At 45.3% G+C, this 51,784-nt stretch overlaps 2 protein-coding genes across 3 annotated transcripts in view; both read right to left on the bottom strand.

Moving 5' to 3' along the window:
- The window catches only part of CUNH9orf40 (chromosome unknown C9orf40 homolog), a 4,100-nt gene extending 2,819 nt beyond the window's left edge, over window positions 1-1,281 (bottom strand). Inside the window, exon 1 of the mRNA XM_073652805.1 lies at window positions 632-1,281. Coding sequence (XP_073508906.1) covers window positions 632-877 — 246 coding nt within the window. The 5' untranslated portion in view covers window positions 878-1,281. The remainder of the gene's footprint in view (window positions 1-631) is intronic.
- Window positions 1,282-7,702: 6,421 nt separating this feature from the next.
- CARNMT1 (carnosine N-methyltransferase 1) lies at window positions 7,703-40,443 on the bottom strand. Of its 2 annotated transcripts, XM_073670653.1 has the most exons (8): window positions 40,129-40,443; window positions 37,267-37,462; window positions 36,003-36,166; window positions 34,126-34,266; window positions 23,938-24,116; window positions 20,696-20,809; window positions 9,218-9,321; window positions 7,703-8,477 (listed from the first exon to the last, which is right to left on the bottom strand). In XM_073670653.1, exons 1-8 carry the CDS (start codon window positions 40,311-40,313, stop codon window positions 8,376-8,378), a joined length of 1,185 nt encoding a protein of 394 aa, XP_073526754.1. In that variant the 5' UTR covers window positions 40,314-40,443; the 3' UTR covers window positions 7,703-8,375. The 2 variants fall into 2 exon arrangements, with proteins under 2 accessions (XP_073526754.1, XP_073526761.1); XM_073670660.1 differs by lacking the exon at window positions 20,696-20,809.
- Window positions 40,444-51,784: the final 11,341 nt, after the last annotated feature.

A 51,784-nucleotide genomic window follows, 5' to 3' on the forward strand; every position in this document is an offset into this window, starting at 1 on the left:
CCCCAGACGGGGGGGGGGGGGGGGGAGAGACAGCCCCAGACGGGGGGGGGGGGGGGGGGAGGGGGAGGCAGCCCCAGACGGGGGGGGGGGGGGGGAGACAGCCCCAGACGGGGGGGGGGGGGGGGAGAGACAGCCCCAGACGGGGGGGGGGGGGAGAGACAGCCCCAGACGGGGGGGGGGGGGGGGGAGGGGGAGCAGCCCCAGACGGGGGGGGGGGGGGGAGACAGCCCCAGACGGGGGGGGGAAGACAGCCCCAGACGGGGGGGGGGGGGGGAAGACAGCCCCAGACGGGGGGGGGGAGACAGCCCCAGACGGGGGGGGAGACAGCCCCAGACAGGGGGGGGGGGGGGGGAGACAGCCCCAGACAGGGGGGGGGGGGAAGACAGCCCCAGACAGGGGGGGGAGGGGGAAGACAGCCCCAGACAGGGGGGGGGGGAAAGACAGCCCCAGACAGGGGGGGGGGGGGGGAGACAGCCCCAGACAGGGGGGGGGGGGGCGAGACAGCCCCAGGCGGGGGAGGGGGGACAGCCCCAGGACCCGTCAAGAGAGCCGGGGAGGAGGAAGCAGTCCCTCCTGCATGCGATGTTATTGGAGTCACACAGCAGCACTCACTAGCGGGGTCCGCACTTACCTGGCACTGGAAGTCAGCGGCGGCTGTGGTGCCTTGGCTCTCCGCAGGCCTCAGCTTCTTGCTGGAGGGATGTGAGGGCGGCCTCTCACACTCCGGGTAGGGAATGGCCTCCGGCTCCTGCCTGCTCTTCCGCTTAGCAGACACCTGCATGGTGCAGTGCCGGGAGTACACGGGCAGCTCGCTCAGCGGCCTCTTACACGGGGGAAGCAGCGCGACCAGCGGCTGCTCACATTTCCTCTTTGCCATGACCGGCTCTCCCACCCGTGAGTGCACCCTGGCCACTCACGTGGATCTCATGGATTGTTTACCGTCCTGGAACGTTCCCCCTTGTATGATAGAGGTTGCTCCTGAGCTGTGTGGCCATGTTCTCGTCACAGCGCTCTCTAGCGGCTCCTCCTCGCCTTACACGTGCCTTACTGCTGGCCTTATACCTGCTGCAGCTCCTAATCCGTTGCCACAGTTACAGGACAGTGCTAGGCTTCTACAGATGCAGCACAAAGCTCTATAGCAGCCCGCTGCCTCTTGTATCAGCACGTCCCATTCCATTGACCCTGACACTGATCTGTGGCCATTGCCTGGTATCTGGCGGTGTCAGCACCGCTTCCTTTTGATTAGCTGGCTTGATGCAACATCATAGTTGTAGTGTGATGCAGATGTGACATCGCACCAGGGCGGCTAATCAAAAAAGAGCCATGGATGCTGCCAGGTAAGAGGCGGTGCTCCCTTTCCCCTTTCCTTGCGGTGCGCCCTTTTCTAGCGCCGCTCCCTTTCCCCTTTCCTAGCAGTGTTCTCTTTCCTTGCAGTGCAACCTTTCCTTGCGGAGCTCCCTCTCCTTGGCAGTGCTCCCTTTCCCCCTTACCTTGCGGTGCTCCATTTCCCCCATTCCTTGCGGAGCTCCCTCTCCTTGGCGGTGCTCCCTTTCCCCCATTCCTTGCGGAGCTCCCTCTCCTTTGCGGTGCTCCCTTTCCCCCATACCTAGCGGTGTTCCCTTTCCCCCTTACCTTGCGGGGCTCCCTTTCCCCCTTTCCTTGCGGGGCTCCCTCTCCTTGGCGGTGCTCCCTTTCCCCCATACCTAGCGGTGCTCCCTTTCCCCCATTCCTTGCGGAGCTCCCTCTCCTTGGCGGTGCTCCCTTTCCCCCATACCTAGCGGTGTTCCCTTTCCCCCTTTCCTTGCGGGGCTCCCTCTCCTTGCCATGGCCATTGGAATGGGCCATACAAATCGATCCGCTGCTCAAGAGTAATGTGTGCACTGGGCAGGAGCGAAGCAGGCGGCCACACACCACACCGGCTCACATACAATAGCACCCAATATTGTAGAAAACTAGCCATATGAAATGCAAGCAAATTAGTGCTTCTTTGGTCACATTCCGCTAACCACTACGTTAGAGGGGCTGTCTGGTGAAGAGAAGTCCTCACCCCCCCACAGGATAGAGGATAACTTATTTATTGTCAGGAGTCCGACCACTAGGACACACCGATCGGCAGAATGTGGCACTTTTATCCCTCCATACAAAATGGAGCAGCAGGTCAGACACCGGACTGTCTCTCCATTCATTCTCCATGGGGCTGCTGTGAAAAAGCAGACTACCGCAGCCGTCCACACTACAAGGAGTGACGGGAGCAGTGGTAGAGTGCGCTGCAACTCCATTCTAACTAGGAAAAAGACGCCCTGATCTGCCGATCAATGCAGGTCTCAACGGTTGGACCCCACCGATCAACAAGTTATCACCTATCCTGTGGGTAGATTTGTGTTGCCATCTCCTGTGACCAGTACGGTTTTTATTTATATAGATTGATGGAGATGTGTGAGGGCTGGTACTTTGCATGCCATTGTCTGATCACTTATACTACATACTGCAATATCACAGTAGTGAAGTATATAGTGATGTTGGAAATTGCGTTCTCCTGCCTGTGGCTTAGCTTTACAGAAATACTATGATGGAAGTGACTAGGGTTGGTGTAACCCCTTAATGCCCTGCAATCTGGTTGTGAGGTGGTGCTCAAGCAATGACATGTCCCATCACATATATCAAGCTGCAACCTTTTCTAGGCATGCATGAGGAAGGGCTGCCTAAAGAAAAACTGTGAGGCAAATGTCTCTGAGCAGTGAAAGAGCAAGTTCCTATCAGGCTGAGGAGCGACATCTTGAACAAGCTGATCTGCCTGACAGGTTTACAACTGGACAAGAAGCTGGAGAAAAATAAGTCTTCTCAGCTGATGCCTTGAAAAAATGTGACTGTAGCAATTTTGGCAATCCTTTAAAGGGGTTGTCCACTTTTACTACAACCCCTTCTTGATCAAAATGTTTGGCCCCCATAAAAAAAAATAAAGCCTATACTCTCCTCCCGTGCTGGCGCAGATCCCACGGTGTCAGCACTCACTGTCTCCGGGGATCCCATGCTGTTGTTGTGACACCAGATGCCAGCACCCAATCAGCACTGGCATCCCTGTCCCCGAAGAGGAAGTCTGGGCTGCAACTGATCTCGGATTTCCTCTTCATGCTCAATTCGACAGGAGGCGGGGACAGTGACACCAGTGCTGATTGGGCGCCAGCGTCATATAGCAACAGCACGGGAGTCCCGGGACCACGAATGCCGACACCGCAGGAACGGTTCCAGCACAGGAGGAGAGTATAGGTTTTATTATTTTATGGGGGCCAAGGGAAGGGTATGAACAGGGGGTTGTCCAAGTAGGGGACAACTTCTTTAAATATGTAAACCACCTTATTTCCATAGGCACATTGCAGGTAATTATCACGTGACAGAGTGATAGTGAATACAGTACTGCTCCACCAGGAACTCTGACTGGACTCATTCTTTTTGTTCTCTTTCTGGGCCTGACCGCCATGATGACTTTTTCCAGCCATGACAAGTATACAGCACAAATATCCTTGGTCCTTTGCTTTTAATTCACATCCCACCCCTATAAAAACAAATATTCCCCTTCCTGTTGCTGCCCCTCATTCTGCAGTGAGGTCGTAACTCAGCAGTCAGATAGATGATGTAATACACAGGACTGTGGAAAAGTAGAAGACCGGTGTGGAGAAAATGCTGCAGAGTAAGAATGCTTTCAAAATAGAAGTATTAATAGTTTATTTTTTTTTATCAATTAACAAAATGCAAAGTGAACGAACAAAAGAAAAATCTAAATCATAACAATGTCCACACTTTACCTTCAAAACAGCATCAATTCTTCTAGGTACACTTGCACACTATTTATGAAGGAACTTGGCAGGGAGGTGTTCCAAACATTTTGGGGAACTAATCACAGAAGTATGCTTGCCCAAATTCTGCAGTCTCATCACGTAATCCCAGACAGACTGGATGATGCTGAGAACAGGGCTCTGTGGGGCCATATAATCCCTTTGTTCTCCTTTATGCTGGAGATAGTTCTTAAAGACACTGACTATGTTTGGGCTCATTGTCCTGATGCAGGATAAATATGGCGCCAATCAGACAACTCCTTAATGGTACTGCATAATGGCTAAGTATCTGCAGTTCTCTCTCAGCATAACTATGTTACAGGCGCAATTCCTGTCATAACCACATGGGAGCTTCTTGATGCAACCTAAGTGTCATATATTCCTATGGGGTGTTTAGTTTAAGTCAGCACATGAATTACAGCTGTAACATGGGCTGTAAAATACGCCTGCTAGCTGGAAAGTAGCATGGAGCTGGCCATTTGACTCCCCCATACACAAAAACCTAAACGGCTGATCTCAGAGTTACCCATATATTACATATATAGTTTGCTACAATATAGCTATTAATCTGGAGTCCAGGCATTGCTTACTCTGCCCAGCTCAGTGATAGAGAAAGTGACCCTGGAGCCATCAATCAATATAAAAGGAGGAGGTGCAAGGCAGGGTTTACTGAAGAGTAAGCTGTGATTGGCACAGTCCACCAAGCTCTTACAGCCTCATTTGCAGGTTTGATAAAAACTTTACAGTAGTGTGATAAAGTGTTTGCCCCCTTCCTGATTTCTTATTCTTTTGCATGTTTGTCACAGTTAAAAAGTTTCAGATCACAAAACAAATGTAAATATTAGACAAAGATAACACAAGTAACCACAAAATGCAGTTTTTAAATGAAGGTCTTTATTAAGGGAAAAAGAAATCCAAACCTACAGGACCCTGTGTGAAAAAGTGATTGCCCCCTAAACCTAATAACTGGTTGGGCCAACAACTGCAATCAAGCATTTGCGATAACTGGCAATGAGTCTTTTATAATGCTCTTGAGGAATTTTGGCCCACTCATCCTTGCAAAATTGTTGTAATTTAGCCACATTGGAGGGTATCCTAGCATGAACCGCCTTTTTAAAGGTCATGCCACAGCATCTCAATTGGATTAAAGTCAGGACTTTGACTAGGCCACTCCAAAGTCTTAATTTTGTTTTTCTTAAGCAATTCAGGGGTGGACTTGCTGGTGTGTTTTGGATCATTGTCCTTCTGCATAACCCAATTGCGCCTCAGCTTGAGGTCACAAATAGTGTTGAGCGAGCACACTCAGGTGCTCGCCGAGTATTTTGGCGTGCTCGACCTTTCCTTTACTGTCGCCACAGCTGCAGGTGTCACAGCTGTTTGCCTGTTCGACAGGCAATCTCTGCATGTGTCACAGTTGTCTAACAGCCGTGACACATGCAGCTGCGGCGACAGCACAAGAAATGTAGAGTAGGCCAAAATACTCGGCGAGCACACGATTGTGTTTGCCAGAAATGGTTATTGAAACATACTTGCTCAACACTAGTCACGAACAGATGGCCGCACATTCTCCTTCAGGATTTTTTGGTGAACAGTAGAATTCAGGTTCCATTTACCACAGCAAGTCTTCCAGGTCCTGAAGCTGTAAAACAGCCCTAGACCATCAACCACCACCATATTTTACTGTTGGCATGATGTACCTTTTCGGAAATGCTGTGTTACTTCTACGCAAGATGTATGTCCCATTAAAAGACAACAGTTGAACTTTTTGGAAGGTGCAGGTCCACTGAGTATGCTCCCAAAAGTCTTTGTGATCATCAAGATGTTTTCTGGCAAAACCAAGACGAGCCTTTATGCTATTTTTGCTCAGCAGTGGTTTTCGTCTTGGAACTCTGCCATGCATGCCATTTTTGCCCAGTCTCTTTCTTATGGTGGAGTCATGAACACCGACTTTAACTGAGGCAAGTGAGGCCTGCAGTTCTTTGGGTGATGTTGGGGGTCTTTTGTGAACTCTTTGATGAGACGTGACCGCGCTCTTGGGGTAATTTTGGTCGGTGGGCCACTCCTAGGAAGGTTCACCACTGTTCCATGTTTTCCCCATTCGTGGATAATGGCTCTCACTGTGGTTCGCTGGGGTCCCAAAGCTTTATAAACGGCTTTATAACCTTTTCCAGACTGATAGATCTCCATTATTTTGTTTCTCATTTGTTCCTATATTTCTTTGGATCATAGCATGATGTCTAGCTTTTGAGGATCTTTTGGTCTACTTCACTTTGTCAGGCAGGTCCTATTTAAGTGATTTCTTGAGCGAGAACAGGCGTGGCAGTAATCAGGCCTCTGTGTGGCTAGGGAAGTTGATTTATGTTTTAAGGTGGGGGGGGGGAATCACTTTTTCACAGAGGGCCCTGTAGGGTTAGATTGCTTTTTTCCTTAATAAAGACCTTAATTTAAAAAAAACTGCATTTTGTGTTATCTTTGTCTTACATTTAAATTTGTTTTTGTGATCTGAAACATTTACGTGTGACAAACATGCAGAAGAATAAGAAATCAGGAAGGGGGCAAAAACTTTTTCACACCACTGTATACATAATGAATAAAAGGTATGTTAGCCAAAGTGTTTCACACCCCTACCAGGCGCTGTTATTAATTTACTGGTGAGAAAGGCAATAACAGCCTCCCTTTAATAATATGCAAGAATTTAAAAAAAAATAGAAGCAAATTTTGCCATTTAATTAGGAATAAATGCAAAGTATTAAATATAAAACAGGTTTTTATTATTACAATGTAATGGCTAGATGCTACAGGCCCTGTCACCTTTCCACAACAGATATATATCAATAACAGATGGAAACCTTACCGATAGCACTGCAAATATACCAAAGTAGTATTAGGCTGGGTGTCTGACCGTTGTATAGAAAACCGGGCCCCTTGGGTGAGCAAACTGCAGAGGTGACTGGCTGTGCATGCAGCTCCCTGTGCTCCTCAGCATCATGGATGGGTGACAAAGCTACCCTTATATTGGGTGCGTTCTGCACTGTAGAATGGACCCAAGTACTGCATGATGGGATTTGTTTTCTATGCGGATCATCAGTTCACATGGAATATCAGCCATGTGCACTGGCTAGAATTGGTCTGTGTGCTGTCCCTGTAGTGCATATGGCCCAGTTGTTCACTAGTCTGAACAAGCCCTTATTGCCAGAAAAGTGAAGATGTACTAAATATGACATTAAAAGCCAATATTTCACATTCATACAGCTTGTCTATTAAGCAGCAGATAATCGATACCATAATATGTCTGCTCCTCTAACTGTGCAAACCCCCACCAAGGCTAGGCTCACCCGAGCGCTAGGAATTCCAGCATTCTGTTCTTTTATAGGAAGAGAAAACAAGTAGGAGACAGATCTGTCACATAATGGACACAAATTATTGAGTCTTGGGTTTCCCTCATAGTGTTCAGTCTCATAATGGAATAAAAATAAAAAGAATCGTACTGCACTTTTTCTTGGAAATGATGGGGCCGGCGACAACCTCTTAATGAAGGCTCAAACTTCAGTGTGTACAAAGCCTAAAGGCATCTAGGATCTTAAAAATCATGGCATGCCATAGTGAGAAGGTTTCATCTGTGGAGGTCCAGCTACTCCGTCTATGGACTTTTTTCTTATAAAAACGTACATTATACTGTCTTTGAGAAGAGACTATGAGAAGGGAAAGGGTACAGCTCTGAGCTTCTGCCCTGTCATCCCAGATCCCCATTGATCAAAAATTTTTTTTTTTTTTTGTAACAGGCACACTAAGTTATAGGACAGCCATGGAAATGGGAGCACTAAATTCCTGTTAGGCAGAAAATTAAAAATAATAAAATATATTGCATCTCGTATGATTTTCCTTTATCTAAATGACGGCTAAACACAAATAAAAATAAATTAATCATGACAGGCACTGACATATTCCATTAGCCTTCTCATGGGTAAGCAAATCACTAGAAGTCATCAGGTTATGTAGAAGATGTAGGTTAGATGAAGAAAATGCATATACACAGTTTTATAACATTCTGGAGATGTGATCACATAACGGCATAGAATATTAACAAATGTATAGAAAAAAACAAAAATACCTTCATCTGTTATATACAAGAGGAAATGTATTTCCTTAAGGCCGGGGGGCTACTTGCCGACTTTGACAGCATCAGCATAACTTATGTGACATGACAAGCAAATCGCAAAACATCAGATTGGGCTGGACTTTTTGCGACCAGCTTCTCGCAATACCCTAGGGGTCACAATGCGATGCCATTCACCTATATTACACTGCAAGGTAGCAGCACTTAGCAATCGTTGGCTGTGCAACTATGTCATGGCCAAAATCGTTGTGTAGCCCCTGCCTAATAGTGTTAGCGTCACGGGGTCACTGAAAAAAATAATAGGATCAGTTCATCTTAGCATCAACTCCTGTTGGAAGAAGGCACCTTTGTGTCAATAAATTAATGAGCAAAGCCCATTTCAAGTCATCTGAACCTGTAGGCCAAAAACTTTGAAGGTTGAGGTATTATTCTGGTTTGCGAGCCACAAAAAATATGCAGTCATAGAAGTACTTCATCATTGATAAATGATTAACCGTATATGTTGTCCTTATAGATTCTCTCTCCACCTGTAAATACAAAAGAAGAGGGGTTCATTCATTAGTTAAATTGTAACTGCATTGATTTAAATGATAAATGACAAAGTGAAGATAAGACACTTTGTAATATATGTTGTTAGAGATATATCTCTTTCCTTATCGGTTACTCCTCTCCTACACTGATCATTCATGCTCAAAAACGGTCTACAGATCTGTATTCAGTAAAGTATCAAATTACACCTACTGCCTGTATGGAGACTGGAAGGGTAGACAGGAGCAGAGGGACACAAACAGAAACTGCTGAAGCTTCTAGTGACTAAATCATAGTTATTTATTTTCTTTTCACAAAGATTGAATTAAAAAACCCATTAGAGGGCTAAAAAATATCTAAGAGAACCACTTTAACATATCAACCTGTCCAAAATACATCAACCAATACAAATGCTGGTTGTTATATTTAAAGGGTTCTTCCCAAGGTAAAAACTCATTTCCTATCCATTCATTACAATTGGGACTGCCAGCTGTGCTAGACTTTCTCTGCCAGTTTTATAGATGTCCGCTCCATTCAAGGAGAGATTTTGCAGCATCACTGTGGATCCCAGGGGCTGGACCCCTAGAAATCACTAAGAAATCTCATATTCTATGGTTAGGGGATAACTTAATGTCTTCATTAAAAAATAAAACACTGATATTATGGCCTAACAGGCAACTGAGAAATCAATATAACTGTGGCAATACATAAGAAATGTTGGAAATATCTTTCAAAATACCTCAAAACGAAATCCGAGCTGTATGATAACTTTTTTGAGATCTTCATAGCTCACTTCTATAGAAAGTTCATTTGCCAAGTTTTCAAAATGATATAAAAGTGGTCCTAAAAAAAAATATAATTAGTATTCACACTGTGCCACAATTGGACATGGAACAATATGTATTCTGCCATTCTGTTTAAAGTCTATACATATCCTAGAGGCAGGAAGCCAAGACTAACGACTGAGGACCCTGATGGGAAAAATCCTTCATTCATGGGGATAATTTATCCTTATTGTTGATTGCCTGCTGGCTTCAGATTTTCTTGCTTATTTTCATAAAGATTTGAGAATTTAAAGGGAACCGGTCACATCCTAGCTACTATCTACACTGCCCCCATAGCGTTGTTAGTGATGCAATGTGCATCACTAACAAGCTGTTTTCATGAAAATCGGGGGTAGTATAATGAGGTTATAACGTTTTATATACTTTGTCTTACCTGCACGTGTTCAGTCATAGGGAGTGATCCTCAGATTCAGTCATGGGCGGGGGGGCAGTATTCACTCACTGCTGACGTCACCCATGTATTTGAATACTGCTCGCGGCAAGCGCTGATATTGTGGGGCGCAGGCGCATTTGTACATGTCCGGCTGCTGGCCCCATGTCTGCGCAGTAAGGCTGTGTGATTACCAGCTTCACTGCGCACGCGCTCTATTCCCAGTGTAGATAGTAGATAGGATGTGACAGGTTCCCTTTAATGCTGTCCATATCCCTGAAAGCCAATGTGTCAGGCACATTATGAAGGTTCTGGAACGGTTCTTGTTACAACATAGACAGATTCCTGGCGGGCACAGTTATAATGGAGAGGATCAGCGTTCAGCCTTCCTGGCTCTATACTATTAAACAGAAGAGATAGCACTAACCCCACCTGCTAATGGACCACCACCAAGTATCATAACTCCTACCTCAATAATATCACCAGAGGGGCTTTCCTCTATTGTAAAACCCCTGTCCCGCAGCCTCAGTTTGTTTTACAGGCTTTACTCCCCCACCCCGCGTCTGGCGCCGATCCTCTACCGTGGATCACGATGCCTGTCATTGTCTGCAGCGCTGATGTCACGTTGGCAGCACTGCAGCCAATAACGGAGCTCAGCATCTCTGCATGAGTAGACGACATGAGCCGCTCAGAGCTATTACACTCAGATACTGGCTGCAGCGCTGTTGACATGAGGCCAATGCTGCAGGAAATAACGGGCTACCGAGAGCAATGGCAGATACACTGGACCAGGGGAAAATAGTGGGGTTTTCTGAAATTGAAAAACCTCTTTAACCCCTTTACAACCCAAGGTGGTTTGCACGTTAATGACCAGGCCAATTTTTACAATTCTGACCACTGTCACTTTGTGAAGTAATTACTCTGGAACGCTTAAAAAGGATCCCACTGATTCGGAGATTGTTTTTTCGTGACATATTGTACTTCATGATAGTGGTAAAATTTCTTCGATATCACTTGCGTTTATTTGTGAAAAAAAAAAACGGAAATTTGGCGAAAATGTAGAAAATTTAGCAATTTTCAAGATTTGAATTTTTATGCCCTTAAATCAGAGAGATATGTCACACAAAAGAGTTAATAAATAACATTTCCCACATGTCTACTTTACATCAGCACAATTTTGGAACCAAAATTTTTTTTTTGTTATGGAGCTATAAGGGTTAAAAGTTGACCAGCGATTTCTTATTTTTCCAACAAAATTTACAAAACCATTTTTCTAGGGAACACATCACATTTGAAGTCACTTTGAGGGGTCTTTATGACAGAAAATACCCAAAAGTGACACCATTCTAAAAACTGCACCCCTCAAGGTGCTCAAAACCACATTCAAGAACTTTATTAACCCTTCAGGTGCTTCACAGGAATTTTTGGAATGTGGAAGAAAAAAAATGAACATTTAACTTTTTTCACAAAAATGTTACTTTAGACCCAATTTTTTTTATTTTCGCAGGGGTAACAGGAAAAAATGGACCCCAAAATTTGTTGTGCAATTTCCCCTGGGCACGCAGATACCCCATATGTGGGGAAAAACCACTGTTTGGGCGCACGGCAGGGCTCGGAAGGGAAGGAGCGCCATTTGAATTTTCGATTGTAAAATTTGCTTGAATAATTAGCGGACGCCATGTTGCGTTTGGGGAGCCCCTGTGTGCCTAAACATTGGAGCTCCCCCACAAGTGACCCCATTTTGGAAACTAGACCCCCCCAAGGCACCTATCTAGAAGCATAGTGAGCACTTGGAACCCCTAGGTGCTTCACAAATTGATTCGTAAAAATGAAAAATATTTTTTTTTTCCACTTTTTCATTTTTACGAATCAATTTATGAAGCACCTGGGGGGGTTCCAAGTGCTCACTATGCATCTAGATAGTTGCCTTGGGGGGTCTAGTTTCCAAAATGGGGTCACTTGTGGGGGAGCTCCAATGTTTAGGCACACAGGGGCTCTCCAAACGCAACATGGTGTCCGCTAACAATTTGAGCAGATTTTCCATTCAATTTGTTAGCGGACACCATGTCGCGTTTGGAGAGCCCCTGTGTGCCTAAACAGTGGAAACCCCCCACAAGTGACCCCATTTTGGAAACTAGACCCCTCAAGGATTTTATCAAGGGGTATAGTGAACATCTTGAACCCAGAGGTACGACACAGAATTTGATAACATTAGGTCATCATATTGAATAAGTTGTCATTAGTCTTGAGCGCAAGTGCTCGCTACTTGAGTTTGCATCGGGTACTCAGGTATGCACCATGTACGGTGTGTGCTCGAGTGACATGCTTGAGTCCCTGCCCCGCATGTTTCACGGTTATTAGACACCCCAAAAAAAAACATGTGGGGATCGCTCGTGCATGGCAGGCAATCCCCGCAAAGTTTTTTTGGCCGCGAAGCATATGGGGCGGAGACTCGAGCATGTCACTCAAATACCCACGATACTCAATGCATACCAGAGCACCCGATGCAAACTCAAGTAGCGAGCACTTGCGCTCAACACTAGTCGCCATATCGTCATCTTTTTTTCTTGCTTTTGAAAAAAATCCCAACCCCATCACAACCCCAACCCTAGCCCAACCCTAACCCGAGAGTATTTTTTACGCCGTTCCTCGTTTGGTATAAGTGATTAGACGACTTTATTCTTTGGGTTGGTGCGACTACAGAGATACCAGAATCATATGGGGTTTTTATGATTGACAGCTGTCACACACTAAAAGACGCATTTTTTGTAAAATCTAGTTTTTGCATCGCCATATTTTGAGAGCTATAATTTTTCCATATTTTGGCAGACAGTCATGTGAGGGCTTGTTTTTTGCGGGATGAGTTGACGTTTTTATTGGTGCCATTTTCAGGCACGTGACATTTTTTGATCGCTTTCTATTCCGATTTTTGGGAGGCAGAATAAACAAAAACCAACAATTCAGGAATTGTTTTTTTTTTATTCTGTTCCGCGTGTGGTAAAATTGATAAGGCAGCTTTATTGTTCGGGTCAGTACGTTTACAACGGTACCACATTTATATTGTTTTTCTATGTTTTGGTGCTTTTACACAATAAAAGCTATTTTATAGAAAAAAGCCTTAGTTACTTACTGGTAACGGGATTTTTCGGAGCCCATGACAGCACCACGTGAGAGAGAGGATCCGCCCATCAAAGACAGGAAACCTACAGGTTAAAAAGGGCGGCCCTCTCTTCCCGCCTCAGTTTAGTTAACAGAGCATGAGAGTACCGCCAAGGTTAGTTATAACAAAACATAATCACATTAAGTACATTACTTTTCATCAATTTCCCGCAAGGGTGCACAAAAACAAAACAACTCTACGTGAGTGCACAACACCAGTGAAGGGAGGGAATATACGGGTGGTGTCATGGGCTCCGAAAAATCCCGTTACCGGTAAGTAACTAAGGCTTTATTCGGTCTCCCATGACTGCACCACGTGAGAGAATTACAGAGACGAAGGAAATTAGGGAGGGACCACAGCTTGAAGCACCCTTCTCCCGAAAGTGAGATCTGCAGAGCCACCCAGATCCAATCTATAGTGCCTATAGAAAGTAGAGGGAGAAGACCAAGTGGCAGCCTTACAAATTTCCTCAATGGAAAGCCCTGTCTTCTCCGCCCAGGAAGTTGATACCGCTCTGGTAGAATGCGCCCTCAATCCCTCCGGTATCTCTTTATCCCCTGAGGAGTATGTAAGGGAAATGGCCTCCTTGATCCATCTAGCGATTGTAGCCTTTGAGGCCTTACAACCCTTTCTAGCCCCCTGATAGCAAATCAATAGGGACTTATCCTTTCTAAATCCACGTGATACTTCTAAGTACTTTAGTACGCACCTCCTAACGTCTAAAGCAGTGGTCCCCAACCTTTTTTGCACCAGGGACCGGCTTGAAGCAAGATCATTTTTCCATGGCCCAGCAAGGAGGGGGTGGGGTGGGCGGGGCGGGGTAATGGAGGGATTTGGAGTTTAGTGCATACTTATCATATAGTGTAGACCAGGTCCCCGCCAGGAGCTATGCCAGGAGCCCCACATAATGTGCTGTGCCAGGAGCCGCATCACTGAGGCCCCATCACGCCCTGCAGCAGGACAGGGCAGCTGTCCTGACAGCTGCTGTTCAGCTGCATTTACTTTATCCCAGGGGCAGACACAGACTGTAGTGGGCCCATGTGCAAGAAATTTTTGGGGGCCCCCCCCGCCCTTCATAAGGCAACAAAGTTATGTAAACATAACCCCCCCATGTGCATCTCTCACCCCCCCATGTGCAGCTCACCCCCGTGCATCTCTCATCCCCTCCGTGCATCTCTCATCCACCCCCCGTGCATCTCTCATCCACCCCCCGTGCATCTCTCATCCACCCCCCGTGCATCTCTCATCCACCCCCCGTGCATCTCTCATCCACCCCCCGTGCATCTCTCATCCACCCCCCGTGCATCTCTCATCCACCCCCCGTGCATCTCTCATCCACCCCCCGTGCATCTCTCATCCACCCCCCGTGCATCTCTCATCCCCCCCGTGCATCTCTCATCCCCCCCGTGCATCTCTCATCCCCCCGTGCATCTCTCACCCCCCCGTGCATCTCTCACCCCCCCGTGCATCTCTCATCTCTCCCCTCCCTCCCATGTGCATCTCTCATCTCTCCCCTCCCTCCCATGTGCATCTCATCTCTCCCCTCCCCCATGTGCATCTCTCATCTCTCCCCTCCCCCCCATGTGCATCTCTCATCTCTCCCCTCCCCCCCATGTGGATCTCTCATCTCTCCCCTCCCCCATGTGCATCTCTCATTTCTCCCCTCCCCCATGTGCATCTCTCATCTCTCCCCTCCCCCCATGTGCATCTCCCATTCCCCCCACTCCTAGTTAATTGTATTTAAAAAAAAATAAAACTTGTTATACTTACCCCCATGCGATCCCTGCAGAATCCTGGCGCTCGTCCAAATCGCTGATACCAGGTTCTCCTGACTTCCGGCCATGTGACGGCGCCGTCACATGACTGGAAGTCAGGGGAATCATGAAGGTGCTGCCGCAGCAGCGCAGCGCTAAGATGTCCCGGACCCGGCGCTTAGCATGCGGCCGGGGGCCCCATGAGGAGAGAGATGCACAAGAGGGGGGCTCCGAGGGAGCTCCTACCGGCCGGGCCCCATACTGGAGTCAGGGCAGTCATGCCCTGATGGCGGCCCTGCTGGAGGCTGGAGGGGCCCCCTCTCCCCGCGGACCGGCTGAAAAACCCCAACGGCCCGGTCCTGGTCCGCGGACCGGCGGTTGGGGACCTCTGGTCTAAAGTGTGAAGCCTCTCCTCTTTTTGATTTTTGGGCGGGAAGCAAAAAAAGTCAGGAGAACTATCTCCTGGGTTCTATGGAATCGAGTGGCCAATTTAGGAAGAAAGGCCGGATCAGGTTTTAATATAATCCTATCATCCAGAATTTGCGTAAATGGAGGGCATATTGAAAGGGCCTGTAGGTCACTGACTCTCCTGGCTGAAGTTAGGGCTACTAACAGGACCGTCTTTAGGAAAATAATTTTGGGGGAGACTAAATCTAGTGGCTCAAAAGGAGGACTGGTCAAGGCATCTAATACAAAATTCAAATCCCAGGGAGACATCTTTACTTTGGTAATGGGTCTACACCTAAAGGAAGCTTTTATAAAACGGGCTATCCAATAGTTATCTGCAATATTGGAAGAAAATAAAGCCCCCAACGCCGACACCTGTACTTTCAAGGTACTGGTAGAGAGACACAATTCTAAGCCCCGCTGCAGAAATTCCAGAATTTTCCCAATAGGGGGCCCCTCCTCCACCTTAACTTCTGCAAAGGACAGAAACTTCCTCCAGGTCCTGGCATAAATACGGGTGGTAACAGGTTTTCTGCTAGCCAGGAGAGTATTCACTACATTTGCGGGGAATCCTTTGTTGGTCAATAACACCCTCTCACATTCCACGCCGTCAAATGTAGACTCGGGGTTGGAGGATGGGAAAGTGGCCCCTGAGTGAGGAGGTCCGGAATCTCCGGAAGAACCCAGGGATCTGATATGGACATCTTCCAGAGACAAGGGAACCACGGTCTTTTGGGCCAAAAGGGGCATATGAGTATCACTCTGGCCCGGTCTGCCCTGATCTTTCTCATCACCGCTGGGAGCAGGATCATGGGAGGGAAGGCATATGCCAGAGGAAGTCTCCAGGGAACCATGAAGGCGTCCACTGCCAGGGGTTCTTCTCTGGGGTCTAAGGAACAAAAATTTTCCACTTTCCAATTGGCTCTTGTTGCGAATAAGTCCACAGTCGGAAGGCCCCACATTTCTACGATTCTGGAGAATATTCGCGTATTTAGGGACCACTCTCCCTCTTTTACGGAAGTACGGCTGAGGAAATGAGCTGTGATGTTTTCCTTCCCTTTTAGATGAGTAGCCGAAAGAGAGGGACAATGATCTTCGGCTTTCAGCAGAAGTGCGTTCGCTACCCTCATCAAGTTTCTTGAGCGGGTTCCCCCTTGGTGGTTTATGTAAGCTACCGTGACTTGATTGTCCGAGAGTATACGGACATGCTGGCCCTGTAAATATATAAGGAACTCGTTGAACGCATGCTGCACCGCCAGAAGCTCCTTAACATTTGATGACAACTGTCACTCACTGCTTGACCAGGTTCCCTGCACTAATCTCCCTTCAAAGTGAGCTCCCCAACCTGTAGCACTTGCATCAGTGGACAAGACTGCAGTTGGACTACATTCCCAGGGAACCCCTTTAGCAAGATTGTCTTGTCGCAACCACCAACGAAGGGACCTTATGGCACGAGGACCTAGCGTAAACTCACGGTCTAGATGCCCCTCTAAAGCTGCGTTATTGTACAACACATCCCACTGAAAAGCTCTTGAATGTAATTGTGACCAACGAACCGCAGGAAAAGTGGAGGTGAAGGCTCCCAATACTGACATGGCCTTACGGAGTGACATAGAAGGTTTACGTATACATTGTGCTACCAACCCCTGGATTCTATCAATTTTTTCTTCTGGAAGACAACATAGCTGTTTCCTGGAATCTAATATGACCCCCAGATATTGTTGTATCTTGAGTGGAGATAGTCTAGACTTTTCTAAATTTAGAAACCACCCGAAGCTCTTTAAGACCGACATGGTCTCCCGCAGGTGGGTCTCGCACTGAACCAACGAGTTCCCCACTATCAGGAGATCATCCAGGTAAGGGATAATTAGAATGTCCCTTTCTCTTACATGTGCCATAACTTCCGCCATTACTTTAGTAAAAACTCGCTGGGCTATAGCTAAACCGAAGGGGAGTGCAGTGTATTGAAAGTGTTTAACCACCCCGTCAATTTCAATGGCCAGCCTCAAGTATTTCTGATAGTGACTATGAATTGGGATATGGTAATATGCATCTTTGAGATCAAGCACTACCATATAGCAGTGGGGAAAAAGTAACTTTATTACGGATTTTAAAGACTCCATTTTAAAGGTGTGTATTTTAAGGAAATTATTCAGGGATTTCAGATTTATGATTGTCCTGAAACTTCCGGTTTCGGAACAAAGAAGAGCGAGGAGTAGAAACCAAGACCCTTTTCAGCCTCCGGAACCTCAATCAGGACGTGCTTTCTTAATAGGGTTTGTACTTCCGAAACGAGGGCAGCCTGGCGTTCTGGGGAAGAACTGGAGGGAACAACCATGAATCTTTTGTGAGGCAATGCTTTAAATTGAAATTTAAGACCATACTTAATCAGGCTTAAAATCCAATTACTATGAGAAATCTGTTCCCAAGCTGGGACAAAAAATGACAATCTCCCTCCCACCTGGGCTGATTGTGTATCCCCTGGCTTCTGCTCAATTTTTGGAGACGGACCAAAGAGTAGACCTCTACCTTTTCGACCCCTTTCGTCAGACTTGTCTTGCTCCCTGAAATATCTCTTCCGGAAAAATTTCCTCTTCCGGAACGATCTCTTAAAGGAGGGTAGAGGTACTGATGGAAACCCCCTCTTAGGGTCCCCAGCTTTCTCCAATAAGTCATCCATGGTCTGACCAAAGAGGTATTCTCCTTCGCACGGGATTGTGCACAGTCTGGATTTAGTCTGTAAATCCCCTGGCCAGCATTTAATCCACAAGACTCGCCGAGCCGCATTTGACAGTGCTGCTGATTTTGCTGCCAACCTTACTGAGTCCACAGATGCATCCGCAAGAAAAGCTGCCGCCCCCTGAACCAGTGGAAGGGAAGAAATAATGTCTTTCCTAGAAGTCCCATCCTTCAACTGACTGTCTAGCTGTTCAAGCCACACCATCAGGGCTCTGGGCGTGCAGGTAGCTGCTACTGTTGGTCTCAGTGCTCCCGCAGCTGTCTCCCATGCCCCTTTCAAGAAAGTATCAGCCCGTCTGTCTAAGGGGGTCTCTCAATGCACCCATATCATCGAACGGGAGGGAAGTTCTTTTCGCTGCTTTGGTAACAGCAACATCCAGCTTGGGTGCTTTTAACCAGGAGGAACACATAGCATCCTCAAATGGATATTTCCTTTTAAAGGATGGAGGAACACTACCCTTCTTGTCAGGTTTCCTCCACTCCTTATCAATGGGGTCTTTCACCTTTGAATTTACCGGAAAGACCCTTCTTTTCTTTAGCCCCAGACCACCAAACATAACATCCTCAGCTGATCTCTCCGCCCTCGTGTCCACTATCCCCATTGTAGATCGGACAGCTTTTACTAGGGCATCGACCTCCTTCAGGGGGAAGCACTGTCTATCTGGCTCACTGTCAGAGGAAGAGAAGGCGGAGGAGGAGGCGACCGACAGTTCAGAGTCTGAACCCGGCTGGGTTTCTTGAGGAATATGCCCAGACTCTGAACCCTGCAAGGCTTTGCCTATTTCTTCCCTTATTCAAGTTCTTAGGCCTAGGGAAAAATCTCGTGTTTCCTCTGACATCATTTTGCTAATACAAAGCTGGCATAACCTCTTGCTATATGAATCAGGGAGTGGACAGCTGCATAAGGCACATTCTCTGTGCTTGGATTTCGAGGAACATTTCTTGCTCTAAAAGAAAGTTATAGATAGAAAGAAGGAGGAAATATTAGTAGAACTTTCACGAAGATTCCACTCACCCCACAGAACCTTCGGTACTGTAGAAGCAGAAGAATCCAGCATGCATGGCGAGGAATCACGCCGCACCGGACCGTCCTTCCTGCTCTTAGTGGTAGCTCTTCTAGTTGTACGACCAGACCCTAGCTGGGAATGACGCTGCGCCACTAGTTGTGAGGGCTCCCCAGAGGGCTGCTCCTGCAGCAGATGTTGTTGCCTAGGTGACAGCTCCTGTGAATCTTCCATAGCTTACAGTGTAAGAATGGGCTGGGAAGCACCTCTGTATGTTACCAGAACCTTTATATACTGGCCATACCGGTACCATGTGTGGGTGTGTGCTCTTTTTTTTTTTTCCCCAGGAGGGCGTTACCTGCTCCTTGGTATTCCTCCCCAGGTGGCCAGGTGGGTTCCAGGTGAGCTCCTCGCCGCCAGGACCTTAATCCCCCGGCGTTCAGCTGCTTGCGCGCAAAATTCAAACGAGCTCCGCCCCTTCCGGTGACGTCACAGGGACTTCCTGCCCGGCGCACCAGAAGTCACGTCAGTAGGTCACGCCTGTCACTTGCCCCGCCGGCGCGACCTGGATCTCCTGCAAATTGTAGCGGGGGGAGGAAGCCCGCTAGCGGCCCCACACCTGGCGGACATCTACCTCCCCGTGAGGCGATGTCGCGCCCGCCGCAACGCTCACGGAGGCGCCCCACTGAGCCCTACCGTGGCGTCTCCAGAGGACCGGGACGGACCGGCTCCGACCACCTGCTGTGGCCCTCTCTGGGACAGGAGTCCATCTTCTGCAGGTAAGCCTGCGAGGTCTCCCATCATGGACAGGAAACCTAAACTGAGGCGGGAAGAGAGGGCCGCCCTTTTTAACCTGTAGGTTTCCTGTCCTTGATGGGCGGATCCTCTCTCTCACGTGGTGCTGTCATGGGAGACCGAATAAAATATTTTTTTGCATCGCTATATTCTGAAAGCTATAACTTTTTGATTTTTCGGATGATGGAGCTGTATGGCGGCTTGTTTTTTGCGGGACAAGATGACGTTTTCAGCGGTACCATTTTTATTTATATTCGTCTTTTTGATCGCGTGTTATTCCATTTTTTGTTTGGCAGTATGCTTTATCATCATTGTTTTTTGCTTTGTTTTCTATTTTTACCGTGTTCACTGAAGGGGTTAACTAGTGGGACAGTTTTATAGGTCAGGTCGTTCCGGACGCGGCGATACCAAATATGTGTACTTTTATTGTTTGTTTGCTTTTTTTTCATAATAATATTTATTGATGGGTACATTATATTTTTATTTTTGGTGGATTATTATTATTTTTTTTTAAATATTTTTACAAATTTTTTTTTTTTTCACTTTCTGAGAGTTTTTACACTCTTTTACTTTGTCCCACTATGGGACTTTAACTTTTTTTTATTCTGATCGCCTGCATAGCATAGGGATGGAGCACCATCCCTGTGCCATGCAGGCAGTCAGAGCTGCACAGTGAGAACATTGTTTGGTCGTGCACTGCGCATGACCAAACAATGTTCCTGCTGCCTGGTGACCCGGATGTTGTCATGACGACATCGGGTCGTCATGGCAACACCCGGGAAGCCGCGGCAGACAGCGCTGGAAGCCGGAAGAGGAGGTGAGTATACCGATCACCTCCCCTTAGCCACCGCAATGCTGCGATCGACTGTGTCAGCTGTGACAATCAGCTGACACCCGGCGACGATCGCGCCCGCACAGCCTGTGTGCGCGCGCAATCGCCATGACGTACTAATACGGGTCAGGCTCTTAAAGCCCAGGGCACAGACGCGTATTAGTACGTCATGGGCTTTAAAGGGGTTAAACAACCAAAACTGTAAACAGTGAATGCAATACATCATAAAAGCATGCAATTCCATTTATTAGTGAAATGGGAAATCTCTTACCTAAATTAATCCAAATGCCCCCTGGTTTGAGAATTCTCCAGATGGTCTCAACATAGTCAAGAATATTATGTGCGGTGTCTATAAAAAAGCATGTGGCTACGCAGTCCCAAGAGTCTGTTAAAGTGGAGAAGGAAAACATAGAAACTTTAATATTAGAGAGCTGCCATGCTATTTGCAACAATTATTAGAAGGGCTCGTCTCCCCTCCCTGTCCATAGGAAGTGGCTGCCCACTGGAGATACTCCTGTAAGTGGCTGAGCTAAGAGATGCGAGTTAACGGACATGTCTGTGCATTACATGAAAGCATGTTATTGACCGGCATGTAATGCTAATATGGCCCACTATGGCCTCCTCACAGCTATATCGCGAAAAGGAGCCCCCTTTATAGGCTTGTAACTCACAATTCACATAGATCATACCCGCATTTCCATTTATTAATGTGTGACCGGATCAGGCATAGTGTGAACTAGCTCTACATTCTGACTTATTGAAGGCAGTCCTGAGTAAAGGACCACAACCTTGACATCCATGATGAAGTATACTGCTCCTCTGCAACAACTTAGAGCTGCGTACACACTGCATCTGTGCACTTAACCTACAGTATATGTCTGGAGCTTTTCCCGATATATACTGTAACGTCGCGTCGCCGTAGATGACTAGTCACAGAAGCCGAAATGGTCATTGCTACAGGACATGTGACTTGTGTGGACAATCACTGGGCAAATTAGTGATGGCAAATTAGCTGGTAAGAGGCATTAAGCCCAGTGATTGACTGCAGGGGTAACATGCACTGTAGTTGTAACATTAGAGTTTCCTGGTTTGATTGATTGCAGTTATTTATTTCAAAGGGTGTGCAACAAAATATTAAGTTGAGGGTGCCAACAATTTTGTCAGGCCCATTTTTAGGGTTTTGTGTGAAATTATGACCAATTTGCCTGATTTTTTTTGTGTTGTTCCAATACACACAAAAGAAGTAAACATGTATGACAAAACATGTAGAATTGCATTAATTTTCTGGGAGAAATACTTCATTTTATGGAACAATTTCAAGGGTGCCAACAATTTTGGCCATGACTGTATGCCAACTTGATACATATGCCTCCACATTATAATTATAATTCACATAGCAGGAAAACCAGATATAACATTATATCTTAATACACCCCTAGGACAATGTCAATATAGGGTCCCTTGTTGAGGCTTTCTGCTGTTTTGGCACCTGAACGGCTCTGCAAATGCGACATGGCGCCTGCAAACAATTCCATCAAAGTCTGTGATCCAAAATGGTGCGCCTTCTTTTCCGAGCCTTGCCATGCAACCAAACAGTAGTTTTCCACCACACATGGGGAATCGGCGTACTCAGGAGAAATTACACAACACATTTTGGAGTCATATTCTCCTGTTACCCTTGTGAAAATAAAAAAAATTTGGGCTAAATCAATATTTTTGTGAGAAAGATGTGATTTTTTATTTTCACAGCTCAATGTTGTAAAATTCTGTGAAGCACCTGGGGGTGCAAGGTGTACACCACTCATCTAGATAAATTCCTTGAGGGGTCTAGTTTCCAAAATGGAGTCACTTGTGGGGTGTTTCCACTGTTTAGGCACATCAGGGGCTCTGCAACCGCAACATGGCATCCTCTATCTATTCCAGACAATTTTGCGTTCAAAAAGTCCTTCCCTTCCGATGCGCTCTAAGGCTATGTGCCCACGATGCAGAAATGAAGCAGAAAATTTCTGCATCTCCCTGGCAGAAAAAACGCATGCAGATTGTGCATGCGTTTTTCCTGCAGAATACATGCGGATTCACATGCGTACCCACATGCATTAACGCATGTGTTTCCGCATGCGGACTGACCAGCACTTTCCAGGCGATAGCATCACTTGGAAAGTGCTTGACAACTAGGTCACACTATATAAATCCATGCAAAAGGCATGGATTTATATAGTGTGACCGTAAAAATATAAAAATAAAGCTATACTTACCCCCGATCCCCCGCCGCGTGTGCTGTTGCGCTCGTCCTGGCTTCTTCCGGGTTGCCGGCACATCGCGAGACAGCCTGCGGTCACCGCGACGTCATCTCAGGTCCTGGAAGATAAGCGCTGCAGGGGCCGCCGGACAGGTGAATATAAACTTTTTTATTATTTTATTATTTTTTTCACAGGTACAATGGTACCCAGGTCTGGATGAGAGTCTCCTCTCCTCCAGAACTGGGTACCATCCGCACATAGAGACGCATATAATCCGCTTGTACAAATGTACAGACACGGATTATGTGCGTCTCAATGCAAGTCAATGGCGGCCATTCCGCTGTGCTTCCGCAAAATTAATGAACATGCTGCGGATTTATTTGCGCTGCAGAAACGCTGCGGTAAAATCCGCAGCATGTGCACTGACATTGCGGAATGCCACTGGGGACCATGGGGGGCGGATTACCATGAGTTTTTGATGCGTTTCCGCTGCGGAAATTCCGCAGCATAAACATATGAAAAACGCATCATGGGCACACAGCCTTTCAGTGGTTTTCCCCCACATATGGGGTATCAGTGTGTTCAGGAGAAATTGCATAACAAATTTTGGGGACCTGTTATCCTGTTATCCTTTTCAAAATGAAAAATTTGGGGCTAAAGCAATTTTTTTGTGGGAAAAAGTAAAATGTTCATTTTTTCCTTCCACATTGCTTTAATCCCTGTGAAGCACCTGAAGGGTTAATAAACTTCTTTTGGGCATTTCATGTCATAAAGGCCCTCAAAGTCACTTCAAATGTGATGTGGTCCCTAAAAAAATTGGTTTTGTAAATTTTGTTGGAAAAATTAGAATTAGCTGATAAACTTTTAACCCTTATAGCTTCCTAACAAACAAAAAAATATGTTTCAAAAATGATGCTGATGTAAAGTAGACATGTGGTCAATGTTATTAACTATTTGGTGTAAGAACTATCTGGGTTAAGGGCATAAAATTTAAAAGTTTGATAATTACAACATTTTTGCCAAAATTAAGATATTTTCACAAATAAAGGCAAAAATATCGGCCTAAATTAAAACTAACAAAGTACAATGTGTCACGAAGAAACAATCTTAGAATTAGCAGGATCCGTTGAAGTGTTTCAGAGTTATTACCACATAAAGGGACACTTGTCAGGAAGGTGAAGACAATCTCAGGGTGAAGAGGTTAAGCTATGCAGTTTAGAAGTTGGTGACATTTTGGGAACCAAATAGTTTACCGGAAAACTTGTATACTCACTGTCATCTGAATAAATTTCCTGGAAGTCTCCTGCAGTCATGGAAAAATTTGGATTGCTTGGAAGTTCATGAGGATTGACATCGGGAAAGTACACGGGCCTTACTTGATCTACTGATTTCACGTTGTTGCTAAACTGATGGATCCAAGGATAAAGTTTAAAAGCATTAATCTGGGAACATCTGTAACATATCAAAAGGAAAACAATTCATAGAAAACCATTTACAAAAGTAAATCTAGGATAAAAACGATCATGGGACTTTTCACTGAAGTCACAACTACAATTGTGGAGTAGGGCTGGGATGTTAAAGGGGCTGTCCACTACTTAGACAACCACTTCTTAAATACCTGCGTAAAGTAATAAAAACCTACATTCACCACCCACATCTGCAATGTCGGTGATGGGACCAACGTTCGCATGACAAGGTCATGTGAGCACTGCAGCCAGTCAGTGGCCGCTGACTGGCTGCAGCCTTTACTATTCCATCAGCGCGGACAAACAGGGTATGGATGAGCAACAATCGGTCACGAATAGGCAATAAGCCAGACACAGTGCACTATATAAGCCCTATCCATCTGCATTTACAATACTTGGCAACCATCCCCTCCATGAATGGTAGGTTGTGAGTGGTTGTTTCATCAGTACTTTACATCTGTGCTGCCCCCGCCTTTATCATGGGGGGCTGCTGCATCCTGTAGTGCATTAGTATTATGATCTGGTGTTGGTGAATAGGACTGCCTTTTTCGGTGATGTTTTTTAGAACTTTACGTTATTTTCAGTGAGTTGCTCGGAAGATTGCGATTAATATCTAAGCCACTGGAGCCGACTGAGAAGAGCACCGGAGTCGCACTGGGAACCAGGTGAAGGTGGTGATCTGGGAGTAGATCAATACATTTACACTACAGTTCATACAATTTTACACAGGTTGAGGCTATAAAAAATTAACAGAAATGCTTCTTTAATGTGGAGTAAAGGGTGTGATTTGAATTTTGTTGCTTTTTTTTTTTTATTTGTCTGCTTCTTCAGACATGGCCCTGATCACGTACTAAGCACTGCAATATCAGTACAATGCCTCATTCAGACGCCTGATGTAGGGACATCTAAATGAGGCTTTACTGCAGCGTCTGCAAAGCACATCAGAGGAGATGACTGTCACCGGTTACTATGGTCTGTACAGTGATATTGAATGTTCAGTCCAGTGACAAAGCTCAGTCAGTGTTCAGAGCACAGCAGTGAAATCATAACACTGCTGTGCTCTGAACCCTGCAGCAGTAAGAACACATCGGTGCCTGACTATGTACTACTAATCCCAGCCTACCGAGCTGTTCTCACCACTGAAAGAATTCATCGCCACAGCACTGCTCTCACCACTCGGAGTAGGGCTGCAAAAGGTACCTTCTTCCAGTGGTGAGAACATCTCGGTAGCCAGGAATTAGTAGTACAATGGCAGGCTGCCTGCCGCTGCCCTGGCCCTCCTTTCAGTCATTGCTGAACACTGTGTGCGCAAAGAGAGGGAAATTTTGTACAGTAGCTCAGCACATAATAGACCAGGGGCCGTGCCCAGTTCACAGCTGAGGCAGCCACAGTACAGGAGATGTGGTCAGACACGGACCACAGTCTCCTATGCCCAGGAGCTGCTGTGTAAGTTTTGTGCTCTGACACTTTGCACCAGCAAATAAAAATAAGGACCCCCAAGGACTGATGAAAAAAAATAAATGTTAAAACAGTTTCGTTTTTTTAAATAAATGATTATATAATTAACACAATGGGCTCAACTGTTTTCAGTGAGCGTTTTGGCTGAGGACCACGAGAGTTAAAAAGACTAGATTTATATACAGGCAGGAAAGGGCCATATCTCAAGAGCAGGGAGGTGTAGGAACAAGAGAAAAAGATTTAGGAGAACAAAGACATTTAGATCAGGAAGAAAAATACAAATTTATGTCAAGTGACCAGTCCTCTTTAAAGGGAACCTGTCAGCACGACTTTGCTGCCTTGAGCCAATGCTTTTCCCTAAAGCGATGCAGTGTTTTAACACTTAAAGGGAATCTGTCACCACATTTGACCTATGTAGACTATTAATAAGTGCATACAGGTTATAGACTACTGAAAAAAGTCCGAAAATGTCTGTAAAGCGCTGTGGAATTCATAGCGCTATATAAGTGCATAAACTAAATAAATAAAATACCTGTATGCTTCATATCAGATGCCTTGTTGCTGAGAAATCATCTTTTATCCCTTTATATAAATGACCTCTTCCAGGCTCTGGGGCAGATGGTGCCTGGAAGATAACTCTTCCTCCAGGGCTTGTTTTACATGAAGGGGGAGTTACCAGTGTGAGACAAGTAACTAACACAGAACAGGAGAAATGAAATGTGTCCTCTTGCAAACACATTTTTTGCTTCGCTCTCAGCTCTGGTGAAGTGTAACAATATTAAAACCCTGTCTGTCTGTGAGACTGAAGCTGAGAGGAACTTGCAGATGTGTCAGGTATAGTGTTGAGCGATACCTTCAGATATCGGGAAATATCGGATTGGATCGGACCGATACCCAAAAAATATCAGATATCGCCGATTCCGATACCGGAAACCAATGCAAGTCAATGGGACACTAATATCGGAATGAAATCTCAGCGTGAGAGAATTCTCCTGATTATTTAAAAGCCGGCGGGCGGTAAAAAGCCGCCGGCTTTTAAACAATCACACAGCCCCATACTGCTTCCCCGCAGCCTCCCATCCCGATCCTCCGCTCCTCCCGCCAACTCACATCCCGATCGTAAGTTAGGACAGGGCGAGGAGCGCCGCACCAAGGAGTGGGGAGCAAAGGACCCGGGCGGGGAAGCCGGCAGCGAAAAGACTTCACCGCGGGCTTTCCCGTTCTGTGCTGCGCTCTCCTGCCGGTTATTTCAAATGAACAGCTGAGGTATCAGGTGATGCCGATCATCTGTTCATTTGAAGTAGCCGCGGTGCCCTCAGAGGGTTCATGTGAGTTCATGCTTGACTGCATGCACTCACATGAACTTTCCCACGGCCGCACAGGTCAGCCTCACCTCCCAGACCATCCCATCAATCCAGGAAGATGAGAATCCCATACCATTCCCGTCTTCCTGGATCATGGCTGAGCACCTGGGGTGGTACAAGAGGATGGACCTGAATGTCTCGGTCATGATTGGTGTCTGCGCGGTGTCTACGCGCAGGCAGACATAGGCCGATGAGACACTACTACTCCCATCGGCCTACACAGTGTTCCAAATTATTATGCAAATAATATTTTCTCAGATTTTCACAAATTATCTATATGAATTGCAGTCATTGTAATTTTCCAGTCAAATAACTATTAGAGTACAATTGAAAGGTTTTTGTACAAACTGCCTATGATAACTGTATATTTTTAAAAAAATAAAAAACTCAAACTGCACTCAAAATGCATGTTCCAAATTATTATGCACAGCAGAGTTTTCAACCTTTTCATTTTAATAAAGAACAAAAAAAATAGTCATTTTTGAAATCATAAGCATTAGCAGGTTATTACAAACTGAAATCAAACAGTTTTCAACTCAAAACTTTATTCTAGGTGATGTTACATTTGCACATAGGACCCCTTGTTCGAAAGGAGCTTCTGAACTCTCTCGTCCATTGAATTTGTCAGGTTTTGGATGGTTTCTGCTTCAATTGTTTTACATGAGGACAGAATACCCTCCCAGAGCTGTTGCTTAGATGTGAACTGCCTCCCGCCATCATAGACACTCCTTTTGATGATGCTCCAGAGGTTCTCAATGGGGTTGAGGTCAGGGGAGCATGGGGGCCACACCATAAGTTTGTCCCCTTTTATGCCCATAGCAGCCAGAGATGCAGATGTGTTATGTGCAGCATGAGACGGGGCATTATCATGCATGAAATGATCTCGATGGTCCAGATGGATGGAGTGGAGGATGGCTGGTTGATGGACATCCCATGAAAACATGGCTACGGCGCTAACAAGGAGGAGGTGGAGTAATGTTTTGGGCTGGAATCATGGGGAGAGAGATTGTCGGCCCTTTTAGGATCCCTGAAGGGGTAAAGATGAACTCCTTAATGTATGTTGAGTTTCTCAAACAGCACTTCCTTCCATGGTTCAAGAAGAAGAACCGTGCATTCCGCAGCAAGATCATTTTCATGCATGATAATGCCCTGTCTCATGCTGCACATAACACATCTGCATCTCTGGCTGCTATGGGCATAAAAGGGGACAAACTTATTGTGTGGCACCCATGCTCCCCTGACCTCAACCCCATGAGAACCTCTGGAGCATCATCAAAAGGAGTGTCTATGATGGCGGGAGGCAGTTCACATCTAAGCAACAGCTCTGGGAGGGTATTCTGTCCTCATGCAAAACAATTGAAGCAGAAACCATCCAAAACCTGACAAATTCAATGGACGAGAGAGGTCAGAAGCTCCTTTCGAACAAGGGGTCCTATGTGCAACATCACCTAGAATAAAGTTTTGAGTTGAAAACTGTTTGATTTCAGTTTGTAATAACCTGCTAATGCTTATAATTTCAAAAACGACTATTTTTTTGTTCTTTATTAAAATGAAAAGGTTGAAAACTCTGCTGTGCATAATAATTTGGAACATGCATTTTGAGTGTTTTATTTTTTTTTTAAATATATTGTTATCATAGGCAGTTTGTACAAAAACCTTTCAATTGTACTCTAATAGTTATTTGACTGGAAAATTACAATGACTGCAATTCATATAGGTAATTTGGGAAAATCTGAGAAAATATTATTTGCATAATAATTTGGAACACAGTGTATGTCTGTCCCCCGTCCACTCGTGCCAGCAGGATCAGCTCGATGGGAGCAGTAGTTCCCATCAGCCTGATCCTGCTATTTAAACTGCCCCATGTTATTTTTGCCCCTATACACATGTTTTATTCTTTTAGGCCCCCATATTTTTTTTTTTGTTGTTTTTGGTCCCCAATAAATTTTAAATACATTTCATTGGTGGCCAGTGGTTACCTAAAATAAATTAGTTTATACATTACCTGTCCCTGCCGATCGTCACCTAAAATAAAAGTAAAAAATAAAAAAAAATGCACCTATACTCACCTAGACACCTAATTCCCCGAAGCCATCGATCTCCTGTAATAAAATATAAAATAATAAACCACAACCTTATCCTTACCCCTCCGTAGTAGTCCACGAGTGTCCCACAATGATCTCCAGTTTAGAGCAGCCACATAAAATGTGACCGCTCTAAACCACTGCCGCCGCTATAATGACGGGGCCGTAAAGCAGCCCCGTCATTGCATAAGCGGGTTCGTCGGAGTTCAGGCAGCGCTGCTCCGGTTAGCTCCTTTATGGCCCTGCTGTACCGTGAGAAATTCCCACGGTAAAGCAGGGCCTTTAAAGGAGGTCACCGGAGCTGCGCTGACTGAATGCACTCCGGTGACCTCAGTCAGTGGCTCACGCTGCCGGGAGCGGACGTGTTCCCGGCAGTGTGAGCTTACAGCAGCCATGCACAGCTGTCACCATCTCCAGATGTGACAGCTGTGCATGGGAGATTAGCGCAGGAACGTGGACAGGTAACTATTTTTTTTTAGTAAACTAAGAATTAAATAAAATGGGTGTAGCGTGTGTTTTTTCTTTTTAACACTTTGTAGGTTAGTAATGGGGGTGTCTTATAGACGCCCATCATTACTAACCTGGGCTTCATGGCAGCTGGCGCTGACATGAACCCCACCACTATTACCCCCTGCCACCGCACCAGGGCAGCGTGGAAGAGCAAGGCTAAGTGCCAGAATTGGCGCATCCTATGAATGCGCCAAATCTGGGGCGGCTGAGGGCTGCTGTTTCTAGCCTGGGAGGGGGCCAATATTCATAGCACCCTTCCTGGGCTATTAATATCAGCCGCCAGCTGTCTGCCTAGCCTTTGCTAGCAATTAAAATAGGGGGGACCTGACGTCATTTTTTTTTTTGGGGGGGTCCCCCATTTTAATAGCTAGTAAAGGCTAGGTATTCAGCTGGGGGCTGATATTAGTAGCCTGGGAAGCTGAGTGGGTATTACCCCCTTCCCAGGCTTCAAACATCTGCACCAGCTGTCTGCTTAACCTCCGCTAGAGAATAAAATTATGGGGGATCTCACGCCAATTTTTTTTTTAATAAATCCTTTATTTTAACACTAAATGACACTTGAGGGGTTAATAAAGATGCAGTCCCTAAATTATTATTTTTTAATTAATTTTTCCCAAAAATTTTGACGTGGGCTTCGCCATATTTTTGTATGCCAGCCAGGTACAGCATCCAGGAACGGGCTGCCCCCAACTCCCAGCTGCCTATTTTACCTGGCCGGACACAACAATATAGGGAAGCCCTTTTTTTTTCTTTTATTATTTCATGAATTTCATGAAATAATACCCCTTAAGCCCCGAAGCATTTTCCGTTTTTGCATTTTCATTTTTGCTCCCCTTGTTCCCAGAGCCATAGCGTTTTTATTTTTTGGACAATATGGCCGTGTGAGGGCTTATTTTTTGCGGGACGAGTTGTACTTTTCAACGCCATTACTAGTTTTACCATATCCTGTACGGGAAAACAGGAAAAAAATTCCAAGTGCGGTAAAATTGCAAAAAAGTGCAATACCACAGTTGTTTTTTATTTATTTTTTTTACCACGTTCACTGAATGCTAAAACTGACCTGCCCTTCTCATTCTACAGGTCATTACGAGTTCATAGACACCAAACATGTATAGGTTCTTTTATATTTAAGTGGTGAAAAAAAATTCAAAAATTTGGTAAAAAAAAAAAAAAAAATAGCGCCATTTTCTAAGACCAGTAGCGCCTCCATTTTTCGTGATCTGGGGCTGGTTGATGGCTTATTTTTTGCGCACCGGGCTGACGTTTTTATTGATAACATTTGGGGTAGATCCGATGTTTTGATCGCCCGTTATTGCATTTTATTGCAATTTTGCGGCGACCAAAAAACGTAATTCTGGCGTTTAGAATTTTTTTCTCGTTACGCCGTTTACCGATCGGATTAATTCTTTTTTTATATTGATAAATCGGGCGATTCTGAAAGCGGCGATACCAAATATGTGTATGTAGGTTGTTTTTTTTATATTTTATTTTGAATGGGGCGAAAGGGGGGTGATTTAAACTTTTATATTTTTTTATATTTTTAAAAACTTTTTTTTTTTTTTTTACTTTTTGCATGCTTCTATAGTCTCCATAGGAGACTAGAAGCAGCAACTGTCCGATCGCTGCAGACCCTGGGTTGTCATGCCCACCCATCGGTGACCCGCGATCACGTGACGGGGTTGCCGGTGGGCGGGGCTTATGACGCGCTACCCGGAAGCGCGCGTTAAATGCCGCTGTCAGAGATTGACAGCGGCAATCTCTGACAGCGGCATTCAACATGTTAACAGCCGCGGGTGGATCGCGATTCCACCCGGGGCTGTTGCGGGCACATGTCAGCTGTAAGAATCAGCTGACATGTGCTCGGTTCAGTGAGGGCTCAGCGCAGCAGCCCTCACTGAACGGGGGGTATGCAAATGTGCGTACTAATACGGCACCAGTAGTTAAGGGGTTAAAAAATATGTGGGGCTTCGCCCTATTTTTGTATCCAGCCAGATACAACTAAGCAGCTGGGGGCTGGAATCCACAGCGCAGGGTGGTCCAAGCTTTGTGGGCCCCCCCTGCTGCGAACTGCAGTCCGCAGCCACCCCAGAAAATGTCGCGTTCATAGAAGCGCCATCTTCTGGCGCTGTATCCAGCTTATCCAGGGCCCTGGTGCGGTGGCTCACTGGGTAATAAAGGGGTTAGGGCCAGCTTTGTACTATGTGCATGGCTGCTGTAAGCTCACACTGCCGGGAACACGTCCGCTCCCGGCAGCGGGAGCCACTGACTGAGGTCACCGGAGTGCATTCAGTCAGCGCAGCTTCGCTGACCTCCTTTACGGCCCTGTTGTACCGTGGGAATTTCTCACGGTACAGCAGGGCCGTAAAGGAGCTAACCGGAGCAGCGCTGCCTGAACTCCGGCGAACCCGCTTATGCAATGACGGGGCTGCTTTACGGCCCCGTTATTATAGCGGTGGCAGCGGTTCAGAGCGGTCACATTCTATGTGGCTGCTCTAAACTGGAGATCATCGTGGGACACTCGTGGACTACTACGGAGGGGTAAGGATAAGGTTGTGGTTTATTATTTTATATTTTATTACAGGAGATCGATGGCTTCAGGGAATTAGGTGTCTAGGTGAGTATAGGTGTATTTTTTTTATTTTTTACTTTTATTTTAGGTGGCGATCGGCAGGGACAGGTAATGTATAAACTAATTTATTTTAGGTAACCACTGGCCACCAATGAAATGTATTTAAAATTTATTGGGGACCAAAAACAAAAAAAAAAAATATGGGGGCCTAAAAGAATAAAACATGTGTATAGGGGCAAAAATAACATATGGGCCAGTTTAAATAGCAGGATCAGGCTGATGGGAACTACTGCTCCCATCGAGCTGATCCTGCTGGCAAAAGTGGACGGGGGACAGACATAGGCCGATGGGAGTAGTAGTGTCACATCGGCCTATGTCTGCCTGCACGCACACACCCGCAATCACCCACAGACACCAATCTTGACCGGGACATTCAGGTCCATCCTCTTGTACCACCCCAGGTGCTCAGCCATGATCCAGGAAGACGGGAATGGTATGGGATTCTCGTCTTCCTGGATTGATGGGATGGTCTGGGAGGTGTGGCTGACCTGTGCGGCCTTGGGAAAGTTCATGTGAGTTCATGCAGTCAAGCATGAACTCACATGAACCCTCTGAGGGCACCGCGGCTACTTCAAATGAACAGATGATCGGCATCAGCTGATACCTCAGCTGTTCATTTGAAATAACCGGCGGGAGAGCGCAGCACAGAACGGGAAAGCCCGCAGTGAAGTCTTTTCACTGCCGACTTCCCCGCCCGGGTCCTTCGCTCCCCACTCCTTGGTGCTGCGCTCCCCGCCCGGTCCTAGCTTATGATCGGGATGGGAGGTGGCGGGGGGAGCGGCGGATCGGGATGGGAGGCTGCGGGGAAGCAGTATGGGGCTGTGTGATTGTTTAAAAGCCAGCGGCTTTTTACCGCCCGCCGACTTTTAAACAATCAGGAGAATTCTCTCACGCTGGGATGGCATTCTGATGACAGGCTGGATCTCAGCTGAGCGCTGCCATCCAGCTTGTCATCCTTCAGAGACACTGCAGAGCGCAGGCATTATGGGAACTTCCGATTCCGGTATTCGATATTCTAAAAGTATAGGAACTCAGTATCGGAACTCCGATGCCGCGAATATCGGTCGATACCCGATATTACAGTATCGGAATGCTCAACACTAGTCAGGTATAATCACACACAGCTCTGCAGTGAGCTCAGGAGAGCAGAGAGGGGCCATTACACGTCACACTGGTAACTACCACTTCATGTAAAATAAGGTCTGGAGGCAGAGTTATCTTCCAGGCACCATCTGCCCCATAATCTGGAAGAGATCATTTGCACAGAGTGATAAAGGATGATTTCTCAGCAACAAATCATCTGATATGAGGCATACAGGGATCACTCTCCTCAGCCGTCTATAACCTGTATCCCCATTTTAATAGTTTACATAGGTCAAATGTGGTGACAAACCAGAAAGCGCTGTTAAAGGGAATCTAAGTGAAAGTGTACAAAAGCATGATCTGTTTGAAGATAGTTATTCAGTCACTTTCAACCTGCCACTCCGGTCTTTGGTGACATATCTGCAGGGATGACATCACATCTATAGCACGTGACGGCTGCAGCCAATCACTGCCCACAGTGGTCTCACACCGGCTTCCTTGGTGATTTTCAAATGATACAGGCTTTGGTAAATTTTATTTTGAACACTGAAAAACCCTTTTATACACTGGCTCACGACTAGTGTTACGTGCTGATGTTTTTGGGAGCTTCCACCCCAATACCACCTCACCAAGTCATCATAATTGACAGGTCTTTCCATGTGCCCTTAGATTAGGCTGAAAAAGCCGTATCAGGGTTATTTGCACGTCAAGCGGGTAAACAATTTGCTAATCAGAGATTTAGGCGGTTATTTGGTAGATGCAGGATCATGCCTTGCCACTTATTTGCCGACTTTTGATTAAGAACTGTAGGGTCATAATTTACTAAATCCAAGCAAAACAACCTAAAAATACTAACAGTGAACATACCTATTAAGGACAAAATTAGAAGAGAAAAGCATGAAAAAGCTCCATTCATTTCCTTGACAAGAGTACCCATGCATAGCGATTTCCCAAGCCAATCTTCCAAGTCCAGCTCCAGGTATTAGTACATTAATTTGGGAAGGATCACTGCAAAATAGGAAAAGAAAATTAAAATAAAAACCAAAACAAGAGAAAAAGTTCCAACATCTCATCAATATAGAAATAATGCAACATATTCAGCCAGGGAGTCTACTCATACATGCAAGGGAGTTCTGCAATGTGACATGCATTGCCTTCCATGTTCCGTTAAAGGCTAAAACACATTATGATGGAAACTGTTTAGAGGATTTGTTCAAACAACTTGTATGGATGACCTGTCTTCAGCGATTATATGCTCCGGCTGGATGGGAACATTGAGCAAAGCTGAAAAGTACTGCTCTAATCAATGTTTATTGGCTGCAGTGGAAACTGCACATCTCTAATAGGCCATCAATATTAAATGCCTGTACATCCGCTTTAAAAATGGCCGTGATAGATAAATGAGCTATTAGAAGAGGATGAATATTTCTCATGTAATAGGGTGTTCCAAGCCTCCCCTGGCATCAATTGAAAGAAGTGTCGAGCTGTTTGATTTCAATATGGCCAATCCTTTGTTCTCATGGGAAATAAGATGCTACCAGGGGTGTCCGGCAGCAATGGACTTCTCTATGCCTAGTGAAAACAAACGCATGCTCGACAAAGCCTAGAGGTTGGAGGGGGTCAACCTGAACAGATTCGGGTGGGTAACCTACATACAGGAATGTATAAGGGGTTATCAGGAGCATTCCAGAGCCCTCGCTTCTGCTGAAACATGTGCAAGATTAGAAGGTGTCTCAAGGAGTCTCTTCCCCTGTGAGTAGTCCTGCCTTGGATCTTCCAATCACACCTCCCTGGGCGTGTGACAGCCTGTATAATGGCTTCTACCATAACAGGGAGTGTATGCAGGCTGTCAGTCACACCCAGGGAGGTGTAATTAGAAGATCTAAGGCAGGAGTAGTATGAGGGAAGAGACTCCTCACTGGACTAGTCACCTCATTAGGACATGCGGTGTTTCTGGATAAAACCACATTCTTGAGTAACTGCTGTGGAATAAAGGAATTGCTGTCTGTACCTCTAGAATAGCAGGTGGGAGTAGTCAGGGGAACAGAAAAGTTCACTTTAAAGAGTCTGCCACACCCAAAACTTAAACCTCTTAGAGCCCTATATGAGACTTAGCCCTTATGAAGCTCAAGCCTGCAGTATTGATTTCACATCAATAGTTGTACAGAAAAAGTTTTATTTCTTATGCTAATGAGGGCTCCTTGGTGCACCCTTTGTGTGGCCAAGAGCGCAGTGCACCATTCTGCCCTCTCAATTAGAATGCCACGCGCATCCCCTTAGCTTGATTGACATCGCTCGCTTGTCCAGAGCGAGCCACTGCCAGAACAGAATCCCTGGCCGTGCACATCCGCACCGACACTGCAGCAGCCCAGTGAACACACACACAGTGTCAGTGCGGGCACGCTCTCATTCCTTTTTACTGTCTTCAAAGGTAGATAGCTACTGTGCGATTCTGTGTGCAGTTTGCAGCAGCCAATCACAGGAGAGAGATGAGAGCGCAGCCGCACTAACACTGCGTGCTAGGATCCTCCAGTGTCAGTTCGGATGTGTAAGGTCAGGGATTCAATTGAGACCCCGCTCGCTAGCCCAGCTAATCAATCAAGGATTGGAAGTGTTCAGCATGCTTAATGAGGGGTAGGAGCGGATCCAGAGGTTATGGAAGTTAAATCTAGAAAAACTAGTGTTTATCTCTTAATCTAGTCCAAGTACACTCCTATATTGCCTGATAAGTAGAAGAAGTTTACCATTTATCTTTAGGGAAAAACTTCAGAATCTCATTGATGATGGGCTGATAGCAGGCTTCTCGCTCAGGTCTGCCTTCTTCACTCCAGTCGCGTACAAACTGTTTTATCGTAGACTTCAACTTGTCCATGTCAAATGTAGATGCAGGGGTGGGCTTTTTGTGACCCTAAATATTTAGAATTTAAAAGAAATCTCTCCTTAGTATCACACCACAATAATAAGTGGGGGGGGGGGGTCAGTGTTCTCCTTAGTATTACACCACAATGATACACAATGGTAAGGGGGGGGGGGGTGCAGTGGTCTCCTTAGCATCACACCACAATGATAAGGGGGGGTCAGTGGTATCCTTAGTATTACACCACAATGATAAGGGGGGGGGGTGTCAGTGGTATCCTTAGTATTACACCACAATGATAAGGGGGGGGGTCAGTGGTATCCTTAGTATTACACCACAATGATAAGGGGGGGGGTGTCAGTGGTATCCTTAGTATTACACCACAATGATAAGGGGGGGGGGGGTCAGTGGTATCCTTAGTATTACACCACAATGATAAGGGGGGGGGTGTCAGTGGTATCCTTAGTATTACACCACAATGATAAGGGGGGGGGTCAGTGGTATCCTTAGTATTACACCACAATGATAAGGGGGGGGGGTGTCAGTGGTATCCTTAGTATTACACCACAATGATAAGGGGGGGGGGGGGGTGTCAGTGGTATCCTTAGTATTACACCACAATGATAAGGGGGGGGGGGGTCAGTGGTATCCTTAGTATTACACCACAATGATAAGAGTGGGTGCAGTGGTCTCCTTAGTATCACACCACAATGATAAGGGGGGGGGGTGCAGTGGTCTCCTTAGTATTACACCACAATGATAAGGGGAGGAGGAGGGAGGGTTTCAGTGGTCTCCTTAGTATCACACCACAATGATAAGGGCAGGGGTGTTCAGAGGTCTCCTTAGTATCACACCACAATGATAAGGGAGGGGGGGGGGGTGTCAGTGGTATCCTTAGTATTACACCACAATGATAAGGGCAGGGGTGTTCAGTGGTCTCCTTAGTATCACACCACAATGATAAGGGCAGGGGTGTTCAGTGGTCTCCTTAGTATCACACCACAATGATAAGGGCAGGGGTGTTCAGTGGTCTCCTTAGTATCACACCACAATGATGAGACCTATCTTTATATTAGGTTGTCATTGGCCCAGGGTCTGTCTTCTGGACAAATAATCACTTCTTTCCGTAATACAGATATGGAAGCACTTACGTTGTTGCCATACTCCTTGTTCTCAAACATGAATGTACAGTCATTGACGATGAGTTGCAGGATCTCCTGGTTGTGATCGGCACATTCGCGGATCCTGTCCAGGTTGGAATGGAAATTTGGCAGCATGTTTTGTTGACTTTTTGGTAAAGAGACAAATTGTCTTTCGGCACGGTTCACCCGTTCATGGATGTGAGACCTAGAGGAAGAGAATGAAGAAATGTTATCATGTAGTATGTCATGGGCATTCATGTGTGACACAGTCCTAGGGGCTGGTGACATGACACCTGTCAGCTGTTGTAAGCTGTCCAAACCACGGCTCTCAGTGCAAAAATCTACAATTTACTTTGGAAAGCTGTAGCATTTAGCAGAAAACAGTTTTGAAATGAGCCATTTGTGGGGAATTATATCTGCTGGGTGACTCCCTCCAGTTTCCCTATATACAGATTTAAAGGGGTTTTCCCACAAACAAAATACATTTTAATCAATAGGTCTTGGAAGAAAAAAAAAGTTCCACAATTGGATGTGTTAAAAAATAACAACATTGCTGTGCTGAGATAATCTTATAAATGTGCCCCTGCTGTGTACTGTGTAATGGCTGTGTCTGACAGTGCAGGAACATGGTCTGATCATACCACATCTCCTGGGCAGGGGAGGAAGCAAAAGAGTATATAGTCATTACAGCAGGGGACTGCAGATGATTCTTTTTGTGAGGTAAAACATTTTCATGCCTGTTTAAAAACCATATTTTTACCTCACAGAAAGCAGCTTATGTAATCCCATTCTGTAATGTCTGTATACTCTTTTGCTTCAATTGTGGGACTTATTATTATTCCAACATCTATTAATTAAAATGTACTTTGTTTATGGGAAAACCTCTTTAAGCAGACCTGTAAATGAAGCTGGACCGGGCAGGGAGAAGTCTGGGGAGCTGCCTGGCAGACTTCTCACCCACACACCTGGCTCGGTTTATGAAGCTAGGTTTTCCCTAAAATAACATTTTTCAGTATAAGGTGGAGGTCACTGTATGTACAGTCCATGTGCGCAAAGACTAATCGCAGCCTATGTGCTAGTGAATGTCAGTAATTTTGTGGGAAAAAAAAAAGTCTCAGCATGCATTATTGTAGCTCTTTTTCCAGATGAGAACAGTGCACGAGATGACAGCCATCTCCTGCAACCACTCAATGTAAAGGAGAGCAGACTGTGGACCAGTCATGTCCATAATCCATGGGCTGGGCTACCCAGTGACAGTTTCATTGCACCATTGCTATTCATACATTAAAGCTTTGACCGTCTTTTAGGCTTTGTGCACACGGCTTCTTATAGACACTGACGCACCCAACCAGGCTTTTAAGGCACAACCGCTTCAGGAAAACACCAGCGGCTTTGTTGGCATCTATTCAGACATTTTGGCAGAAACTCCACCACCGGCGTCTTTTACTATATACTTTTATGTATAGGGAGCGGGCGGCTTTTGCTGGGTCACTTCTTATAACCACATTGTTATTCAAAATTGAAGGCATACTGAACCAGCATGGCTACCGCAGCATCTTGCAGCGGCATGCTATTCCATCCGGTTTGTGTTTAGTTGGACCATCATTTATTTTTCAACAGGACAATGACCCCAAACACACCTCCAGGCTGTGTAAGGGCTATTTGACCAAGAAGGAGAGTGATGGGGTGCTATGCCAGATGACCTGGCCTCCACAGTCACCAGACCTGAACCCAATCGAGATGGTTTGGGGTGAGCTGGACCGCAGAGTGTAGACAAAAGGGCCAACAAGTGCTAAGCATCTCTGGGAACTCCTTCAAGATTGTTGGAAGACCATTTCCGGTGACTACGTCTTGAAGCTCATCAAGAGAATGCCAAGAGTGTGCAAAGCAGTCATCAAAGCAAAAGGTGGCTACTTTGAAGAACCTAGAATATAAGACATATTTTCAGTTGTTTCACACTTTTTTGTTAACTATATAATTCCACATGTGTTAATTCATAGTTTTGATGCCTTCAGTGTGAATGTACAATTTTCATAGTCATGAAAATACAGAAAAATCTTTAAATGAGAAGTTGTGTCCAAACTTTTGGTCTGTACTGTACTTATGTATTATGTTGACTTAATGGGGCGCTGTTGCAGGCGTATGCCAAGTGGGATCTGCCTGAAAAAGACATTGTGTGCACACACCTTAACCGCTTCAGGTTTCCAAAAACGCCATATGGTCAAAAGAAGGGACCTGACCATTCTTCAGGCGTTTTCCTTCACCAATCGCTTATAAATAGAATTGCCAGCGTTTACTAAAGTGGTTTCCACTTTATTGGCTCCCCCACCTGGTGCACATCGCCCCCATAGTGTGTGCGTTGGCTGTGATGTAGCCACAATCACTCCGGAGCCCCAGCCAGTCTGCATTGGAGGAGGGGGGTGCAGGCCATGGCTCAGACAGCAGGAACCGGCTGGAGGATCCCACTCATTCATTGCATGAGACCACCGGACAGCCCCAGGGTGCTGCAGAAACAATGCAGCTCTATAGGCATTTTTTAATTCATGCAGCACCATGGGGTCATTAATAAGGGTAGATCAACTCCTTTAAAGGGGTCATCACCAGGTGCAAAGTGGCATGGCTTCCACATGACATGGCAGTCCCCATGTCCTATAGCAGTGATTACTGACACTTGATGGCTGATACAGTGGAATTCTTGGGAAAACCTATCGGCACCCGAGCTGTACAGTAAGGGAGGTAAGAAGGTGACACCTGCTGAGACTGTGGCCGGAGATCACCTGACCTGACCCCCTTATTAACAGCACATGTGCTCTCAGGGTTAATACGGATGGCATCGGACTGCGATCAGTGCGGTATGTGTGTGCTGATCACCCGTAACATGTGAAGGTGTTGATGATCTTCCAGAAGTGCTCCCTCTCCAGCCTCTCCTCCTCCTCCGGGCTTTTCCGCTCCCTCCTTGCAGTGTATGAGCTGAAGTCCATTTCCTCCTCCGCCTCCACATTCCCGGGCTCCTCCGAGTCTCCTCTCCGCCGTCGCCCGCGGCTGTGGCTGAACATGTCCCTGGACGAGGGCTACGAGGCTGGAGTCAATGCAAACCACGTGATACGGTCTGCACACCGAAACCCTGGACCATAACTACACTGCCGAACGGAAGCCTGCGCTCCGAAGATGACGTCACTAGTGAGCGCCGCTGGCCTGGAGAACGCGGGAGCTCCATGTTTAGTGCTGGCAGTACTGGCGCGGCTGTGGTGGAGGACAGTTGTGTGTGCTCAGGTTGTGCATTGCACAAACGCCCCCTTCCGTGGGCACATTAGGTAGTGGCTTCATGAGGTGGTGGCCACAAGGTCATAACAGAGACCCATGGTTGTCAGGCTCCTATCACTGCACGTTCTACTCAGAATGGTGTCAGATTCCAGAGCAATCTCTGCACAGTGCCAAAGGCATAAGCATTACCCCATTATTCTGGAAATAAGCGGGGTCCGCATGTTTTGGGGATCTTTTGTGCAGTAAAACTGGTACTTTAGCTTTATGCTGCAGGTCAGTATGATTACATTACCACTTTAGTATTTTTTTTTCCTAGATTTTCCTTCACGTCATGGCCGGTTTCAATTTTTTTCCTCCTCTTCTTCCCAGGGCCATAACTTTTCTTATTCTGTCACTATAGCAGTATGAGGGTTTTTTTCTTTTTGCGGGACGAGTTGTACTTTTAAATGACACCATCCATTGTACATTGGACAATGGGGAAAAAAAACTGCAAGTGCAGTGAAATTGCCAAAAAAACGTGTAATTTCACAATTTTTTGGGGGTTGTTTACTTACCATTTTCACTATATGGTGAAACTGACCTGCCATTGTGATTCTCCAGGTCAGTATGAGTACGCAGATACCAAACATGCATATATATATTTTTTTTTTAAGTGACGAAAAAAAATTGGAAATTTGAAAGAAATTTTCTTTTTTTTTTTTTTTGTTTGTGTCGCTATTTTACTGGGACCTGTAACGTTTTCATTTTTCGGGATATAGGACTGTGTGAGGGCTGATTTTTTTTTTTTATTTTTTTTTTTTATATCTCCCTGGAGCCGAGATCTAAATCTGCACCTGTGCTGCCTTCAGCGGCCATTTTCCTGAAGCCCACCGCCGGGAAATCAGTGGGCAGAGTGGGGACTCCGTTCCATTTTCTAGAAGCCTGGGGCCTGCAGCCTCACACCGCTGGGCACCCCCCTTCTCCCAGCGCAGGGCCCATAGCATTGCCCCACTCCTGCGCCCACCTGCCTCCTGCAGCAGCAACCCTGCCTCCTGGGACCCCTCTCCACCGCCGCCCCCCACCTTTTACAGCAAAAGGACATACTTTTGCGGGAAATGGTTTTCTTAAGAAGACAACCACAGTGTATCTGCCAATCTAGTGCCAAGGAACATAAAGACCTGTTCACATGGGTCACATATGGACAGAAAATGCATTGTACAGTATTATTATTTATATAGCGCCACTGATTCCATGGCGAGGAACATAAGAAGGGGTTACATACCAAATACAGATATCACTTACAGTAACAAAACTAACAATGATGGACTGGTACAGAGGGAATAGGACCTTGCCTTTGCCGGCTTACATTCTACAGTATCAGTCTTGGATGAGATTTCATGAAATCTCATCAAGTGCAGAGAAAATAGCTTTAAATGGAATCTATCACCAGCCTTTTGACACCAAATTAGCTCAGTATAACACCATCCACACCACTGATTCACTGGCAGACACAGACAGAAAAGGGCCCCTGTGCAAGAACAGTATATGGGCCCTTTGCAGATCAAGAGCTCCTAAAAATGCACAATTTCACCTGCTTTGTAGGTAGAAATGGACCCCCTTACCTCTTGGGCCCCTGTGCGGCTGCACAGATTGCACCAATGATGTCAGTCCCTGCACTCATTAGCAGCTTTCTGCCTATGCAAAGTGTACACATAAAGTTGTCAATTGGTGAGGTAATACAGAGCTAAGCATTAGAGAGCTGGTAGATCTGCAGAAGATAGAACAGTGATTTTATCAAAACTGCAGCAAGTAGAAAAGTAAGTGACACATTGCTGGGATTATGGTCTTTGAGATCCCTTTAAACTGACTGAAGTTTATTTTACAGATATTTATTATGGATTTCACACTTTGCAATGCAAAAGGTAAAATGTGCAGTGTATCCGCAGCAATTGGATAGCAATATCCATGCGATTTGCAAATTTGCTGCCAACTTCTCATCCAAACATACTCAAGTGCAGAATTGCAGCAATTCTTCATTGCGCAAGATGCTAAAGTTAATTTCCATGAATATTAATTACCTCATGCTGACAGGACTGTTTTCCCAAAGATGCTCTCTAGGATTGAAATCTGGTGACTGTGAAGGGAGGTAATCCAGGAAAGCTTTGTGTCGTGTTTCTGGAACCAACCCATGACTATATGACCTTTGCGACATGGTGCATTGTCCTGCTGATAGTGCTCTTCTGTCATAAGGTTAAAAGTTGCCATGAAGGCATGAACTTGGTCAACCATGTTTAGGCAGGCAATGCTTTTCCTCTGCTCAGTGATCCAATTTTTGTGCTTCTGTGGAGTCTTGCCTTTGTTTTCCTTGCAGTTATAGCACAACCATTCTAAGGAGCTTCAAGTTTTGTTTTTTTGCAGATGTTAGTTGAAGCAGCTGTGGTGTTTTGGGCTGCAATTTAATTGGCCTTGCAGCCAGGGCTGTTGCTACCATGAGTCAAGATGAACATCTTTCCTCAGGTGGCGGTCTATTGTGTATCCAGAAGGATGACATTTTGATGCCCCCCAACTCCACCAAGTGGGACTCAGCTGTTTCTCTTAACCAAGTTATTAATCATCAGGTTCGGCGCACAGGTTGTCTGCATCTTACAGACGCAAAAACAACTGAAGAATTGAGCGCGGGTGCTGCAAGGGCAGAGGAGTGCTCATCAGCCCGATACTCCGATGTCGAGCAGCGTGATAAGGTCATCTCATGTTTTTGATGGCACTGTTGTATCACAGATGAGACAAAGATGGCAGGAAGATATGTGCTCTTTAGAGCTGAAGACGCAAGGAACCTTTATTGTGGGGTAGGGTGGGTTAGTATGAGGGCACATCATGGAGGGGACAGTGTGAGGAGAGGTGGAAATTTGAGGAGATGGCATCGTGGGGGTACAGTGTGAGGGTACAATATACAGGGGGTACAGTATGAAGAGGGGACATTGTGAGTACACAGTATGGAGAGGGCAGGGTGAAAAGGGAGCCTAGTATGGAGTGGGAGGAGGACATGGTGGAGAAAGGCAGCGTGGGGACATAATATAGAGAGGTAGAAGCATAGCGACAACAGTGTGCAGAGGGGGCAGCATGGAGATGAGGACAGTACGAGGGAAAATAGACGAGAAGGGAAAGCGTTAAAGATAGTTTAAAAGGGAGAACAGTGTGGTGGTTATTCATAAAGAAGGAAAGTAACGGTTATACTTAAAGGGATGGATACCTAAGCTACTGCAGTGTCCTACATGAGGTAAGCGACATAGCAAATCTGAAGAGCTACACTAAATTTCTAATTGGAGGTATGTACTAATATTATTTCACCTACTACATATTGGGAAAGGATCTTTTTAATAAAGGGAACAGTGTGGCAGTTATGGTTAGTAAGAGCGGATAGTGTGGTGGTTATAGTTCATAAGTGGGGACGGACAGTGTGTTGGTTTTCGCTCATAAAAGTGGAAAGAGTTGAGGCAAAAATTTATAGGAGAGGACAGGATGGAGACAATGTACCATGAGAGGGACAGTGTAGGGGACATATTTTGTGCAAGGAACACAGTACAGGGCAGTTATTTACTCAAGCACAGCATGGGTAGATATTTTTATACAAGGGGCATTTGATGACGCTGCTATTTTTAAGCACCCTGTTGGGATGTGCCGTATAGAAGAGGGAATTGTAGAGTTAAGCTGTGAAAAATCATCATGGCGTTGGACCACATGTATACTAAAGGGATGAGAACAACTTCAATCAGAGGAGAGGTCAATTATAAGGTACCTGGATGTAAATGTTTATTTGTGATACTGACTGTGTCAAATCAGTAGTGAAGTTCCTGTATGGTCCATAGTCTGATGATGGCTGATAACTGCCAGCATCTCCTTACCGTTGTTAAGGACATACTGGGATTTGTAGGTTCATGCGATACAAATGTTTATGATGGGACATGCCCTAACATTTCAATTGATCGTTATACTAAGCCTGATAGAGGAAAAATATATATCTTTGTACCGTGTTAGCCAGTAGATAGAAAAATATTTAGATTTGAGAGTCCTCAGTGGTTGATACCTTTTAATGGCTAACTAAAAAGATGGTAGCAAATTGCAAGCTTTTGATACTACTCCCGTCTTGCCATCAGCTTATACTAACCTTGGTGATGCATACGTTTACTGATGTTGGTTCTGGTGATGTATCCATGTAATGATTGTGGTTCTGTGTGCTGTATTCAGGCATCAACCAGGGTTATGATGCTGCATTCAAGTACTGATGGTGGTTCTGGTGATGTGTTCATCTAAAGATGGTGGTTTTGGTGCTGTACTCATTTACTGAGTATGGTTCTGGTGATGTATTGATGTTCGTTTTCATTCTGTATTCATATACTGGTGGTGGTACTAGTGCTGTATTCATGTACTGATGGTGGTACTTATATTCTGCTACTTTTATTAGTTCTGATCCTGTACAAATGTAGCAATCCATACAACAGTATTGCAGTATAAAAGTGATCAGGTAATTGCAGGTTCAAGTCTCCTAAGGGCACTAAAAAATAAAATAAAAGTTTTTAATAAAATAATAGAATCATTCCCCCTTCTCCCTCATTAAACATTAAGAAATTTTAAGAAAAAATACTATCATTGCAGCCATAAAATCCAGGTCATCAAAATATAAAATGAATGAACCTGTATGTTAATGATAAAAAAAATTATGATGAAAAAATTTAGCTTTTTGTTTTTGCCCGTCTTAAAAAATACAATTAACAGAAATCAAAATGTTGCATGTCATCTCTCTCTCTGTCTCTCTCTCTCTGTCTCTCTCTCTCTCATGTTCCTGCACGGTAAGACACAGCCATTACACAGGGGCACATTTATAAGATTATCTCGGCACAGGAACATTTTATTTAAACACATCCAATTGTGGAACTTATTATTAATCCAAGATCTATCAATTAAAATTAACTTTTGTTCGTGGGAAAACCCCTTTAAGCAAAATGTTTCATGCTGCCCTGATCTGTCGTTCCAGTGTCCTGTGGTGAAGATTTTGCTCAACTCTATCAAATATACAGTGGTGTAAAAAAGTGTTTGCCCCCTTCCTGATTTCTTATTCTTCTGCATGTTTGTCACAGTTAAAATGTTTCAGATCACAAAACAAATTTAAACCTTAGACAAAGATAACACAAGTAACCACAAAATGCAGTTTTTAAATTAAGGTCTTTATTATTAAGAGAAAAAGAAATCCAAACCTACAGGGCCCTGTGTGAAAAAGTGATTGCTCCCTAAACCTAATAACTGGTTGGGCCTCCCTTAGCAGCAACAACTGCAATCAAGCATTTGCGATAACTGGCAATGAGTCTTTTACAACATCCTGGATTAACTTTGGCCCACTTTGCAAAATTGTTGTAATTTAGCCACATTAGAGGATTTCCGAGCATGAACTGCCTTTTTAAGGTCATACCACAGCATCTCAATCGGATTAAGGTCAGGACTTTGACTTGACCACTCCAAAGTCTTAATTTTATTTTTCTTAAGCCATTTAGAGGTGGACTTGCTGGCGTGTTTTGGATCATTGTCCTGCTGCATAACCCAAGTGTGCTTCAGCTTGAGATAGCGAACAGATGGCCGGACATTCTCCTTTAGGATTTTTTGGTAAACCGCAAAATTCATGGATCCATTTACCACAGCAAGTCTTCCAGGTCCTGAAGCAGCAAAACAGCACCAGACCATCACACTACCACCTCCATATTTTACTGTTGGTATGATGTTCCTTTTCTGAAATGCTGTTTTACTTCTATGCCAGATTTAATTGGACATCCACCTTCTAAAAAGTTCAACTTTTGTCTCATCAGTCCACAGAGTATTCAACCAAAAGTCTTGGTCATCATCAAGATGTTTTCTGGCAAAACTGAGACGAGCCTTTATGTTCTTTTTGCTCAGCAAAAGCTGACAGCACCATGGAGGTGGTCATTCTTATCCTTTCAGGGACAGGAAACATGAGAGGACCTAGTGCAAGGAACCAGGAAGATTTTCCTGGCGGTTCTCTTAGACTCCCGTCTAAGAACCTCATTTCTACCGATAGAGAAACAGATATCAGTAAAAGACAGGATTTGTCTGTTCTCAAAAACTCATTGTTCTATCAGAGGGGCAATGAGAATCCTGGGGTTAGTGACAGCCTGCATCCTCTGTGTTCGATGGAGTCAATTCCATTCAAGAGAACTCCAAAAGGCTATTTTATTAGCCTGGGACAGACAGCAGGTAACATTGGACAACGAGATGTTCCTTTCCCTGGCTGTAAAAAGATCCCTGGTCTGGTGGACTGTACTAAAGAACCTTCAAGTAGGGATCCCATGGATCTCCTCTCCATAAGCGGTGGTTACCACCGACGTAAGTTAGGATGGGGTGGTCATCTAGAAGGGAAGTTTCTTCAAGAGGTCTGGCGTCCAGTTCAGTCCAAATCTTTGAACTACACAGAGATTTGTACCATGTGGAAAGTTCTGCAACAGATCCGGTTTCTAGTCAAAAACAGGCATATAAAGGTTCTATCGGACAATGTAACAACGGTATCCTTTATACGCCATCAAGGGCAACCAAGACATTCGTTACTACAGGATTTAGCTACAAGGATATTCCTTTGGGCAGAGAAGACTGTTCTATCCATGTCAGCTGTCCACTTAGGGGGGCCCAAAACCAGCTGGCGGATTATCTAAGCAGGCAAAGGATTTTGCCCACGAAATGGGAATTAAATGGGGAAGTGTTCCACATGCTATGTCAACTTCTGGCCGAAGAGGAGCTGGCTCCCTCTATTGAACAAGATGGCCTTGGAGGAGCCTATCCTGCTTCCTCTAAGGAAGGACCTCCTTTACCAGGGTCCAGTTTTTCATCAGAATGTGGACAGATTTCACCTTGGATCCTGAAAGGCAGGTCCTAAGATCTCGAGGTCTTTCTGATCAAGTAATAGCCACCGTACAGGCAAGCAGAATGGTGGTTACCTCAGTCATTTACAATAAAATCTGGAAGAGATTCTGTTCTGTAACAATAGCAAGGTGCATTAGATCCACAATAGGCCTAGCCTATGCATCAGAAGGGATTCCCCCCCGGAGGTTTTAAAAACTCACTCAACTAGAGCAGTCTCCACTTCCTTGGCAGAGAGAGGGTGGGCTTCGGTAGATCAAACTTGCAGTGCCACAATGTGGTCCAACCTGAGCACTTTTTCCAGAGACTATAAATTAGGTGTGTTGTCAGGGCAACAAACTGCTTTCGGTAGGAAGGTTCTCCATGCAGTTGTCCTGCCCTAATGCCATACTCTGGTATTCTCCATGGTAATTGTATTTCTAGGAGTCCATCTTGACAGTACAGTTAGTTTCGCTTCCTTAGAAATTTTCTATGCTGATGTAAATTAACGTTTGTATGAGAAGATTTAATAAAATAATATTGCATCCATCCTGGTGTGGTACTTGGAAAAGACACTGAAGGGTGGGGTTGGGTGGGGCTTTTTAACCTCTTGTGTGTTTCCTATCCCTGAAAGGATAAGAAGGATGACCTTCATGGTGCTGTCAGGATGCACTTCTGGAAATACAATTACCGGTAGGCAGTGTCAGACTGAAGAACATTGGCCCACCAGAGGACTTGATTCTGAGGGCCCATCTTTCCTCTATACAAAACCAATGCATTATCAATAAAGTGTTTTTTCGGACCTAGACTAATTTTTATCAAGTGGTATAACCATAAGATACATAATGTTAGGTTTGGCTCTGCTTGCTGATTCAATCGGTTATCACGTGTTGATATCCATATGGTGGAGTTAGGTTCTCCCCCACTCAAGATATCCATAGCAGTTGCCAGGATGGGGATGAGGGGGCCATGCATACCAGGATTGGGGATGAGGGGTGCCATGCACACCAGGATGGGGATGAGGGGTGCCATGCACACCAGGATGGGGATGAGGGGTGCCATGCACACCAGGATGGGGATGAGGGGTGCCATGCACACCAGGATGGGGATGAGGGGTGCCATGCACACCAGGATGGGGATGAGGGGTGCCATGCATACCAGGATAGGGATGTGGGGTGCCATGCATACCAGGATAAGGATGCGGGTGCCATGCATATCAGGATGGGGATGGGAGCCATGTATAATAGGAAGGGGGGGCATATCTACCAGGATGGGGGATATTATCAGAATTGGGGGACATTACCCCTATTCCAGTGTAAGCTGCAGACCCGCTCCCCCATAACAGTGCATCGTGACCACATTTTTTGCTTACATTTTTTTTATATTTTCCTCCTCTAAAACCTAGGTGCGTCTTGTTTTCTGGTTATTTCCTAAATACTTTTTAAAATTTTTTTGTTAGCGTTTCTTCAGTGGTTTTTTTTTTTTAGACTCTTTAGTGACGTTTTCTGGACACTTTTTAAATCCCTAAAAAAAATGTTTGAAACAAAAAAACACAAAAGAAAAAAATCAAATGATGTCCAGGCACCATCCGGGTGTCTATTTAGCCTTCCCATTAACTTCTATTTTAAAGCATTAACGATCTTCCTAGCGGAAAATGCCAGAAGAGTGGACATGTCATTTTAAACACTTGGCGTGTTTGATAGTCTGAAGCAATTAAAAGACGATCAACAAGCTGAACATTTGAACATAAAATAATTTTTGCATAGAAATTAATAGGTTAATTTTTTTTTTATGGTTTTGTTAGCACTTTTTCTGCCATTTCTTGCTGACCCGCTCAAAAATCAGTGGAAAAAGACAGTGTGAACATACCTTGAGGCTTGGGCTGAAAATCTTCTCTAATCTGACACAAGATGTGATGTCACAAAAGGTTACCAGAATGAAACATATTGGGTCCGATGCATCAAGACTGGTGTTTTCTTGCCGGTCTTGATAAGGGGTCATTCTGGAGTCAGACGCTTCTGATTCATGAAGAGGTGCACGTTTCTTCATGAATCATGAGCGTTGTGTACCTCTATATCCGCCTCCTCACAAATCTTACTTCAGCCCCTACTGGAGTAAGATTTGAGATGTAGCGAACACTGTTCATCTTGTCAAAGCTGGGAGAAACTGGGGTGAGAGCACCAAAAGTCACAAAATTTTGGCACAACTTCAAGATGTGCATACATTTTTTGATTTTTCAAAGCTTTTACTCAAGAATTCTGGCTTGAAAGCTTTGATGCCGCAAGCCTCTACTGTATTTGTGATGTCACTACAGATTAAATGACACAAACCCAGTTGTGATGCCTTTTATGACAGTGATACCTACTGTATACTCTTATGATATCAAAGCATCTTACCTGACTAAAACTAGCTGCTATATTATATAGATTTGTGATGACACAGCATCTTGCCTGACTAAAGCTTACTTGTAATGTTATCCCAGCTTACCTGACTGAAACCCATTGGTGATGTCACAGCAGTCGCTATTATATCATAGTATCTTACTTGACTAAAAATCACATGTGATATCTCATGCGCTTGACTGCGTGATGCACATTTGGGATTTCTTAGCTGCTTACTTGACGGAAACATTTGTGATTTCATAGCAGATTGTTGGATAAAAATGTACCTATGATGGCAGAGCAGCCTACCTGACAAGCCCACTGGTGGTATGGCAGAAGTTGCCTAAAGAAAATATGTTTGTGATGTCCCAGTATCTTTACCTGAGGCTGAATTCAGGCGTTGTGTCACGGTCCGATTATAGACCATGATGCAGATACATAGACTGGCAGCAGGTCACCTGACCTGATCTTGACTGTCAAGGTCAGGTCAGGTCAGGAAATCTGCGGGCAGCCTGTGTATTTGCATCGCAGTCCATATTCAGACCATGATTCACAGACATGTGAATTCAGCTTTAGGTTAAGATGCTCTGACATCACAATGGACGTCTGAAACACACCAAGGTCACAGTAGCTTACATGAAAGAAATCACAGTAGTTCACCTTGTTGAAACCCACACGTGATGTCAGAGCAGCGTATTTGACAGTAAGACATTTGTGATGTTATCTGCCTTCCAGAAGGAGCCACTGTTGGGATACCACAGTAGCTTACACAAGGCTCAATGGAAATAAAAATAGTAGATGGATTACTTGATTTCCTTCCACTTCCTGCCGACTCCAGCTCAAAAATATTTCCCGGATCCGCACATTCCTAAACCACGAATCTGCAAAAACCCTAGTGCCCGCCCTCATCATCTCTCGCCTCGACTACTGCAACCTCCTGCTCTGTGACCTCCCTTCTAACACTCTCACACCCCTCCAATCTATCCTAAACTCTGCTGCCCGACTAATCCACCTGTCCCCCCGTTATTCCCCAGCCTCTCCCCTCTGTCAATCCCTTCACTGGCTCCCCATTGCCCAGAGACTCCAGTTCAAAACCTTAACCACGGCATACAAAGCCATCCATGTTAGAACTCTCCTGTTAGTTTTTTTCTAGTTTGCTGGTCACATGACCTTTTTTGCCTATTTAATCCTGCTCCGCCCTCCTGGCCTTGCTGGACTTCATTGTAATTTCTACTCTTGAGCTAGCTTGGTACTCTGTTACCTTTCTCAGTCAGTTTTGCTAGGTCTTCGGACCTCTATGTTCTATGTTGTTTGTTTGTCTTATTTCTGCTACAATTTCTGCTAGGAGGTGTCCATCTTTCTCCCAGTCCCTAGTTCTTGTAGGGATCCCTTCCTCGCATCTATAGGTCTTCGTTCAGACTAGCCGAGGACTTTAGCGGGTCTGATCGCAGGATCAGGTTCCCCGTTACATCGTAGGGATCCAGCTTAGTTCTATTGTAGGGACAGATCTCCTGTCTTTCCTTAGTGCTTGTAGCAGATCATAACAATCCGCAACCTTTCTCCTCCAAACATCTGTGACCTAGTCTCCCGGTACTTACCTGCACGCAACCTCCGATCCTCACAAGATCTCCTTCTCTACTCCCCTCTTATCTCCTCTTCCCACAATCGCATACAAGATTTCTCCCGTGCATCTCCCCTACTCTGAAACTCTCTACACCAACACATCAGACTCTTGTCGACCGTGGAAACCTTCAAAAGGAACCTGAAGACCCACCTCTTTCGACAAGCCTACAACCTGCACAACCAGCTCTACCCTCACCTACTGTATCCTCACCCATCCCTTGTAGACTGTGAGCCCTCGAGTGCAGGGTACTCTCTCCTCCAGTACCAGTCGCTGACTTATATTGTTCAAAATTTATTGTAATTGTTGTTTGCTATGTATACCCCTTTTAAACATGTAAAGCCCCATGGAATTAATGGAGCTATAATAATAATTAATAATAATA

The sequence above is a fragment of the Phyllobates terribilis genome, unplaced genomic scaffold (assembly GCF_046119375.1).
Source record: "Phyllobates terribilis strain yellow unplaced genomic scaffold, ASM4611937v1 Scaffold_1__5_contigs__length_1240528914, whole genome shotgun sequence".
Classification (NCBI taxonomy): Eukaryota; Metazoa; Chordata; class Amphibia; order Anura; family Dendrobatidae; genus Phyllobates; species Phyllobates terribilis.

Coding starts and splice junctions, on each gene's coding strand:
- CARNMT1 (XM_073670653.1), bottom strand. CDS start 40,313: ATGTTCAGCCACAGCCGCGGGCGACGGCGGAGAGGAGACTCGGAGGAG. Junction 37,463..40,128: donor AACACCTTCACATGTTACGG/GTGATCAGCACA, acceptor CTCTTCCTCTAG/GTCTCACATCCATGAACGGG. Junction 9,322..20,695: donor GGGCATTTGGATTAATTTAG/GTAAGAGATTTC, acceptor ATTTTTTTTTAG/GACCACTTTTATATCATTTT.